We start from the raw sequence: 72,089 nt of genomic DNA, 5'->3' as shown, positions 1-72,089 counted from the left end.
TTCAAGTTAATTTTATAATCCAACTCTATCTTTTTCTGCTTAATAAATATTACCTTTGAGTTTTTCCTCCCTCCCTTGATTCATCTAGACTAATGACTTTTAAAACAGTTTTCTGTCTTCTTTACTAGTTTTGAAGGAAGTGCAAGAATGTGTGTTTGTGTACTATTTATGCATTTTGACATTAGAATTCATAGATGAAAAAGTACCTGAAATCTGTCAGTGTCTCTAACCTTTCCAGTCACTTAAGGAGATTAAGATTTGTACTGTTCCGCTTTGCGTTGTGTCAGTCTTTTATGGCACTGCTCAGGAACCCTTTATTCCATATGGCCTATAATTTCGATAATTTAGGTATTATTTGTTTTGCCCATGTACATTTATACTCAGCGTCCACTAAGTTTTCTCCACCAGTGTTTAATGAACCCAACTAATCCCTTCTCAGTCTAGTTTTCTCCTGAGTTCTATTAGTACTTTGGTGATGGTCAATACATTTTTAGTATTTGATGGAAACATGTTTGCTTTACTCTCAATTGTGAATTACACCAAAGTATTACAAGTCATTTGGCCAAAATCACTTTGTTATTTTGTCTCCTGGCTTCTGATTGCACTTCTGAGGACTAAGAAACATCATGTCTTTGTTGGCCCTCAGTCTCCTGGCCTCTGGTTGCACCCAAGAGGGCAAAGAAGCATTGTCTCCTTTCTGATTTCTTATTTGGTCATTGTCTGTGTTTTCCTTTGTTTGCTTCTGAAATTTCTCTTGTCTGAAGTTTCACTGTGTACTGTGTAAGTGAATATTTTCTTTGATTTCCTCTATTGTTTTTTAAAACACTGACATGTTATTGTTGTTGAATTATGAAAACTTCATAGCCATGGTGCAATTAATTTTTATTTGTTTACCAAGTATCTTCTACCTCTCTTCTCTTCATTTGTTCAGTTCTTCAACAATTATTTTTACAATACCTCTTGTGTGCCATACATTATCACATACACACATCATCAAATATGAAAAAACGCTAATATTCTACACCATGCTTCTTCAGCTCCTCTGTCTTTATGCACAATTATGTCTTTCTGCTTAGATCAGACAACTGTGCCTTTTTTTTTGTTTTTTTGAGACAGGGTTTCTCTGTGGTTTTGGAGCCTGTCCTGGAACTACCTCTTGTAGACCAGGCTGGTCTCGAACTCACAGAGATCCGCCTGCCTCTGCCTCCCGAGTGCTGGGATTAAAGGCGTGCGCCACCACCGCCCGGCTTAACTGTGCCTTTTGTAATCTTCCAAATCTCTGCTCTTCTCTTCAGCTATGACTAATCCACTATATAGCCCAGCAGATGAAAGATTACATAATTTTTTTTCTTTATGCCATCAATTCCTTTTCAAGTTCAAGTTATTCATATATTTTTTTTAATTTCTTTATTTTTGAATTTAATTTTGTTTTTTTTTCAGTTACCTTTAATCATTTCAAAAGCACATATTTGATAGTTTCTTTCTCATGTTCTCTAATTTCAATTTCTGTGGATATTAATTTTGTACTTTTCTGTTTCTGTTTATCTCCCGTGTGGTGGATCATTTCCTTAAGTAAATTGTTACTTTGAATTATGTGTTTATTTTCCATGGTGGTTTTTCTCACCACACCATCTCCTGCTGTCAATGAGAAACACATATCCTCTTGATTTTAGAATTATCTTTACTATGTAGTTTCTTGTCATTAGTACAAGCCTCAATCTTGAAGTTTCCAATGGTCTTATGGTGGTATTTTTTGCATTATTGTTTTTCTCTTGTGTCCTACTCCATACAAGTAACAAATTTTAAGCTGACATGCTTTATGGCACACTCTAGACCTTTCCATTTTCACTAAAGAAGTTTTTCTCTTCCATGAGTTACCAGAAGGAGATGGCTTTCTTGATACCTTTCTGTATTTGCATGCAGATTCTTTTCTTCTTATTTCAAAGATCTTGTGATGTTTAATAGCTCAGCTTTATACTCAAAATCTAGGTAAGCTCTTCTACTTTGGGTTCCACAGTTCCTGTCCCACTAAAACACAGGATTTCCATCTGCTACTTCTAATGACCCTCTGAGTATGCTTGAAAATGTAAATGTTTAGTTGAGCTCTGTCCCTATGTCTCCTGGCATAATTTCTGTGCATATTTCAATTTTAGAACCTTGTATATTAGTCAAGGCTCTCTTGAGGAACAACACTGATGAATATATAAATAAATATATTGCAATAGTAGACATGCTAGATTGACTTGCACAGTAAGGGTTAAGTACTCCAACAGTTGTAGTTTTTATACCTGAAAGGCTCAGAACCCAGTAGATGTTCAGTTTCTAAGGCCATCTGTCGCAGCAGCACCTACCAGGCACTGAAGACCTGGATGATAATCAGAGAACTTCTAGTCTTCATTTCATATGGAAAAGCTAAAGTTCTTATGGCAGTAACCAACAACTATGAGCCAAATGCAATTATCCACATGAAGCAAAAGTGGGCAACTGAGAAATACTGATTTGTCCTTTGATTTCATTCTATTTGGTGCTTCTGGTAGAAAGTGCCCCCATGGTTAATTCTTCCTGATAATGCTTTCGTAGACCTGTCAAAGTGTTGTTGAATCCAAATGCATCAACCAAGACTGATCATCACAGTCAGTACAGTTTCATCATTACTATTTTTTTTTGGGGATTTTTCAAGACAGGGGTGGTGGCGCACGCCTTTAATCCCAGCACTTGGGAGGCAGAGGCAGATGGATCTCTTTGAGTTCAAGGCCAGCCTGGTCTACAAGAGCTAATTCCAGGACAGGAATCATCATTAGTATCTTTGAGCAGCATTTAAACATATGCAGAGTAAGAATAAGTCTGAAAGCTCAGGGAATGATTGTTAAAATTGTAAAATTGGGTCCAGGACTGTTACATCATCATTGGCATCACCAAGCTATGTCTAGGTTTCTCTTTGCTAAAATCTTGTTATTCCACAGAACAGTGGATGGTTATCTATGTTTTATTTATTATGTATTTGCCTGCCCATGGCTTTATTTTTCGCCTTCATTTTCCAATTATTCTGTGTTACTTCATTCTTTTAAACAATTACTTCAAATAAGCATTTATTTTGAAAAATATTTAGTGTGTGTGTGTGTGTGTGTGTGTGTGTGTGTGTGTGTGTGCACCTGTCACAGCATATGGGTGAAAGGAAGAGGAAGGATATTTTTTAGAGTCACTTCTCACCTTCCAACATGTGTCTTCGGGAGATGGAACTCATGTCATCAGGCTTCACAGCCATTTCCCTGGCCCAAAAGAGTCCAATAAGTGTCTCCTAAGCCTGTAAATTTAAACTATGTAATATCACATCTCCAAGGCAGTTTTCACATCTCTACAGGGCTTAGAACACTTTAACATATACAGTACAGTAGGTCCCACAGCCCTATTCTGAAATGGAATTGGAATACTATAGTATAGGAAACCTTCAAATTGAACTCACAATTTGGTACCCAATTATTTAACAAGAGAACATCATTTCCCAATGTAATAGCACATAGATTTACAGATTTTGAAGACTTAAAATGCATACTGCATAACTGAAAAAATACAGTTTGCAATCTCAACCAATTCCAAGTTGATCATTCGAGGACATTTGGGAAAAAAGTTGATAGGCGAATCTAATTTATTCTACTGTAAATAAGCTGGAATTCAGAAATAAATCAGGAATTATTGATGAAAATTAGAATTCAAATTAAGATGTGTGTGTTACTACCCTAGTTTTGTTTGGGATTGAAACTTTTTTTCCTATACAAGAGGTGTCTATGGCTAATACTTCCATAGTATTAGAAAGATGAAGGGTCAGGGTTTCAACCCACTTAAGGATAGAAGCTCACTGGATTTTAATAGAATAAGTTATTGTATTTTTGATTGTTAGCCTGCCTTTTATGCCAAAAGAAAATTTACAGAATCAATTAGCCTGCATGGGACTGAACTATGCCCTCTGCATATATATTACAGTTGTGTAGCTTGGTCTTCCTGTAGGACTACTAAGAGTGGGATTCTTAACAGAGGCTGTCTCTTATGCTTCTGCCAGACTTACAACTCATTCCTTATACAGGGTTGATTTATTCAACCTTAATATAAGGAGAGGTGCTTAGTCCTACTACAACTTGATAAGCTATGTTTTGTTGATAGACATGGGATGCCTGCCTTTTTCTGAGTAGAAATGGAGGAATTGTGGATGGGGTGGGGGATAAGGGATGTGGGAGGAGAGGAGGAAAGGGAAACTGTGGTCGTGATATTAAATAAATAAATAAATAAATAAAACAATAACAAGCATAACAATAAACAAATAATTTTTTAAACGTAAAAAATAGAGAATGTATCCAGCCAGTATCCAGCTGAATGGCTTATCACTCACTTGGGCCTCTGTTTGTAGTGGCAGCCTGTGTTTCAGTTTCTCTGAGTTCACAAGGGGGTGTTGGAGTAGCCAACCTGCCAGCTGATTGGCTAGAGAAGCTGATGCAGGTGGAGGAAAGACCAGGGGTTTATCTGTAGTACCTAGAGGATGGAGTGTCCAGCTGGCTGACTGATCACTCACATCTTATTCCTCTTTATGGAGCTGCAGCCTGTCGTTAAGAGTTCCTCTGAGTTCATGGGATAAGAAGTCTATAGTCCACAACCCCAAAGAAGCTAAGTAACAAGCAGAACCCTAAGAGAAACATACATAAATCCTCCAGAGAAAGGGAAATAGACAAGGTCTCCTAGGAATATTGGGAGTGTGAGGGTGGGAGGAAAAGGGAAGGCAGAAGGGGAGAAGGATGGAGGAAGGAGAGGAGGAGGAAATCTAGAGAAAATGGGATGGTCAAGATGGGGTAAGGAAAGATATGGAGAACAAGGAAAGAGCTATCTTCATTGAAGGAGCCATTATGGGGCTAGCAAGAAACCTGGCACTATAGAACTTCCCAGGAATCAACAAAATGACCTCAGCTAAGACCCTAAGCAATAGTGGAGAGGGTGCCTGAACTGCCTTGTAGTCATATTGATGACTACCTTAAATGTCATCATAGAACCTACATCCAGCCACTGATGGAAGCCAATGCAGAGAACTACAGCAGAGCATTGGGCTGAGCTCCCAAAGTCTAGTTGAAAAGAGGTAAGAGTGAGAATGTGAGCAAAGACATCAAGACACCATGAAGGGGATACTCACTAAAACAGCTTAACCTGAGCTAATGGAAGCCTTCTATATCCGATCTGGCAGTGAGGGGACAAGCACAGGATCAAATTAGGCCCTCTGAATGTGGGTGACAGTTGTATAGCTAAGGCAGACTGTGCAGCCACTGGCAGAGAGACCAGGGTTTATCCCTACTGCTTGTTTTGGCTTTTTGGAACCCATTCTCCCTGAAGGGATACCTTGCTCTGCCTAGAAATAGAGGGGAGGGCTTTGTCCTTCTTCAAAGCAATGTGCTAGACATTGTTGATTCCCCATGAGAACCCTTATGGCTCTGAGGAGTGGGTGGGAGTTAGAAGGGGAGGTATGGTCGGAAGGGGGAGGGAGCATGAGGAGGGAAAGGTGTGAGAAATGGATATGTCATGTAAAATGAGTAAAGTCAGGTTTTTTAAAAATAAGTTTTAAAAATGGTAAAAAAAACTTTAAAAAATAATTCTTCAATGTCTAATTGTTTTCTCAACTTCAAATACAGAGTGAAATTTTGTCTAGGGTGATGTCATCAGGTGTTCTCACCTGGACTCTGAATTGGTATGTATGGGCCATATATAGGAACAGAAATAAACACAGGGAAAACCTAGACAGATTTTCCAAAGGACATCCTTTTCTTTGGATTTACTTCCTTCTATGCTATGATGCAGATTTTTGTCTCAGCTATTTCTACTTGATTCTTTTCTTCTGTCTTTAAGATTGTCTGAGAAGTCAAATAAAAATAAAGAATTAGACATGTTTTATTTTCTCACCATGACCTAAATCTTTAGAGTAATGATAATGTTAATAACTTTCACTTATTGATGAGATAATCAAGGTGCAGAGAAATTAAGAAATGTATAAACAGTTACATCATTCTGGATTAATATTTGGTGTTAACTTGGTTTCATCTACCTCCACATTAAAGAGTTTTCATCCTCAGTCTGTTGAAGATGTGGCATATATTCTTGAGATTCTAAGATTAATAAGCCTCAAGCCCAGTTGTGGCCTTAAGGATTGTTAACAATGAAAGTGATACTATCAGTGACTTGAAGTCTACATAGTATTAATATGTGATTGGAATTGCAACAAATTACTAAATATCAATGACTTAAAAAAAGAAAAATATATTGTTTTTTAATTCAGTGAGTCTAAATTGTGTTTACAAAATGTCTTGTTCTTTAGGACAATTTTAAAGGTAGAACCAATTAATTTTTTTTTCCCATAGGACTTCTAGAGTTTTACTTCTTGCTTATTTTTGTCATAGAATTTTTATCTTCAAAGTTACAATTGCTCTACTTTGTCATTATGCCATCTTCCTTTCTGCCTCTGTAGTGAAATGCCCTATACTGTACTCTTATAAGTACATATTGCTAGGGGATAATGCTCTTGTATACTGTAAAGAGTATATAAGAGTATATTTGTTACTCATTGGTTTAATAAAACACTGATTGGCCAGTAGCAAGGCAGGCAGTATAGGTGGTGAGCCCAGACTAGGAGGATTCCAGGAAAAGGAAAGGCAGAGATGCAGCCACCAGCCAAAGAGTAACCAAGATGAGAATGCCTTACTGAGAAAAGGTTCCAAGCCATGGCTAAAAGAGTTAATTTAATTTGTAAGAACTAGTTAGTAATAATCTTGAGCCATAGACCAAGCATTATAATTAATATTAATATAAGCCTATAATTATAATTAATATAAGCCTCTGTGTGTTTATTTGGGACTGAATACCAGCAGCACCAGGTGGGACAGCAACTTCTGCCAATATATATGTAATTATATTTAGGACCCACACAGATAAAACAGGAAAATCTATTGACACAATAACTCTTTTACCACATATGCACAAATATTACTGCTCTATAAGGTCACATTCATTAGTCACTTTACCATTTATGCTTGAAAGTGGTATGTTAATGACATATGCCAGAGATGTACACAGCATCAATAATTATATATGAGTCTTTCACCAAAGCCTGAATTCTAAAGAGCTGCATAAATGAACCAAGTTAGTAGTATATCTAAAGCATTGCTAAGTATTTTTATAAAGCTAAATTTCAAAGAACTTATAAATGCTGATAGCATTTATTCTAAATTATATTATCTTTTGTCAGCTGCCTTGAAAACTTATCCAAGGATCTTTGAATGCTGATTTTCTTCATCATTGAATGACTCTGTGAAAGCCTTGTACTTCAAGCGTTGTCGTGACATGCACCAATTTTAACAAAAGAATGGACAAGACAAACTGATTTCACATGGACATTCATCTGTTTCTTCCACGTCTAGACAACACATTCTCATTTTTCTAAGAAACTTATTAAAGATCTGTAGACAATTGTAACTTTAACATTTTTTTCTTTTAACTTTTTATTATTTTTTTAAAAAGAAAACAATCTTTTGTTATGTTACATACCAATCCCAGTTCCTACTTCCTCCTCTCCTCCCACTCCCTCCAGCTATCACCCCCCACCCCACCCTGCATCCAATCTTCAGGGAGGGTAAAGCACATTGCTTTGGGGAAGGTCCAAGGCCCTCCTTACTATATCTAGACTGAGCAAGGTATCAACACAAAGAGAATAGGTTTTAAAAAGCCAATACAAACAGTAGGGATAAATCCTGGTGCCTCTGCCAGTGGCCCTACAGTCTGTCCCAGCCATACAACTGTCATCCACATTCAGAGGGACTAGTTTGGACCTATGATATTTCCTTCCCAATCTGACTGGAGTTGGTGAGCTCCCATTAGCTCAAGTAGACTGTTTCAGTGGGTGTCCCCATCATGGTTTTGACTTCTTTGCTCATATTCGCATTCTTCCCACTTTTCAACTGGACTTTGGGAGCTCAGTCCATTGTTCCAATGCAGGAGTCTGTCTCTGTTTCCATCAGTTGCTGAATAAATGATCTATGGTGATATTAAGATATTCAGAAGTACCTACCCAGGCCTGAGTGGACCTGAGAAAGCAAGCTTCATAGGAGCAGAAGCTAATCCTGTCCTGGAACATTGGTGGAAAGGACTAAGCCAGTGACCTGGTCCAGAGCAGACCTGAGACAGTGAACTCCACTGGAACAGGTATAAGGGAGTAACTGCTGAATGAGCGAGCTAGAGCCAGACACCACTGAGGGTCCGGATGTGAATCTGGCATCTTCAAGGGAGTAGATCTAAGCTAGAACCCCTGTGGGTCTGGGAATGAGTCTAGGACCTCTGAACAACTAGGCCTGAGCCAGAACCTCTGATGGTCTGAGTCTGAATCTGGGACCTCTGAGGGAGTAGGCAGAAACCAGAAATCTCTGAAGGTCCAAGCATGAGTCTGGGACCTCAGAGAGACTAGGCCTGAGCCAGGACTTCAAAGGAAATAGACAGGAACCGGAAAACTCTGCAGGTCTGAGTGTGAGTCTGGGACCTCTGAGGGAGTAAGCCTGAGACAGGTCCTCTGCAGGTCTTGGAACACCCAAGCTTAGGAACTCCAAGAGAGTAGACCAGACCCAAAGACATTTGCAGGACCAACTCCAAGCCAGGGCCCTACTCTGGAACAGATCCAGACCAGGGACTTTTACAGAAATAGGTCTGAGCCAACAATGTAGGTTACAGTAGGCTCGATACAGCAAACTCCAAGCAAATGAAGCAAAGCCCCATGGTACTGAGCAATCTCCAGAAATGTGGAATGAGCAATGAGGTAACTAGAACCCTGGCACTGACTAACATGAGGAACAACCATCTGAGCCTTGGATTCACTGGCACCTAGAAGATTAATCAACAGAATCACAGACAGCCCCAACAACAACTAATACAGGAAAAGATGAGTAGAAAAGGTAAGAACACACACAACACCACAAAGAGCAACATGACACCAGTAAAACCTAAAGACCCTACGACAGCAATACTTGAACCAAATATATATGAAGCAAAAGAAAATGACCTAAAAATTAATTTCATGAGAATGAAACTCTTAAAGAGAAAATGAGAAAGTACCTCAAGGAAATGAAGGAAAAGACAAATAAAAAAATTAGAAGAAATCAGCAAATCACTTAAAGGACACCAAGAAAAAGCAATCAAGCATATGAAAGAAGCTATTCAAGACTTGAAAACTGAAATAGAGACAATAAAGAAAACAAGAGCCAAGGGAATTATAGAAACAGAAATCATGAGAAAACAATCAAGAACCACAAACGCAAGCACGAACAGCAGAATACAAGAGATGGAAGAGAGAATCTCAATGGCTAAGGATACAATAGAGGAAATAGACTCATCAGTCAAAGAAAAGATTAAACCTAACAAAAGCTTAACCCAAAATTTCCAGTAAATAAGGGATACCATGAAAAGGGCAAACATAAGAATAATATGTATAGAAGAAGGAGAAGAAGTTTAACTCAAAAGCACAGAAAATATTATTAACAAAATCATAGAAGAAAACTTCCCAACCTAAAGAAAGATATGCCTATGAAAATACAAGAAGCTTACAGAACACCAAATAGATGGGATCAGAAAAGTTACCTTGCCACATAATAATCAAAACACTAAACATACAGAGTAAAGAAGGAATATTAAGAGCTGCAAAGGGAAAAGGCCAAGTAACTTATAAAGGCAGACCTATGAGAAGTACATCTGACTTTTCATTGTAGACCATGAAAGCCAGAAAGTTGTAGTCAAGCATTATGCAGATTTTAAGAGACCATGGATGCCAGCCCAGACTACTATATCCAGCAAAACTTTCAATTACCATAGAAAGACAAAACAAGATATTCCATGACAAAACCAGATTTAACCAATACTTAGCCACAAACCCAGTGCTACACAAAATTTTAGAAGGAAAACTCAAAACCAAGGAAGTTGGGCACACCAACAAAAACACAATTGATGGTCCTATACCAAAAATCCCAAAAAAGGGAAAAATGCACAAAATTAACATCACTAACAATCAAAACTAAATTAACAGAAGATAGCAATCATTGGTCATTAATATCCCTTAATATAAATGGACTTAACTCACCTATAAAAAGGCACAGGCTAATGAATTGGAAACAAAACCAGAATCCATCCTTCTGCATACAAGAAACATATCTCATCCTCAAAGACAGACATCATCTCAGAGTAAAGGGTTGGGAAAAAATATTCCAATCAAATGGACCTAAGAAACAAGCGGGCATAGCTATTCTAATATCTAATAAAATAGACTTCAAACTAAAATCAAACAAAATAGACAAAGAAGGACATTTCATATTAGTCACAGGAAAAATCAATCAAGAGGAAATCTCAGTACTGAACATCTATGCCCTAAATAAAAAGGCACTCTCATATGTAAAAGAAATACTTCTAAAGCTTAAATCATACATTAAACCACACACACTAATAGTGAGAGACTTCAACACTTTTATCTCACCACTGGACAGGTCAGTCAGGCAAAAATTTAAAAGAGAAATAAGGGAACTAACAAATGTTATGACTCAAATGGACTGAACAGACATCTATAGAATATTCCATCCAAACAGAAAGGAATATACCTTCTTCTCAGCACCGCACAGAACTGTCTCAAAAATTTGATGATATACTCGGTAACAAAACAAACCTCAGCAAATTTAAAAAAATGGGATAACCCCATGTATCTTATCAGATAACCATAATTTAAAACTAGAAGTCAACAGCAATACTAATTCCAGAATGTCCTCAAACATAAGGAAATTAAACAATGCTCACCTGAATCATCAATGGGTCAAGGAAGAAATAAAGGAAGAAATTAAAGACTTCCTAAAATTCAATGGAAATTAAAAATGACCACACAACATGTGTAAATTTATGGGACACAATGAAGCAGTATTAAGAGGAGAGATCTAGCACTAAGTGCCTAAATAAGGAAGCTGGAAAAATCCCACACAAGTGAATTAACAGAACATTTGAAAACTTTAGAACAAAAAGAAGCAAACTTACCCAAGAGAACTAGATGGCAATAAATAACTAAATTAAGAGCTAAAATCAACAAAATAGGAACAAAAAAAAACAATACAAAGAATCAATGAGACAAAGGGTTGGTTCTTTGAGAAAGCCAGCAAAATAGATAAACCTTTAACAAACTAACCAATAGGTAGAGAGAAAACATCCAAATTTTACAAAATCTGAAATGAAAAAGGTGACATAACAAGAGACATGGAGTAAATACGGAGAATCATCAGGTCATATTTCAAAACCTGTACTCTTCAAAATTGTAAAACTTAAAGGAAATGTACAACTTTCTGGATAAATATCACTTACCAAAAGTAAATCAAAAGCAGATAAGCAAATTAAACAGACCTATAACTGTTGAAGAAATAGAAACAGTCATCAAAAGGCTCTGAACCAAAAAAAGCCCAGGACCAGATTGTTTCAGCTCAGAATTCTACAAGATTTTCAAAGAAGTACTAATACCAATACTCAAATTATTCCACACAATAGAAACAGAAGGAACATTGCCAAACTCTTTTTATCAGACTACAATTATCCCGATACCCAAACCACATAAAGTCAATACAAAGAAAGAGAACTACAGAAGAGTCTCACTCATGAACATTGATGCAAAAATACTGAATAAAATACTGACAAATTGAATCCCAGAACACATCAGAACCATCATCCACTATGGATGAAGTCAGCTTCATCCCAGAAATGCAGGAATGATCCAACATACAAAAATCTGTCAATTTAATCCATCATATAAACAAACTGAAAAATAAAAGCCAAATGGTCATCATATCATTAGATGCCAAAAAAGCTTTCGACAAAATACAACACTCCTTCATGATAAAGGTCTTGGAGAAAGCAAGGATACAAGGAACATACCTAAACATAATAAATACAAAATGCAGTAAGCCAAGAGCCAACATCAACCTAAATAGAGAGAGACTCCCAGTGATCCCATTGAAATCAAAGAAAAGACAAGGTTGTCCACTCTCTCCATATCTATTTAATATAGTTCTTGAGGTCCTAGCTAGAGCAATAAGACACCAAAAGGAGATCAAGGGGATATAAATCAGAAAAGAAGAAGTCAAACTCTCACTGTTGGCTAATAATATGCTAGATCACATAAATGATCACAAAATTTTATCAAGGAACTTCTACAACTCATAAACACTTTCAGTAATATAGCAGGATACAAGATTAACTCAAAAAAAGAGTAGCCCTCCTGTACACAGATGATAAAAGGGCTGGGAAAGAAATCAGAGAAATAACACCCTTCACAATAACCACAAATAATATAAAATATCTTAGAGTAACTCAAACCAAACAAGTGGAAGACATGTATGACAAGAACTTAAACTGTTTGAAAAAAGAAATTGAAGAAGACACCACAAAGTGGAAAGATCTCCCATGTTCTTGGGTAGGTAGAATAGACATAGAAAAATGGTAATCTTAACAAAAACAATCTACAGATTCATATGCAATGCCCATCAAAGTCCCAGCATATATCTTCACAGACCTCGAAAGAACAGTACTCAACTTCATATGGAAAAGCAAGAAATTCAGGATAGCCAAAACAATCCCGTACAATAAAAGAATTTCTGGAGGCATCACAATCCCTGACTTCAAACTCTACGACAGAGCTACAGTACTGAAAACAGCCTGGTATTGGCATAAGAACAGATAGGAGAACCAAAAAAAAAAAAAAAAACAAAACCTGAATTAAAGACCTGGATGTTAATCCACACACCTTTGACCACCTGACTTCTGACAAAGAAGCAAAAATTATCAAATGGAAATAAAAGAAAGCATATTTAAAAAATGGTGCTGTATAAGTGGATATCAACATGTAGAAGAATGAAAATAGATTCATATCTATCACCATGCAAAAAATTCAAGTCCAAAAGGATCAAACACCTCAACATAAAGACAACCACACTAAATCTCATAGAAGAGAAGTGGGAAGTACACTTGAACACATTGGCAGAGGAGTCCATTTCCTAAATATAACCCCAGCATCACAGACTCTGAGAGAAACAATTAATAAATGGGACTTTCTAAAACTGAAAAGCTTCTGTAAAGTAAAGGACACGGTCATCAAGACAAAATGACAACCTACAGAATGGGAAAATATCTTCAATAACCCCACATCAGACAGACGTCTGATCTCCAAAATATATAAAGAACTCAAGAAACTGGTCAAGAAAAGAACAAATAATTTAATAAAAAATGGAATACAGACCTAAACAGACACCTCTCAAAAGAGGAATCTAATATGGCTGAAAGACACTTAAAGAAATGTTCAACATTCTTAGTTATCAGAGAAATGCAAATCAAAACAACTCTGAGATTCCATCTTACAGCTGTAAGAATGGCCCAGATAAAAAACACTGATGACAACTTATGCTGGAAAGGTTGTAGGGTAAAGGGACCACTTCTGCATTGCTGGTGGGAATGTAGGCTGGTACAGCCCTTTTGGATGTCAGTGTGGCTATTTCTCAGAAAAGTAGGAAACAACCTTCCTTAAGAACCAATAATACCACTTTTAGGTATATATCCAAAGGATGCTCAGTCGTGCCACAAAGACATGTGCTCAACTATGTTCATAGTAGCATTGTTTGTCATAGACAGAACCTGGAAACAACCTAAATGTCCCTTGGCCAAAGAATGGATAAGGAAAATCTGGTATATTTACACAATGGAGTACTACACAGCAGAAAAATGACAAGATCTTCTGAGTAAACTAGGAGCATGGGGACCCTTTGGGAGGGTTGAAGGGGAAAGAGGAGAGGCAGGGAGGGGAGCAGAGAAAAATGTAGAGTTCAATAAAAATCAATAATATAAATAAAAGATATTTAGGAGAATTGGAGGGGTGAGGAGTAGTTGAGAGAATGGGATAGTAGAGATGGAGGATGGGCAGAGATGAGAGCAAAGAAAGAGATTTCTTGATTGAGGGAACCATTATGGGGTTAGCAAGAAACCTGGCTCTAGATATTTTCCCAGGAATCCACCAGGATAACCTAAACTAAGTCCCTAAGCAATAGAGGAGAGGGTGCCCAAACTGGCCTTGCCCTGTAGTCAGATTGATGAACTTCTATATTTAGAACAGTAGACTAGAAGATATGTTTGAACAGACAAAGACTGACTATATATATGTGAGATATCTATGGGAATGATTCACTAGGATGTTTGTCTCCCAAGGATCCACCTGGCTCAAGTCCTATTGTTTCTTTTCATACAGTATTTTTACATAGTCTGAAGTGTATTTTTATACTAAGTAATACCCATCATCTTTGAGATCAAGGGACCAGATGCGATCCGAATTTCACAGTCAGAGACAGAGAGAGTGAAAGAGACAGAGACAGAGAGAGCAAGAACACCTTGGATTGGTTTTCACTGAAGATATTATGAGATTTATACCCAGAGAGAGTTCCAAACAAATAACTCTCTTGAAGTGCTAGATTTTTATTTTATCTTAAACCACTTATTTAAGGCATAGTGATGGAATATTATTTCTTCTTTAAAATAATGCACTCTAATTTTCCTAAAGGTATTAGAATATATATACACACAAAGAAACAATGAATTAAATATATCTGTTTAATGCTTTGTTTTAGATCTTGGAGTTTTCAGAGGAGCTGAATACCTTAAATGTTGATTCAGATATTTTCTCTGGAAACCTTACCTTCTTCAACTTTCCCCCAAAGAGCCTTATAGTATGTGCTTACATGTAAATATACAAACAAATTACATACATACAAAAATAATGAAACTAAACAAAATTAGAACAGTGGTTTGTCTTTCATAGAACAAAGGGTGTGAAATCAGTATCTTAAATTTTAAAATACTTTGTCCTTTGGGGTGTGTTAGGGTTACTCTTGCTGTGACAAAACACCTTGGCTAAATGTAAGTCAGGCAAGAAAGAGTTTATTTAGCTTAGACTTCCACATTACTGCTCATCAGTGAAGAAAGTCAGGGCAGGAACTCAAACAGGGCAGAGCCCTCCAAGCAGGAGCTGATATAGAGGCCATGCATGAGTTGCTGTGTACTGAATTGTTCCTCATGACTTGCTCAGCCTGCTTTATTATAGTATCCAGGACCACCAGACCAGGGATCGACCCACCCACACTATGCTAAGTTCTCCCATCAATCACTAATTAAGAAAATTCTTTACTGACTTGCCAGCAGCCCAATTTTATGGAAACATTTTCTCAATTGAGGTCCCCTCCTCTCAGGTTACAATAGCTTGTGTTGACATAAAACTAGTCCACACAAATAACAAATTTCATGTAATTTATTATTAAATTGACTATGAGAAAACTGGGGCTTATTAGGAAGTAAGAAATGAATTCATCAGATTTTCTCAGTAGTTAGAAATAAAATTGTATTAGAATGTAAATATAAATGACCCCTCCTATCTTGACCCTATTTGATCAGTGAATAAAGTCCTCACAGCTGTAGAAATGTTTTATAATCCCTTTTAGGACTCATTCTTTCATGGTGATCTCAGAGATAAAAATACAGCCATGGGGCACGAAGAAGGCTAATTTTGGCAGATAATGTAGGGTGAGTATTTCTATTAATATTTACCTGTGAACAATAGGTATTCACAAAATCCCAGATGCATTCTCCTCTCCCAAAACCCAACATTGTCCTTGTAAGAGAACAGAGACAATCCATCCTCCCTTCACCTTCACCCTGAAGATGAAATGGCCTTCAACATCACACAAGAATCCTTAGCTTTCAAGACAAACAAAATGAAATGCTTTGTTCATCCACAGCATCCACATTATTCCTCGCTCATGTGGTGGTCAGATCTGGAGAAAGGCATGTGACTACTTCTGTGTAATTGTTTACAAACCCATCCTCCTCCTCAGAGGCTGTACTCAGCTGAGATTAATTTTTCTAAGGAAAAACAAAAGAGCTGTAATCCTTCTGGTAAGGCCGTTGGTTTCCTCAAGGAGCACCAAAGCGACCCAGCTCCTTTGCTTGACTACATCCCAAGTGAAGACCATAATTACAGTGACTTATCGTTGATGACAGGAGCTGACATTTTCTTAATACTCAAGGATTTTGTGAACTCATTTAGATTCTACAACAACAATCAAGCAAAGAAGAGAACAGGTGTTAAATGTCACACTACTGAGAAAATTACAGCTAAGGAGGTTAAATAATTTGTCAATGTCAAACAGCTACTATGTGTTAAACCACAGATCAAATTCCAAAATATTTATGTCACATTTCACTGTCAATCTCTTTTGATATGTCTTTAATTTCTTCTTTTTTCTATGCTCACCCTGGATTTGAAGGAAGGGGAAAGGTCTTGAGGGATGATCATAACAAATCTTTGCTTAAGTATGTGTGCAGAATAAATGTTCAACATATACCACAATAAAACATCTTAAAGGGAGTTCAAATTTGGGGAAAACATTTGTTCACAAGCGTGGCATTTCTGTTCATTGTCTGCAGAGCTAAACAGCAAATTCACCAAGGTTTTTGCTATAAGTAGTTGAGTTCTTTAGTAGATAAATGAAAAATGGGGATTTAAAAAGATACAAAAATCATGTTTATTCTATCCTAAACACAACTTGTAAGCAAGAAGTAAATCATCTGAAGCCTAGCTGTTGAAAATTTTAATGCAGTATTCTAAAATAAGATAAGCATCCATTCCTGCTTGGTAGGAAACCCATTTCTCAGATCATAAGAAGATAAGTAAAGAAAGGAAAAATTTGTATTCAGTGTTCCACTGTCAGGTGAAGTCTGGGAATGGTTAGACGGAGTGTGCTAGTTTGCTTTTCTGTTGCTGTGATAGCATACTGATCAAGACCAACTTGGGGAGGAAAGAGTTTAGTCTGTCCTGCAATTCCCAGGTCTAACAGCAAAAAAGGACAGGGCTTCAAAGTAGGGACCAGCAGGTAGGAACTAAAGCAGAGGACAGTGCTGCTGACTGGCTGGTTCTACACAGCTTGCTCAGTCTGATTTCTTACGTAACCAAGACCACTTGCCTCAGAGCGGCACTGCTCACAGTGGACAGGAACCTCCCTCCTACTTCAGTCATTGAACAGAAATGCTCCACAGGCTAATTTAATGGTGGAAGTTACTCAGCTAAGGTTTCCTCTCCCTGACTTGGGTCAAGTTGACAAAAATCTAACTAGTATACCCAGCAAGAGAACTTCAAGGAGAAGGAGACACCTAGGCTACATTCTTTTACTAAGTAACACACAGCTGCTTTTAGGAGGATCAGGAAAATACTGCATTTAACCATGAGAAAGAGTACTGAGCACCTAGATGGTGAATCTGAATATTACTGAACTCACCATACACTATGCCAATAATATTAGCAGCATCTGACTCCAGCAAGCATATAAACAACACAAAACTATAGCAGATAACTGGGCCAATAAAAAGTAGTGTAACAAAATTAAAATAGAATGATGCTGTAAATTAGGGTGTAACAAAATTTGCATTAGCAAGACTAGTGTTGGGAAGTCTCTCCATATGGGATACTTAGACTTCTGAGGAAGAGCTATCTAGGAAATCTTGGAGCCTATTCTGATAAAGGCTTGCACTGTGTAGACATTAAGATGATAAAAGTGTAGTGTGTCTGAGAAGCTGAAGTAAGGTCACTGTAGTGAAAGAAGAGGATAGTGACAGTTAGGTGCTATAAGAAATGCCCCTAATAATCCTGATGGGTGATATTGAGGACTTCAATTTATTCCATGTACATTATGCGACTGTTGGAGGGATTGTAACAAAGAGGTAAAAGGTCTTATCTCTGTAGAGAAAATGTATCAAAGCAGAGGAACAGAGGAAATGGAGGACAATATTTTCAACCAGTAATGTGAGGGTGGGCATTAATTTTGGAACCTTGGAGTCCTATGCTATGTGTGTGAGGTAGCTGGTTGATGAGCTATGGCTTTTTGCTGCTGCAGTTCATGTACTCAGGGCAAATGAACCACAGATTAATTCAATGCCATTTCCTCTCTCACAAGGTATTACAAATTTCTGCCCTGACACAGTTGTGTCTTGAACTCAGGAATGACCTCATATATAATGTACATGTGTACCCAGTAATATGATAGACTTAATCCATAATTGTAGACTTGGGATTTGGGAGGGAGACACACATGAGAGAATACTGGAGATCCATGTCAGCAGGGCATAGGGGTGGGTGTCAGGTCCCAAAGAGGATGTATAAAGTCTATGTGGGGAGAGAAGAGGGAGACAGACATAATCTGAGGTTGACTGCCAGCAGCTTTAATTGAGAATGGATTACTCCATTTAGACTAAGTAGTTGTGCAAAGGATTAAACTGGAGACGGGAGAGCTGAGGTGTAGATTGAGATTAGGGGCTGAGGAAGCCAGCCAACACTGACATTGACAGTCTGCAGCAGTCATATGTTAATGAAGGGTCATAAATTTCTCTAGAGATAGGAATGACTGCTTTAGCAAGGAGGAACATTCCACAAGCCCAGTAGGGAATAGAGACCCTCATCCAAATGCCTGACCTTGAAAAAAGGAGTTCTCCTGGGGAGCACACACTACTTTTTTAAGTCTTACTACATAGGCCAGTTCCCCTCATATGTTGCCCAAAGGGAAGGTCCGGCTATCTCAGTTTTTCCCATAATATTGCACCATTCTAATTTCTTTGTATTCATGATCTGAACTCTTGCCTTTAATGGTTTTAGTCTCTGAATTTTAGGCATTTCACTCTTGAGAACAGGTAGTCTAGTAAGTAGGAGGGAGGGCACAATGAAATTCCTGGTTCCACAGTGTCAGGTTTTTTTTTTTTCCCAAAGAATTATTTTGTTTAGAGAAGCTACCATGGTACACATTTTAGTCTTTTACCAAAGCCCATACAAAATTTCCCAAAAGAAAAGGCATTAATAGTAAAAAAAAATAATAATTAAAAATAAAAGTAAAGCTGGGCAGTAGAGGTGTACTCCTTTAATATAGCACTAGGGAGGCAGAGGCAGGTGGATATCTGTGAGTTCAAGGCCAGCCTAGTCTACAAGAGCTAGTTTCCAGGACAGGCTCCAAAGCTACAGAGAAACCCTGTCTCAAAAATTAAAATAAAAATAAAAGTGAAAAGGTGCTGGAGAAGTGTGATCTGCATTGTCCAAATGCTGGAACTTTGTTAAACACCAATGGTCATCATGAGGTCTCTGCTAAGAGAGACTGTGAAGAAATATCTGTAACTTCTTTTAGTACGAGCAGAGTTTACAGTTGTTGATGTGGAGTGGAGCCTTGGCTAGCCCAAAACAAGATGAAGACAGGGAGAAGAAGGAAATATGGAGAGAAGTGTAAAACAAAGGAGAGGAGGGAGGAAGGGAAGAGGACAGAGTGGGCAGTAAGAGGCATAAAGCAAACAAAGCAGAACCAAATGTGTGTGAAGGTGAGAAAAACAGAAACCAACAGAAGTAAAGTTAGGAATGCCTTCTGATCTCAGAACTATTGAAAGGGGAACTGATATCAAAGTCTGCAACACCAGGAGCCAAATTTGCTATTTTCTACGTAGTTTAATTAAGAGACATACTGAATGTTTCATATGCCACATACAGAACCTGACAACTTCAAGAGGCAATTTAATCTGTTCTAAACTCCACAGTTATATGTGCAAGTTCAAGATTAGAATTCAGATCTATCTAACCCCAAACCAACTTTCTCACTGTAAGCTGGTTTTATTAATTGTTTTGATTACAGGTTGAGTTGGGACCTTAGTGGATGAGGGCACTGAATGGGAGACAATTAGGCCATATAGACAGAGTCTGAGCATGGAGTTTATTAAGATAAATGGAATCAGGAAGGAAAGAGAGAATGGGAGAGAGAGAGAGAGAGAGAGAGAGAGAGAGAGAGAGAGAGAGAGAGAGAGAGAGATATGCAGAGGGGAGAGAGATTGCTGGATCTTACTATGTACATATGTTTAGCTATAGGAAATTCTGTCACAAACTGCTTCAAATACTCGAAGTGCTTGAATCAAGTCCCTTGGTTTTTAGAGACAGACAAAGAGAGGCACTAGGTGAGTTATGTACGGCCAAAACATGATAAGCTCAATAAAGCCTTGAGTCTCAGCAGTTTACCTAAGGCAATACCTGGTTCCAAAAAAAGACCACAAACTGAGATCACCCATGCTCCACCCAGGAACAGACCATGCGAAGGAAATTCTTCATGCTCCAACTATTGTAAATAGAATCACTTGATGTCCCTTAGCCCAGGACACACCCATCCCCTTTTTGCCAGGGTACCACTAAACAAATGTCAGCCAATGAGGGGTCCTGAACCTTATAAATCTCTCTGCTATTATAAAAACCCCACCCAACTGTGCTCAGAGCTCTCCAACTGAGCCAATACGCTGAACACACAAAGAGTCTGAGTTCAAACTTGAATAAGAATAAAGGCTCTTTGCTTTTCAATTCAGGACTCAGTTTCCTAATTGGTTTTGGGGAACTCTGTGATCTGTGCTTAACAAGTTAGAAATTACCAATGAGGAATGGTCTGAGCTTCGACAAGAACCACAGTTGATGGCATTCCGAATATGTTCTCTTTCTAAGTCACTATCCCTCTTTCCAGTGGGTTTCAAGACACGCACTTAAGAACTCATTCTTTTGCAGGGCTGGAGAGATGGCTCAGAGCTTAGTAATGTACAGTATTGTAACAGAAGATTGAGTTCAGTTTCTAGCACTCATTGCAGGGAGCTCATAGTCACCTATAACTCCAACTCTGGGGAATCCAGCCCTCTGGCCTCCACAGACACATGTAATGACATGTACAGACAAAAACACACAAGCATACATAACTAAACATAAAATAATCTTTTAAATTTAGTGTGTTAAGTTTGTACTTCTAGGTAAACCACTGAAATACATCTGTTATTCCTGTCTGGACATCCAGAATAAAAATTTGTAAGAAGATAAATTTTGGAAACAAAGCTGGACAAACCTGAGAAAAGACTATGTGGTGGGGAATTGAGACACCTGCTGCCCCTGTGGGTCTTTTCTGCAGCCTTGACTTCCTGGAAGAACCTTATAAAGCAGACATTGGCTGTATCTGAACTTTTTGCAAACCACAATTGTTTCCTACAAATACAACCACGTTGAGGGAGCGGCAGGGCTGCATTCTGACAGCCCTGGCTCCCGCATGGCTAGCTTTACCCGAAATAACAACACACAAATTTTATTTTTTTAAACACTACCTGGCCCATTAGTTTCAGCTTCTTAACCCATTTCTAATAATCTATGTAGCACCACGAAGTGCGCTTACCAGGAAAGATTCAGCATGTATGACCTGGCGGCTTGCTTTATCGCATCTGGCCCAGAGAGAGTAAGCATAGCGTCTGAGCTCTCTTCCTCTTCCTCCCAGCATTCTGTTCTGTTTACTCCTCCCACCCATGTTTTAACCTATGAGGGCCAAGCAGTTTCTTTATTATAATTAACCAATGACCTTCCTCCGTCATAACCACATCCCCCCCACATTTTATACCACTGTACCTTTGATAAATATCTGAAGCTATGATTTTCTTTCTACAGAAAAAGCCCCAATATTATTATTTTACATTCATTATGATCACTAAATAAAGACCTTGTTAGGTTTCTCTATGAATTGTTGATCTATCTTTCAACTAATTATTATTGGTGTAATGATCTGTTCTGTCTCTTTAAGAGACAAGCCATGCCCATTCCCTCCCCTGTCTGCTGAGGCAGGCTGATTTTCACCTTCCAGCCTGAGTTCCTTCTCTTTTCCATCTGCCCCTCAAAGAGGAAGTTTCTTCCTCTCCCCACTTCTTCCCTTCCCCTTCTGTCTCTCCCCCCCCCCCCCCCCGCTCTTCTCCCTTCTCCCTCCATAATGCATTGAATAAATATCCTACCTCACTCTGCATGGCATGCCTATCTATGCCTCTGTCTCTTGCCTGCCACCACATGTCTCCCTGCCCTAGACCAGCCACTGCAGCCATTCCTGCCAGAAACCGGCTGCTCTCTGGGCCCTCTGCCCGCCACCACATAGCCAACTGCCACCACTTGGGGACCTCCCAGCATTTCTGCTGTCTACCACCACTGGGGATCTGCAGCATTTTTATTAATCCATTTCAATTGGAGATCTGCTATGTGCCACAGTTCTAGATTCAGGATTGGCACTAATATGAGATAGCTTTTTGTGAGCCTGTTTTGAAAGGGGAACATGTGCACTGGAGGCTCATGTTCCTCTGAAACTGCACAGTGAGGAGCATAGAGGTGAGCAAGGCTGGGGACTGCAGGAAGGCAAGATTTCAGGTTAGTTTCCAATCTTGGCATCAACCAAGTTTGCAGTTGATCAGGGAAATTGTCTGGTTCCCTAGCCAGAATGTGACTTTTTTTCTGCTAAAATGGGAACAGGCCCAGGAAGACATGTAACTATGTGTAGAAAACTTGCTGGCTTCTTTTGGAGCCTGATAAAAAATGGTTAGGAGCCATTTCCCTAACACACCTTGAGAATGTGCAGAACTCCCTCTTCTTCGAGCTCCTCAGCAACCCTCACTGGCTCCTCCTGGTTTTGGTGGCTCTGCTCAGCAGATGGGCCCAGATTGCAGTTAGGGACGAGTGAGTCACACAACACACGTTAGTCATTCAGGTGCATTTGCGTCGGACTCTGTGGCTGGGAACCAGCCCCGGGCTCGGCACTTGTGTATTTCCACAGACGATGAATGTTCCAGAGCTTGTTGTGAAATAGAAATTTATAAATTGTTATGTTCTACTGTTGACAGCCTTCTCCCCACTCTTGATGTTCAGCAGCCTCTGGGTCCCTTGTTCCCCTTGGTGGAGAGGGAACTTGTTTGACTGAAACACAACCAGGTGTCCTTCCCTGAATGGGGACTTTATTACTCATTATCACAGTTTACCCTCACGACTATCCCGTGACATTACTATGGGTGACCCTTCTTTTACAGAAATAAGCACAGAGGCCAAGAAAGTGGGAAAGGATTGGCAGAATTCCTTGGTTAGGAAATGTGGATCTAAGATTCAAACTCAGAACTGCATTTTCCAAAGACTTGTTCCATATTATACAGTTTTTAATCCAAGAAAAGATGATCTACTCATTTATTATTTTAGTTTTGGTCCACTTTGATTCTTATTATAGCCTTCTGAAATTGGCAGGAGCTGCACAGTTACATCTGAAGCCTGGAGAGATCACAATAAAAGAAAATATTCACATTTCTTTCTTATTCTGTTCCTTTCTTATGGGAGATGGTTACATGAATTTTTGTGTGTGACTTTGGGTTACAAACTTCAGCAGCACATCATAATTCCTTTTGGAACTGTAATAAATTAGCTTTGTTTCTTTACAGCAAGATTAGTTTTTGAATTTGTATGTTTTGACTGCTAGATTGGACTTGAATTATGCTAACATGCAGACAAAGCAAGAGTACGCTTAAATATTGATAATTCAAGAGAAAAAGTTTTGAAGGGGATACAAGACACAGCTTTTATCACTGCAGTGTGATTGAAAATACAGAACTCCCATTTCATCCTATTTCCAAGAAATAATTGAGGAGATTTTGAGCTAATTTGACATCAATAGATCCTAGAGGCTGCCACACTCAGTGACATAAATCCTTATTCAGCTCTGAAAAAAAATTATATTTTTTCCAAATCAGTCTCTTCAGTTTTCCTCAAGCAGATCTATATACTCTGCATCAGTGTATCGATATATATTGGCTACTATCTATTATTTATCTGTCTGGTATCCATTGGCTGTCCTCTATCTATCTATCCATCGCTCTAACTCTTCATCTTTATCTCTATATATCTGTGTTTTTATCTTGAAGACACCTATAGTGTTCGTTAGTATTTTTCTGAATAATAAGAAAAATAAACTAAGAAACACAAGTTTCATTATAGATGAAGGTTGTGTGTGTTTGGAGCACAGAGGGTGACTCCATAATAGTTGTCTTCTTCTGCAGAGTTTTCTGAAGAGAAACAGATGTCTCCATGTCCCTGGGTCACATGAGCTCAATAGAAGTGAACTCTGAACAAAGTATCAAAAACATTTGCATCCTGAAACTCATGTTCTCAAAAGATGTCAGCTTTTAAAATAAATCTAATATTAAATTGTGTGTGTCCTTCATATTGAATAACATTTTATTTTTAGAATGGATTTTGACTATTGGAGGCCCCGTGCATGCCAAAAGAATTTCAGAAACTTCCTGTTCATTTTTACAGAAATCCCTGCCAGGAGGTGATTGTAATATTGTATAGCATATATAATGCAAGTCTGAAAGAATCAACACCCTAAGTTTTGACCTAAAACATTAAGAGACACCCTCTGCATTGCTTCAAAATTCTGAATTTACTATTATTCTACAATGAATGTTCTCACCATCTTGTTCTCCTGAGATGCCAAGCACATCTTTCTTCTTGAGCTGGGCAATGGAGATAAGTCATTTTTTTTTCTCATAATTTTAGTATGTGTTTCCAGGTTACACAGTTACAGCCTGGACTACTTGTGCTTTTTACTGCATTCTTCTCTTCTGTACTCTGAAAATGTTCAATTTTTGTTCCTCCAGTTCTGTTTATCTGGCTGGCTCCTCTCTGTATCCTTGTTGCTGATTCTTGGTGCATAGTATGTTCTGTCTTATCTTATCTTAATATTTTAACACTAGTATAAGAGATCTGATTATGCTGTGCCTTTCAGATTGTTCCACTCCATTATGCCTTCGTGTTCTGTTTGCTTGGAATGCATTGTGCTTCTTGGATATCTGTCTTATGATTCTCATCAAATGTGGATAATTATAAGTCATTATTTATTTATATACTCTATTTTGTTATCCTCTACCCTTTGCTCTCCTTTGTGTACTGTAATTACACACATGGTTCATAGTTTTTAGATGTCCCATGGCTCGCTAATTACTTGATTATGGTAGTTTCTATCATATCTCTGTATGAAAGGCAATTATTTCATTTGCAACTAGTAACTGTCATATAGGTTGAGACTGAAACTATTCAACTGACCTGCTACCCATTACTCCTAATGGAGAATCCCCTGATTCAAACAATAATTATTACAAATGTACGCCAAGTGGTGATTTTTTTACATAGTTTCCTTAATATTTATCAAACAAAAGTCTGTATTACAGACAGAGTTGTATTTTTTTCCAAAAGGTTACATTCTACAATCCAGAATATGAATACATGTTTGTGTGCAGTGTGTGTGTGTGTGTTCATGTGTGTATGTATGTGCATGCGTGTGTGTGTGCATGTATGTGCCTGTATATGGGTGTGTGTGTTTCATTGTAAAGGAGATCTATGATTACAGACACAATGTGGTCACTAAGCAATTGACCTAGGAAAAGATTCTTCTGAACTATCCAGAATGTCCATTATAATTGAAGACCCTTCAAATGTAGAAGGAGAGAAGAATATAAATTGTGTCAAAGTGAGACAGAACCATTCCAAGGTTATCTCTGATGCTGATGATAAAAGGAGCCACAGTCTGAGGATGCAGGAACGTGTATACAAGAACATGGATTTTACTTTGAACTTTTCAGAAAGGATAACATTCCTTCCAAGACCTTTAATTTAGGTTGGTAAAATCTATTCAAATTTCTGACCATTAGAATTGCAAATCTTAAGTTTTAAAAATGATGTATTCTACTGCAGTTGTGATAATTTATTATACACTTATAATGTATGTTTATAATTCTTATATCTGATAAAATGGAAAAGAATACATTTTTTTTCCTTTTATCCATTTTTAATTGAAAATAGATTCTTCTCTCAAACAATACATCCTAGCCACAGTTTCCCCTCAGTGTACACCTCTCAGCTCTTTGCAACATGCACTTCCCACAAGACTCATTCCCCCTTTAGAAAGGAGAAGGTCTCCAAGAGACAATAACCAAACATGATGAAATAAGATATAACAAGGCAAGGCAAAGGCCCTCATATGGAGGCTAGACAAGGCAGCCCAATAGTTGTATTATAAGGAATTGTGTCTATTTTCCTCCATTTCTTAATCGAGTTGTTCATTTATTCCTACGTTACTTACTCATGCTAATAAATTTAAAGAGTCTTATTTTATGGATTATAATTTAACCCACTATTTTCCATTTCATTGCTCAAATCATCCTAGATTTAATAATAAGAATTCCATAAAATCAACTCCTATTTCTTTTGAATACATCTCCATTATTTGGTGAGCAATTATCTTCTGGAGCTTCCATTCCTAACTCTGTTGTAGTCATATTTTAATTTGTTTAAACTTATTTAGTTTTATTATTTTGTGTGTTTGAGTGTTTTGCCTCATGTATGTCTGTTCACTATATGCATGCAGTGTCTCTAGAGGCCAGAAGAAGGTGGCAGATCCACTGGGATTGACGTTACAGACACTTGTGAGCCACCAGATGGGTGCTAGAGATTGAGTCTTTATCTGGAAGAACAGTCATTGCTCTTAACCTCTGAGCCATCACTCCAGCCTTCTAAGTCATAATTTATGCACTACTGTCTTTGTATAATCAGTGGTAACCTTCATGCTGCTGAAAATAGGGTTCTCTACAGGAGGAAAAACACTTAAAGCCATATGAATTCTTATATCACTAAAAGCTTGATTGAAGATGTTCACCACTCATTAATATTTGAAATCAACATAAAATGTAATTGTATTTACAATGCATTTGTTCCAAAATTACAGTTGATATCTCATGACAAAATTTGGTTTTTAATGCCTTTATGTCATTATTTATTTACTTGACTTATTTATTCTAAAAGGAAATTAGAATAAAACTTGATCTTGGCCTGCACTGGGTCTTGATTACATGCTCTGTAATGAGTATCTTAGTATTGATGGTGATGATGTCTTGATCAATATGAGGATTTCCAGAAGCAGCCGGTATATGTGTAGGTAGCATGAGCCCGAAGACATGAAAACACAATAGAGAACACTCTTTTGAATGTACATTAAAACAACTTGTCTAGGCAGTAGTATATATACACTGTTTAGGAGGTTTCTTTAAGATTTAGTATGAAAAGATGAAGACAAATATGAATTTATTGCTTATTTGTCAAGGAATTGATGTGCCGCAGACCATTAAATTTTGAAAACGCCATGCGTTTTATCTGTATAATTATAATATTTGTAAATGAGAACATGAAATAATTTTATTTACATATGCTTTCTTGGAAAAGTATAAATGGCATATAGAACAAGACTTTTGTTGTGAATGACAGAACATATGGATTCCTAATGCCAGGGTTATAGTGAATGTTGAACTTTCTAGACTTCTTACATTCACTTTGATGCACTTCAGTAATAATTTCTAGATTATTGGATTGTTTTGTGAATAATATTCTAATAAGTGTCCTTGCAGACATCCTAAAACTTTACCTCAAAAATCTATGTCAGCAATGCTTTTGCTATTTTAAAAAGAGATCATTAACTTGTAGAGAAACTGTGTAAGTTTCTTTAATTGTGTTAAAAGGAAGAGAGAGAATGAAGGGGAACTCACACATATAAAGATAAATATTAGATAGATGATAGATGATAGATTGATAGATAGATGAATAGATAGGTAGATAGATAGATAGATAGATAGATAGATAGATACATACATACATACATACATACATACATACATACATAGATCTATTGCAGCTCTAGAATGTAAATGCATATCAAATCATCTCAACAAGAAATAAAACATTTTATCCTTTTAATCTTGCTGACCAGGTATATATGTTTTCTTAAGTCTGAGAAGACAAAGTTTGAGGAGACACCAGAAGCAGAAGTATGGTATTCCAAAGGAATGACAAAAAAAAAAGTTAATTTGGAGCTAAATCACGGAAATGGAAATTTTGAGCAGCTAATTCAGTCTGACAAGAGTAATGTAAGAAAAGGAATGATGGAAAACTTGAATTTTATGTTGGAACTAGATTTGTGACCAGTCTTGGATGCCATCCTCAAAGTGACAGGCCTTGGATGACATACTCAGGGTGAAGGACACTGTCAACTGCCTTCCCGTCATCCATTGCACTGCTGAAGAATGACTCGTTTCTTTGGCTAGAAATCCTCTTAGTTTTTGCCTCTGATGCCCCAAAACTGACAGATGAAAGAATGCCCCCATCTTTCCATGGATCATCTTGGAAGTGGGTTTTAGATTTCAATATTAGGTCCCTGATTTCTGTGCACATCCAGTGAGTGGTCAAGAGTAGATAGGTAAACTGTGGGCAAAGAACTGCAATAGAGCCACAAGCCAATGCAAGCATCCTAACCTGCTTGGCTTCCTCTACATGGATCATATAGCATAGGAGCAGGTTGCCGATGTCTTTCTGAACCATTTTCTATCATGTGAGGAAAATAATGAGCCAAAGATGTAAAGCTTGAAGGCAAAGCACAGGAGTAACAAAGAAGCAAGTCTGACACTTATGAACTGGTGCCTAAGCTCAAGTCACCACTGGGATTTTCAGCTACATGAAGCAATGAATTCTCATTTCCTTTGAAACTGACGTAAGCTTGTTATTGCTCCTTGTCATCAAAAATTCCATTGCAGGTTTATTATTTCAAAGATGAAACAAATTGTTGTCAGTGTGATGTCAAAGGATATATAATTCTATATCACAGTAGAAGGGGTATTGGAACAGGCATATTTGAAATAAAAGAGCGAGGATATATTAGAGCAATATGTTTATTTGAATAAATAAACCCTAATTTTATAGACCTGGCATTTTGGATGTGTAAATATGGGGAAACAGAGAAATAATAACTTTCTTAGTTTAATTTCTGTTGCTACCATAAGATACACAAACAAAAAGTAATTTAGAGGAGAAAAGGGGTGATTTCAGCATACAGTTTCGGGCTAGAGTCCATCACTGTAGGAGAGATCAGGAAAGAAAATTTAAACAACCAATAACATCACATCCATAGTCAAGAACAGAGAGAAATAAATGCATGAATGCTCTCAAAAAATGCTAACATTCTTGTTTGTGTTCAGATCAATTTCTTTACTCAGGAACCCCTGCATAAGGTATGACGCTACCCATGCTGGGCTGGGTCTTATATAACTTAACTAAAACATTCCTCCACAGACACACTCATAGGCAAACCCAGTAGAGACAGCACTTCCTTTAGAAGCTCTTCTGAGGGGATTAGCATTATGGCAATTGAAGGTGACCTCAGGCAGACAGCAGGGTGATTTATGCTATTAAATCCCTTATTCTATGCTTTGATTGCTTTGCCCCAGCCATGTAGGACATATTGAAGTATCTGTCCAAGTGAATAATGTGTAAGAAAATGGCTCTTTGGCATGAACAGAATACCAAGATTCACAAAGTTTAGATTATCTTTTGCCAAGTTTCTTGGTCCCATCTATGGTGGCATTCCACCGGTAGAGATAAAGATGGTGGGGAAAAAAGGGAAGAATGGATAGGATATCAAGAAAAGTTGGGTAGAAAAGTTGGGGGTGGATTCCAGAAAAACATTGATCCCAAATATACTGACTGCAGATGAGATAAAAGTAAAAAGAAAAAAACATTATGAAGAATGGTAATCATAAAACTACCAAAGCTCAGGATGTACAGTACTAATGTGCTGAGTGTTACGTGTCAACTGGTATGTAAGCGATTTCTATGGACTACTTCAGTCAACTCTTATAAAGGAACCCTGCCTCAGAATGAAAAGCAAAGAAGAATTAGAGCTGGTCTAAAATACAAGCATTTATGGCCATAGTAATGGAGAAACAAGATTAACAAAAATAAGTCCCCTCTCGGCATTCAAGTCCCTAGTGGGACTTCCTATGACAGAACCACTAAGTGAAATCTTTAGCAATTTACCTCCTTACGCAGATTAACCTGAATATTCTCTCTTCTGTTGTAACATTGATAATTTCTTGAAAGAAAATAGCACAGTGTGTTAAATTATCCTTCTTTCTGAGGTAAGAGATGTCCTTGCATTGTTTATTGCTTCACAGTACAGTGGATATTTAGTAGTTGTGTGCAGACTGAAGGATCTCAAGGAGGAGTAGACTGGGGGGAGAATGCCACATACAATAATGCATATGTTTAGAAGGAAACTCAGATATAAGATCTGAGTCACAGGAAGGACCGTGTTGGGCTTCCTTTTCAGGGTTCTAGTGCATGGTGAGGGTATGGTCTTTCTGTAGTAGAGAACAAGTTGTGTTTATTTATATGTGTGATCCTTACAAAGTCTTTCAAAAGGCTACACGTAACCTGGAGAATACAACTTAAAGTGGTCTCCAACATATGCTAGTTCATTCATGGTGACTAGCATAAGAACTTTTTTGGTAAAGGGGAGAAAGAAAACAAAGTAAGAAATGGTCAAAAAGAGAATTAACCCAAACAGGCAATCTCATTCCACAGGCACTTAAGTAATTAAAATACAAATACATACATATATATATATATATATATATATATATATATATATATATATATATATAATTGGTCAGCACATTTTTTTCATAGAATGAGGGAAACATATAATGATATAATCAATATTTCAGCTGATAAGTTATCAAGTACCAAGAAGGTAGAATAAACTAGATTTAAGCAAATTATTTGATACAGAATTGCAAAGGCATTGTGCAATTCTGCAAAACTGCAAATTCAATTTCCCTGAATTATACTTCAGCCTAGTGAAACTCTGTCAATAGTTCATGTCAGAGTAGCAGGGAGAAATGGAGACAATGAGAAAACAAATATTCAGGCATCAGATTTTAGAATGCCACAGTGTCAAGAAGCACCTACATTGGCTTCCTTTCCCCTGAAGCCTGAAACAGCCTCCAGCCTTCTAATCCTTCTGTGTTCAAATGTCTCTCTCTCACTGATTCTGTCTCTCTCATTAGTCCCACACCCTCTCCTTTTGTATGTTTTTCCCTCCAACTCCCTTCATCTCTTCCCTTCTTCCTTCCTTCCTTCCTTCATTTCTTTCCATTTGTCTGTCTGACTACCTTTCTATCTGTCTTCTTGTATTTCTTTGTATGTGGAAATTGAACACATTCATAGTGCATGCTAAGCAAGCACTACATCTCAAATCCTCCAAGCCCATCATTCCATTTAGAGTAAAAAATTCACTCAAGCTGGGCATGACTGTGTTCAGAAGCTAGAAAAGACTGAGCTTCATGTGATGGTAGACAGTTGAGGAGAGGATGAGGATTCATAGAATGATAAGACCCACTTTATTTACTGTGGGGGGAAGCTGCTAAGACCAACAGACACTGGCAGGCACCTAGGCATAGGTCATCACCCAATCCTGCCTACAAGTAGGCATTGACACACAGGCTTACAGATAGCAACGCAGGGAGGCTCTAGCCCTTGACTTCAAAGTTATATTTATACAGAACCAAATAAAAGTGGCACTCTGCCAGAAGTGGTTACATAGTAGATTACATTGCTATTTACTGTGGGGATTTCTGGACATCTAGTATCAGCCATTTTATGCTGATTTGTAGCCCTCCATATGCTCGGTGTCAGGTCCCTTTAGCTGGTTCATCCAGACATCTACATCAAGGTCATGTTATCTCAATATTAGCTGGTTCTTACAGCCCTCTGCTCCCAACACACCCATATCACAGGACTTGGGAAGTGGAGCTATGACAATCAATATAATTTCAACACCAGTTTAGTCTACTAGCCTAGACCACAGAATGAGACCTTCTAAAAAGAAACAAATGTGTGTCTGTGTGCTAGTGGGGGTGGGGGTGGGAGTGGCCCACCCCTTTTCCAAAGGGAAAGAAGCTACAAGGAACCATAATTTATAAAATAATCTCTCTTCCTTGCTGTTGGCCTAAAAACACTCTATCCTCTTTAGGACTTGAAGCTTAGTTTAACCTCTGATTTTTATTTTGTGAGGTTAGAATTGCTACATATAAAAAAGTTTGGATTTTGCAAGATGCTAATATAGTGTGACATTTTATTCTTCACTATTGGATAAACATTCAGAATATTTGGACTTTCGAGTCTAAGTTCATCACCTTTCTCCATTTCATAGAATAAGGGTCTCATGCCCAGGAAATGGTGCCACCAACAGTGGGCCAATCTTTCTGCTTCGATTAATGCCATTGAGATAATCTCCCTGTTTAGGTCTGTACTCCATTTTATTGGATTATTTGTTCTTTGGGTGACTAATTTTTTGAGTTCTTTTTATATTTTGGAGATCAAAGCTCTGTCTGATGTGGGGTTAGTGAAGATCTTTTCCCATTCCGTAGGCTGTTATTTTGTCTTATTGACCATGTCCTTTGCTTTACAGAAGATTTTCAGTTCATGGAGTACAGACCTAAACATAGAACTCTTAACAGAGGACTCTAAAATGGCTGAAAGACACTTAAGTAAATGTTCAACATCCTTAGTCATCAGAGAAATGCAAATTAAAGCAATTCTGAGATTTCATTTTACAACTGTAAGAATGGCCAAGATCAAAAACACTGGTGATAATTTATGCTGAAGAAGTTGTAGGGGAAAGGGAACACTTCTGCATTGCTGGTGGGATTACAAGCTGGTACAGCCCCTCTGGATGTCAGTGTGGTTATTTCTCAGAAAATTAAGGAAACAACCTTCCTCAAAACCCAATAATAACACTTTTCAGTATATATCCAAAGGATGCTCAATCGTGCCACAAGGACATATGCTTACTATGTTCATAGCAGCTTTATTTGTCATGGACAGAAACTAGAAACAACCTAAATGCCCTTGGACCGAAGAATGGATAAGGAAAATATGTTACATTTACACACTGGAGTACTACACAGCAGAGAAAAATAGCGACATCTTGATTTTTGCAGGCAAATGGATGGAGCTAGAAAACATTATTTTGAGTGAGGTAACCCAGAAAGACAATTATCACACGTACTCACTCATTAGCAGTTTTTAAACATAAAGCAAAGAAAACCAACCTACAAATCAGAATCCCAGAGAACTTAGACAATGAGGACACTAAGAGACACATACATAGATCTACATGGGAAATAGTAAAAGACAAGATCTTCTGAGTAAATTGGGAGCATGGGGACCTTTGGGGAAGGTTGAAGGGGAGGGGAAAGGCAGGGAGGGGAGCAGAGAAAAATGTAGAGCTCAATAAAAATTATATATATATATATATATATACATGATAATCTCGCACAGTCATGCTCAAAAGTCCATCTACCTGGTGATTATAGAAGATGTTGAGATGACAGTTGACACATCAGCTATCACAGGTTGTCATCCTGGCTTCTGGCTTCAGTACCTCTTTAGAAGACTTTAGCTTGTTCTTATCCAACAGAGCTCTTCAGAATCCCACAGAGGGCCAGCACCATGCTTGGCTCCCTTAGTTCAACAAGGACAGAGAACTTGTATGATATTCTTCAGCATGAAGTATTTGCTTCTCCCTTCTGTCACTCTTGGTCTTCACTGCCCTCTCGTATATACTTTCTGTAACAGTGTCCTCTATTGCTCTGTAGCAGAACAGATCCCGAGCATGCAAAACATCAAGAGCCATATGATAACTACAGATCACATTCTAGCCTTCCTGGAACAAGAAGACCAATCTTGGTGCCAAATTCAGAAAGGTGTGTGTAAAAAGGCTCAGTGATGATGATGATGGTTTTGATTCTTTGAGACAAGATTTCTCTATGTAACAGCTCTGGCTGTCCTAGAACTTGCTTTGTAGAACAGGCGGGACTCGGACTCACTGAGAATCCCCTGCCTCTGCCTTCCTAGTTCTGGGATTAAAGGCATGTGTCGTCACCACCTGGCTCAAAGAATATGTGTTTTAATACCCTGAGATTTAGTGAATGCAGGATTCATGGGTGGAGCCTAGATAATTGTATCTACAAGGTGTGTAAATGTTAGGGCCTAGCTGAAAACCACTCACCCAGAGTGTTTCTTCAGTTTTTGTGGTAAATACCTTCACATCAAGGATGTTTTTTTAATATGATTGATGGATGAAACACTATTTACAATTGATTTTAAAATTGAATTTTTATTGGGCTTTTTGTCAAAATTTCTATTCAAGTGCCAGGTATATGTTACACATATTCATGTGGAAGGTGACTGCTTCTAAAACTCTACACTAGCCCAATCCTTCCAGAAGATGCAGGGTGAGGACCTTCTAGTCAAATGCTTGACTAATGCTCTGACTAGGAGTTACAAGTCAAAAATTCCTCTTTGAACAGGTGGTCATTTATATTGTCTCTCAGTCACCTACCTGTGGGACAATTTCCTACACATTTCTCAGATTAGGCAGACACTAGGGACTGAGAATAGGCTAGAAACATTGCCTGTTAAGAAAATGAATCAAGTGCAACAGAAATTTTATTGATCTCAACATGTTGAAGTTCTGTATCCAGAGTTTTTTATTTTATTTTATTTTTGGTTAGTGTTTTGTGAAAAATTAATTAATCTCTGTGAGCTTACAGTTTTTTATCTATAAACTATATGAGTTAAATTGATATAGCTTTTTAATTAAAAGCTAAGGATTTAAAGTATCCATGAATTCCATGCTTTTCTTATATAAATTTGGGGTATACTGGTTTCAAATCAATCTCATCTCCAGAGAAAGTTTACAAATAAATTGAAAGAGTTATTGAAAATACTCTATTTGCATTACCTGGGATGGACCCAAATAGCTCTCAGTAGACTCTGCAAGAAAATATGAAGTACAGAAAAGACATTTGGATTCTTGGCTCTTCTAGGACTAAGCCCAGTGATCATCCAAGCAGACCACATTCTTAGCATCACAGTTGGAAACACTGTGAGTCAGTTCCTCCCTAGGTACAATAAATGCTTACAGTTTACCAGTGCTAAACTCTGCACACCACATCTATAAAGATGAACTCCTATTAGATGAGCAATGGTGAGCAAATGCGTAGCTGTACTTTTTCAGAAGTAAAGAATGTAAATATGCTCCAAAATGACAGAATACAGAATTATTTTATATCATGGTTGAAGCTGATCCTCTTCTAAATTTAAAATCATTCCTTTTAATTCTTTTCTTTTTTTGTTCACATATTTAGGAATTTAAAATTGTGGAAAAAGAAACATGTTTAATCAGAGGATTTGTCAACTCGAAAACATTCAAAATATAATTTATATCTCCAAGGTTAATAGAGTTGTGAGTAAAGCCCGAATGCATGCATGGGTATCAGTGTCTGCACAGTCTTCTAAGTAAAAGTGAGGGGTTACTGTAACTCTGTCTGCAAAAATCAGTGCAAATATCTGTATTATACCAAAATTAAAAATACATACATTAACAGTACTCTTTATACTGCAATTACAAGAGGAAATGATCATTTCTTGTAATAGACTATAAGATTTCCAGTTTAAGAGCTTCAAAATGCTTACTGAATATTCACTAATGAAATAATGGAGATTAGAGGAGCTACCTGAGATGACATCACGTTGTGAAGTTGTTTTTTTTTTTTTTGACAGAGTTTGCATTTAATCTTGATTGCTTTTAAGCAATTGGAAAATGTTAAACTATGAATAAGCCATTTAGAGGGTTTATTCTATTACTCTTCTGTTTGTTATTATAATCAAACACTTGAGGTATCTTTCTTTTATGAAAAAAGGAGATTTCCTTACCTCACCGTTTTGAAACACAGGACAGACTCTACTGAAAGCTGCTTGCTGGTACATTCCTGTGGTAGTAGAGAGCATCCTGTAGCAGGACAGAGGGAGAGTGTTTCTGCATCTATGTCCTCAGCTCTTCCTCTCTAGATACCAAAACTCAATGATGGGGCTCTGTCTTTACATTCTTATTTAATCTAGCCATCTCCCCAAAGCCTACTCCTAAACACTATGAAGCATAATTAAATTTCACCCTTTTAGTAACTTTAAAGTGGAGATTGCTTTCAACCCCAGTGTCAAGGAGGAAGTGGAACATTCCGGTGGAAAAGATGTAGGAACTAACAGAAAGATAAGGGGTGGTTTCAGAAGTTTAGATTAGGAATATGGGTAGAATATATAATATGGTTATATACATATATTATATATATTCTTTATTATTATCTTTTAATAAATTTATTTATTCATTTTACATCCCGACAAGCTGGCTGCAGTTTCCTCTCCCTCCTCTCCTCCAGATTCCTCCCCCACAACCCCTTTCTGTTCGGACCCTGAATCTACCTCTCCTCCTTTTCTATTTAGGAAAGGGCAGGTCTCCCATGAGTTTCAACAAAACATGGCATATCAAATTGCAGGAAGACTAAGTACCTCCCCTTGTATTAAGGCTAGGCAAAGTGACCCAGTAGGAGGAGTAGGGTCCCAAAATCCAGTAAAAAAATACAGTGGAGACAGCCCCTGCTTCCAGCGTCAGGAGTCCCACTAGAGAACCAAGCAACACAACTGTAACTAGCTAGCATACATGCAGATGGCCTGGGTCAGTATCAGTCAAGATCCCTAGTTACCAGTTTTGTCTCTGTGAGTTCCTTTGAGCCCAGGTCAGTTGATTCTGTGAGTTTTCTTGAGGTGTCCTTGACCCCTCTGGCTCCTACAATCCTTTCTCTCCCCTTTTTTCCCTGAACTCCACATAATGTTCGGCTGTGGATCTGCGTCTGTTTGCATAGTTGCTGGATGAAGCCTCTCTGATGACAATTGGGCTAGGCACCAATCTGGTTAGAGGAGATGGCTTAAATGTATCTGCTATTGCGAGGAGTCTTTACCTGGAGTCGTCCTGGTAGATTCCTTGGAGATTCCCTTGTGCCGGGTTTTTACCTGACCCCGAAATACCCCAACCCATCGAGTAATCTCTTTCAGTACTCTCCTGTCTTGCACCCCCTCAACCTGATTGCTCATGTGTTCAACCCCACCAACCCTGATTCCAATCACGAAATCTCTTCTATTTCCCCTTTCTAGGAAGATCGAGGAAACACCCCCCCCCACTCCCCGCCCATGAACCTTCTTGATACCTCTCTGGGTCTGTGGATTGCAACATGGCTATGCTTTACTTATAGTCACTATCCACTTATAAGTGAGTTTATGCCATGTTTGTCTTTCTTGGGTGGGTTACCTCACTCAGGATGAGTTTTTCTAATTCCATTTATTTGTCATCAAATTTCCTGATGTCATTGTTTTGAAGAGCAATGAACTGAGTATTTGAACTGAGCATACACTGTTGTGTAAATGTACCACATTTTCTTTATTCATTTTTTGGTTGAGCGGCATCTAGGTTGTTCCCAGGTTCTGGATATTATGAGTAAAGCTGATATGAACACAGTTGAGAAGGTGTCCTTGTTTATATACATATATAGAAATAGATATATAGATATATCTGTATCCTGTGCCTCATCCATGAGTTTATTTCTTTGGTAATAAGAACCCTTTATCTTCAATCAACAGAGGAAAAATAGTTCTGCTTCTAGGTTGCTTTTAGATGTGAGTCATAACTTTCCCCCAATTGTTCTCAGAATTGTTCAGGATTAATTCTTAGCAACTGTTACACTGACAGATGAGACCTTCCCAGTATAATTTCCCTACTTTTCTCTACTTCCAATTCCATCTCCCTCATGCTGTTATATCTCCTCAGAAATTCCATTTAGTTACTCTGCTGTGTAGTAATGAACATTCTGAAGGTGTGTAGTCTTCAGGTTGTAAACTTTGGGTAAAAGCTATGGTAGGAATTTTCTGTATGTACTGTTAACAATACTTGGACCAGAGAAAAGCAAAGGCCTTAGCATCTCTATGAACCTCACCTGTGGAAGGTCTTGCTATATCTTCCCACAGGTCCCAAATTTTAAAATGTGGGCTTTAGGTCACCACTTCATTATTTCTTGGGACCTCTAATTCAGACCTATTTGTAAGAATTCTGCCCTTGGAAATGGATATGGGCAGATCCTACTGTCTAGACTCTACTGGTAAGACATACCACTTGGTATGACTTTGCGAACAGTCCATAGCAAAGGAACTTTAAAGGATCTCTTTTCCAGTGTTCTTATATAAGACATGTTGACCTCTCTTCTTTGGGGTAGATTACTCTCTCTGGGCATCTTTTTGATTTATGAAAACTTGTGCTGTCCTAGAAATTTTCTCTCTTTTTTATAGATATTGTTTGCCTGGTTTGGGCTTTGAATACATGTATTCTCATTAAATCTCCTCTTTGTAGTGTCTCAGTGCTCATACCAAAATGACATACACAATTAACAAAGTCCTCAGTTTATCAGAATATTTATTTTCAGGTTGAACAACAAAGTAGGCTTTAAAACTCTTTTACTTCTTATTTTCTCACTGGATTCACTATTGCTGCCTAGCGCTTCCATTGCAATTTGTATGATTTTCAGATTTAAATCACAAAGTGTACATAATTCGTTGTTTTGCAGACAGTATGAATGTCTAAAATTTCTTTGCATCATCTTCTTTAAATGTGGCACTTTATTTTTTTTCTTTTAATTAATTGCCTTAGAAATATCCTTTTATGAGTAACTTCACACTCCAGTCAGATTTTTTGTTTGTATTCATGTCTGTATTTCAGCATCATTCTCTGAAGACAGTCTTGTGGGTTACACAAACTTACTGTTTTATTTCAACACTTAGAAAATATTCCTCCCATTGCTTCATCACTCTACTTGTTTCCTATACACACTGTCATTGTCATTCAGATGCCGTGATCCACACATTTCATATTTGACTTTTAGTTTTATAATTGAAACAGCTGGAAGCACAGGAAAGCTTTTTGGGGTTTGGAGTAATAGGGGTTCTTTATTGTGTTATGGCACCATTCAGCATCTCTCATCTGATTCCATTGGCTGTCTCTGTGGAGATGCTGCTAGTGAGAGTTAAGTTAGGTGGAGAATTGCAAGTTGTGTGAGCATTCTTGGTACTTACTCAGAAAACTGTATTCATTACTAGTGGAGAAGTTCATGTTTTAGAGCAATTGTTTGACAATGTTTCTGTGCAGTTGAGTCCATGTCTGGTGGTCATTAGGCACTAATACTTGGATATTCAAGGAAGTAAGAGTTAATTAGTTTAAAAATCTAAAACAACTTCAAGTCTGAAATTGCAGGAGATTTTACATCCAAGAAGCTGGACAAAACAGTTTCATGGGGTGTTCAGAGCAGTGCAAATGCTGGATTTTTGAGTAATCTGATGTTTGTCAGCTATTGGCTAACCTTGGGATGGGATATTTCTCAGGAGTTCTCTCAAACACATGACATGGATACATTAAGTTGCATTATAAATATTACAGTAAACAAGCTGCTTTCATGGAAGCCTTTTTTAGTGCTTTTATAAATCACCACATACTCTTACTGTTTTCAAGTTTAGCAAGTGTAACACACCTTGGCTTTGCATGATAATGATACAATGATAGTGAATGATCCTATAACTGTATCTTAAATGTCTACAAGTTTTTATCCTCCAAAGATTTAGAATCCTGACTTATTACCAACTATAGATATATAACATACCATGTACCTAAAAGAACTGTAAGGGTAAAAATCATATGTCAATAACCTTTCTGTAATAGAGATCAGAAACAATTCTACTGGTTTCATATGTAAATTAAAGCTAGTATTTGAGGATAAATCAATAACTTCATTTGGAATCACATTCTGATGTTCAAGTTTCAAGAATATTAAGAGTCATAGTCATTTTAAAGCCAAATAGAAAAGATGAGAGTTGAAATAACAGAGAAAAATGATAGGGATATGATAGAACAATTACAGGATCATAATATATAATATATCTGCATGAAATTTTCAAAACTAAAAATTAAAGTGTTGAAAAAAATCCCTTGAAAAATAATGTCATTCAAACTTATCCTTGTACAAAGAGGGATCTGAGCCCCAGTGTTTCTGGTTTTCAAAGTGGTGACCCAGCATCTATGTTATCTTGTCATCTCACTATGTGGTGCTCTAGATAATTATAGTTATCCACTGACATCACCACTATCACTGACTCAGAGTCTCTGAAGCTTGATGAAAGAATTAAGTAAGTTATGGATTTAGATCACACAAACTAATATTAGCAATATGTATAAAGTCAATATGGAGGATTCCAAAGAATTAGAACAAATTAGGTAAGGGGTTGAGGGGCATTATGAGTGTTCTGCAAATATACAAATATGGGGCACAGTATAGATCAAAGGTTGTGTCTACTGGGTTGGTGTCCCAGTCCCTCTACTGGAAATCTTCCCTGGTCATAAGAGTGGCCAACCAAGGATGATCCAGCATCAGACTCATGCCACGAAGGTGAGCCCACCCCAACACTGTCTGGAGTGCCAGGATCTAGAGGATGGATGGCCCAGAGACCTAAGATAGAACCAAGCATGATTGGAGAAAAAAATGTCAATGTAATGATGCCTAATGATATTGTTATAACGCTATGCTCATAATGACTATCCCTGTTGTCATCAGGGAGCCTCTATTCAAAAACTGATAGAAACAGATGCATGGACTCACAGCCAAATACTAGGCTGAGTTTAGGGAATCCTGTTGAAGAGAGGAAGGAAGGTTTGTACAAGCCAGAGGGGTTGAGGACATCACAAGAAATCTCACAGAATCGACTGACCTGGGCCCATAGGAACTCACAGAGTCTAAATCAACATCCAGGAAGCCTGCATGGGACCAACCTAGGCCTTCTATGTATATGTTACAGTTGTGTAGCTTGATCTACTTGTGAGACCAAGTAGGAGCAGTGACTCCCAATAATGAGAGTAAGGACTGACCCTTGTATTTTGGCTGGCTTTTGAGCCCTGTTCTTCATACTGGGTTGCCTCTCCCAGCCTTAATACTACTTAATACTACTGCATGTCATGCTTTTTGATACCCATGTGAAGGCTGCCCTCTTCTGAACAGAAACAGAGCAGGAATAAATGGAGAATAGGTGGGAGGAACCAAAGGAAAGAGAGGAGGGAGGCGAAAATGTGGTCAGGATGTAAAATAAATAAATAAATATAATTAAAATATAATAAAATCAAATATGGGAATCATATGTCTATAAAATATCTGTGTACATATCCATTTTATACACAAACAAGGTAACATATTACACATTATACTATATAATATATGCGTACACATCTATATTATATATCTAAATGTTTACATTTATGTTTGCTTAATGCTTGCTGCTGTCTTGAAACTACAATATGCATAGCATCTTTACTGCATAAGTTTAGAATTAAATAAAAGTACACTGTTCAAACTAAACCTTTTGTGTTCTCTAAGATAATTTGTATGTACTGTTTAGAAATAACACAGAAATCTCAGGTACCTTTCAGCTGGTTTCCTTCAATGACAGAATTTCAGAATATCATAACCAAAAATGAATAGAATTATGGGTGTTTTGATAGTCAACTTAACAGGATCAGCAATCATCTAGGAAACAAAGCTCTACATATGCCTGAAAGGAATTAGAGATAGGACTGAGATGGGGAGAACCCCCATGAAGGAGGGTGGCATCATTCCGTGAATTTGCATTTAGGACTGCACAAAAGGGGAAGCCTGGCTGAGCACAGGCATGTATTGCTCTTGGCTTCTTAACTTTTGATGCCAAATGACAAATTGCTTTAAGCACTTCCTATATGGTCCACTCATCATGGTGAGCTGTACCCTTGAACCACAGCCAGATCAGCCTTCGCTTTCCTCAGAATTGTTTCTAGAGTAGCAGTGAAAGTAACTAAGTCGTAAACTGGCTAGAATAAAGCCATTGTTCTGATAAACCTGGCCAGAGACTCTTGGGTCGCTGAGAGTGTTTGAGGTAGAATTCAGTATTCTGGCCTAGAAAAATTCTAGAATACTGGAACCAGAATTAGATGGGACACTTCTGTGGGAGCTTGCAGCAATGCTGAGATATAGAGAGCAGCAGCTCTTGGCTCAGAAAGTCTCAGAGAGGAACAGGAATGCTATTAGGAACAGGATTGGGGGCATTCATAATATATTTTGGCCAAGAATATGGCTTCATTTGCCTGTATCCGGAGAGCATTGGTTAGGCTAACCTTGAGGGATAATGTATTAATTTGTTTGGCAGAGGAACTTTCAAAGCTCGAGAGCATGCAGATGAGAGCATGCTTACAACTCACTGCTTATCTAGACTGAGAGACAAAAAGAGCAAAATGCTGGTAGAAAGCTATAGAAAATGTGAAGGTTGTTAAATAGGAAAAGAACTTGAACAAACTGAATTTTGCATCCAGAGTGTGCCTGAAAAGAAACAGTGGTTCCTAAACACTTTGTTCTGTGCTGGAAGAAAGGGAACTATTCATTCTCTGAGAGTAATTACCATCCATCAAAGACTCCAACTTGTGAAAATGCAAACTTATTTGAAAGGAGAGAAACTGAATTGAGAATGCAGAAGATGGAGTTCTCTGATCCTCAAAAACATTCTAAGAAAGTGTTTTGTACCCCAAGGTCAGCAATCAGATACTGATATGCCTGCAATCCAAGGGAAGCACACAGCAACACTGTAGTGTTGTACTGGTTCACAGACATGAAAGATGCAGGAGCTGGGGTCATGGAATTGGGCTCTATGGTATGTATGACAGTGGAGGCCAGACAATGTATGCAAGTCATTTCAAAAAGACACTAAAAGCCCTTTATTGCCAAGGTGAAGTCTAAGTTATAAAAGAGATGCGAGGCTCTTAGAGAGGACACAACCATGGAACTTGACTGAGGAAAGCTACATGCCTAGAGTAGACTCCAGAGAACAACCATAGAGGAGTGGAGTTGCCTAACCCTTTTGGAACCTAGATGATTATATCATAAGTATCAGGCAGGAGTGAAGTACAGGGTTGATGCTTTCCTGATATATTTCTGTCCTATTTTTGTTTTGCTGTGGTTATTTCTATCTTTCCTTTCAATGTCTTCATTCCTCCATTTTAGTATAGGAAATTTACTCTTTGACATTATATTACACGTTTTATTGTATAGGAGTTAAAAGTGAAGAGATAGCCTTACATCTCAGGTGAGATTTAGACTTCAGACTTTTATGCAGCTAGAATTATTAAAGACTATGAGAACTTTTAAAACTAGACAACACACTTTTTTTATTCTGAGATGGTTGTGAGATTGGAGAGAAAAGACCTTTAAATTTGTGGCTTTAAAGTGATGATTTGGCATCAATAAAATCTATGTCACAGTCAAATATTGGGGTACAGATACAAAGAAAGAATTCTCTTAAAAAAGAGGTAGACAATGGCCAATGAAGTGTTTCAAAATATGTTCATTATACAGGCTGAGTAGGTTTTATCCATGTCTTTAGGAATACACACATACCACCACCACATGACAACCACCATGACCACTACCACTCCCACTAATAACAACAGATAATGAAAAAGGCCATGAATTTTAGAAAGAGCAAGTAAAATTATTTCAGATGGTTTAGAGGGAAAGAAGGATGTAATAATGTAAAATTATTAATGAATTAATAATATTAATAATTAATTTAATTACATTAAAAAGGGGGAAATAATGTAAAAACAATAAAGTAAACAACTTTTAAAATGAATTTAACTTCAGTAGTTGTCAGGCAGTGCAAATCAGAATTACTTTGAGATTCCATCTCACTCCAGTTAGACTGTCCATCAGCAAGAAGTCAAATGATAATACACCCTGGTGTAGATGTGAGAAAGAGTGAGCTTTATTCACTGTTTGTTTAAGTACCAACTGATCAGAATCCGTATGAAGATTACTCATGAAGGTAGTAATAGAAGTATCATATGACCCAGATAATCCATTCCTTAGTGCATATTCAGAAAATTTTTCATCTTACCAAGATACTTGCTCATCATTGTTTATTGCCAGTCTATTGGCAATGGCTAGGAAATTGAATTAGTGTAGATATCCACCAATTGATGAATGGATAATGAAAATGTGGTGCATATAAAGAATGAAGTTTTATTTATCTATCAAGAAAAATTAAAGTTACAGTGAAATAGATGGAAATGGAAAAAATTATACTATATGAGATATGCTTAAACAGAAAAACAAGTGTTTAAACTGGAGTTCTTGAAGAAGGCAGAAATCAAGAGAAAAGCTATTATCAGGGAATGTCTTACAGAAGGTTGGATAATAAGTCATAGGTAATAAGAAAATGAAGTGGGGAACACTATGCATGGAGAGATTTATTTAGGGAGAAGGTGGAGGGCTAGGAGTCACAGATGGAGGGCAAAAAGGGGAGTATGAATTTTTTTCCATATGGAAAGCAATAATATTGCACCCAAACCAAGAAACAGAATTTGAAAGTTAGATACCCTGAACTCTGCTTGGCTGGTAAAAGATGCCTCTTTGACACTACGGTTAGTTAACTTAAACCCCCAATGCAAGGTGTGGGATAACTCCTTTTGAATTGATGGTAATGGAGACCCCAGAGATACACAGAACACCAAAACTAGCTGGTAAAAAGCCTATTGCTGAAGGTAGTACATATTTTGATTGCAAGGTATAATGACATCCAGTTGGTAAAAATCTGGGAGTTTCTCTCCTATCAGTTAGTTTTTCCAGTATAAGAATATGCTATTCTGGCCACTGACAGAGAAAAGGTATCAATTATCTTACCCAGATAAATACTACCAATGATGATACCAACTTGTCAGACAAGATGTGCCCACTTGTACAATAGGGACACAATTGTTATGGAAGATCTTACTGGATCTAAACCCAGTCCACAGCAGGGAATTTATACTTTATCTATAACTGGCTCAAAAGCCCATGTGAGGACACAATAACTCTAGGTGAACTTTATGTTATTTGTTATTTAGCTGAGTTACTAGAGTGTCAAATCCTCTTCTAAATGTAATGTCTATACTCACATATTAGTTCTACTCTTAGCCTTAACCAGAGAAGCTTCCCTTACCAATGAACTGTAAAGAAGACAGAGATGTAAAAGCTCTAAAAATAAGTAATGATTGAGTATCCCCCCTCAAATAAGACATTTTTGCTATCCTGTCCAAGGTCCAGTGAACACTGAGGATATGGGACTGGGAAGGCAGTAATAACTGGAAGGGGAAAGGTGAGTATAAAATGCCATCTTTTGGGAAATAGATGTTGATTGCAAGCAAAAAAAAAAAAATAGCAACAGCAGATGACTGCACTGGGCCTATCAACAGCTAGACAGGATGAAAGAGGGATTCAGACGTTGTAACTGTCACTGTTTAACTACTTTCTACAGACAGAATTAGGAAAGTGGGTAGCATTGTCTTCAATTATGTATCCATTGGTGGTCACTCTAGTCTCCAGTAGATAGCACTAATCCAACAGCTATACACATGGTCCTGATTAAATGGGTCACACACAAATAAGCATTGAGGAGTAGAGGTGAAGAGAGATGGGGTGAACATAAGAAAGGGTGGGATGAAGGGGGTACCAGAATACACTATATATACATTAAATTGTTACAGAGTTATGAGTCGGGGGAAGAATTTACAATCTAGTATTATTTTTAAAAAAGAAAAGTGATGGGTTTGATTGTTTTTTTAATTACACAACCCCTTTTATTTTATTTTATTTTAATTTATTTATTTATTAAGGATTCCTGCCTCCTCCCCACCACCGGCTCCCATTTCCCTCCCCCTCCCCCAATCAAGTCCCCCTCCCACATCAGCTCGAAGAGCAATCAGGGTTCCCTGACCTTTGGGAAGTCCAAGGACCGCCCACCTCCATCCAGGTCTAGTAAGATGAGCATCCAAACTGCCTAGGCTCCCCCAAAGCCAGTACGTGCAGTAGGATCAAAAACCCACTGCCATTGTTCTTGAGTTCTCAGTAGTCCTCATTGTCCACTATGTTCAGCAAGTCTGGTTTTATCCCATGCTTTTTCAGACCCAGGCCAGCTGGCCTTGGTGAGTTCCCGATAGAACATCCCCATTGTCTCAGTGCGAGGGGTACACCCACACACTGAGACGATGGGTTTGATTGTTAAATTGACAACTTGTAGAGCTACGATGGTTGCTGTTGTCAACAGAATCTAAAATAACCCAGAAGACAAGCCTCTGGACATGAGTGTGAAGGATTTGCTTGATTAGGTTAGCCTCTGAGCACCCCATGAAGTACTATGTATATTAGGTAAATTGAGGTGGAAATACCTATTGTGAAAGTAAGAGGAACCATTCCAAGGTGTTGGTCCTAAACTGTAGAAAGTAAAGAAAGTTTGCTGAGCACAACCATTCATTGTTCTCTGCTTCCTGGCGGTGAATGCAGTGGAAACAGTTGCCTCAAACTCCTGGGACCTTGATCCCCTTGCCATAATAGACAAGACCCTTGAACTACAAGATGAAATAAATCCTTGTTTTCTTAGGTTGCTTTTGTCAGACTGTGTTTTTTTTCAGCAACAGTAGCTAAGACAAATAAATAATTCATAGATACTGCTCAAATCATCAAAATTTTCATATAACTACATCTTTCTTTCTCTGTGTTATTATTTCATGTAATGTTACTGAAAATATAGTTTGGAAAATCCAGTGAAGTCAACAAAATGACTTTATAAAATTCTCTATGAGCATTTTATGCTATTAATAATAAGAAATGTTCCATCATAGTGGCACACTACCATCTGTTTTCCTTAATATCCATTAAAGGGCACCTGGATTGGTTTTGATTTTCAGCTGTTATAAACAGTGAACATTCATAGGCAGATTTTTATGAGAAAATACCTTTCACTTGTCCTGAGGTATACCTGCTGAATCATATGATAATCACATATTTAGTCTAGAGAAGCAACTGCAAACAGTTTTCCATGGTGGCTATGACATTTTAGATTTTTATTACTGGGTACATGAATGATGATTTTCTTCAAGCATCACTAGAATTGGTTTTTACTATATATACTATTTTTTGATCATTGGAACAATGCATAGCATTGTCAAGTAATTTCGTTTATACATTCAATGAACACTTAGTGAGTATAATATATGAGTTTAGCCATAAAGAAAAAATACAATCTGGTTTGTAAAATATATTTTATAAGCAAGATCAGCGATATATATTATATATATATATATGTGTGTGTGTGTGTGTGTATAAATAATAGGGGCTAGAGAAATGACTTTGTGGTTAAGAATACTGGCTGTTCTTCCAGAGGATCTGAGTTCAATTCCCAGCACCCACATGGCAGCTTACAACTGCCTATAACTTCAGTTCCAGATCTGCCATCATCATACAGACATGCGTGCAGGCAAAATGCCAATATGTATAGAATAAAATAAATATTTTTTTAAAAAAAGAATAATAACTAATGGAATCTATAATTTGCTACATTTCTAATGAAGGACAGCAGTTAAATGGGGGGAAGAGAAGGAGTCACTATGGTATTTAGTGGTATTTAGATTTTAGGAAGGACTGCTCATGGTACAGACTTTTAAGAAGACTGGCGTTAAGGATATCTGAAGCAATCACATTGAGTTAAATGGGGGGAAGAGAAGGAGTCACTGTGGTATTTAGTGGTATTTAGATTTTAGGAAGGACTGCTCATGGTGCAGACTTTTAAGAAGACTGGCGTTAAGGATATCTGAAGCAATCACATTGAGGCAAGTGGAAACTTAGACTAGAATGCCTGGTGAGTTTGAAAGACTTACAGATACTCAGCAGTCTCAAGTGAGATTATGAAGTATGGCAAGGAGCAATTGATCATATGTGACTTTATGAAATTAAGTAAATAATTGGGTTATTCTGACAACTTTACTCAAGTTTCCATAATCGATAAGTAAAAAAATTCTGGAAAGTATCAGGCTATAAGAGACAAAGAGAATCAAATAATAATGTGTGGGAAGTGGCATTGTGGTTAAAGAATAAACTTAAGGTCAGAGGGGTGAACAATCATTTGCCTCAGAGAAGGTGTACCGATTGCTATCTGCCTGTATGTCAGTTTTCAGCTGAAGACAAAGTATTCACACAAGAGATTCCTTTCTTTGACAAGTGCAAGCTAAAAGAACACCCCTCTCTAAGTTCTCTTTTCCTTTGTCTATCAGCTAGGGTGAATCATGAACAACTAACTGATGTAAACAAAAATCCCTGGACTCTGCAATGTATCAGCAATGCGCATGCTTCCTGTGGAAGTAAGTGAGGTGAAGCTCAAGAAGATGTTACACTGTTATACTTTTGCATATGAATTGCAGTTTATCATTATATTTATGTTTATTGACAAGTAAAATTGTCTGTATTCGTGGTGTGGAGCACAGTTCTTTGACAGATAGGTGCCCATATGTACATGTTTGCAAGGGCTGAGTTGGTCAGTGCATGTGTTACCTCATATGCTTGTCTTATTTCTTTGTCAAAACACTTAAAATCTATTATTGTTAATTTTAGGTATATAACATATTATCAAATTATCAAATATATTGCATTTCTCACTACTTTCAAGCTCACAGGAAAGTTGCAAGCATGAAATAAAGAATTTTCTTACCCTTTCATTTAGTATATTACTTATTTATTCCTGCTGTAACAAAGCATCTATAACTAGATGACTTACATGGTTCTGACATGTCTGAAATGTAAACATGAATTTGAAATCAAGGTGAAGGAAAGATATAAGTAGGGCTCATTCTTTCTAAGTGTTATGAGGGAGGGAGGCTCGCTCCTGGCCTCTGTCCTTGGTTTGTAAACCATAGCTTTCCCTGCATTTCTTCACATTCTTTTTTCCCCTTTACATGACCCTGTGTCCACATTTTCTCTTCTTATGAGAATGAAGGACATAATACAATTAGTCTGACCCCAATAGCCTCACTTTAATTCGAGCCTCTGGGAAGACCCCAACCACAAATAAGGTCACACTTTGAGTCACCGGAATTTAGGATTTCAGCTCATGATGCTACTTGGAACACATCATTATTGCCATTCATCATTTAGCCATTTGAGAACAGTAATGGTATGATGTCACCATGACACCATAACTCTCCAGTGTGTATTTCCTCCAGCCAAACATCTTCTCTTGTATTACTTACAATATGGATCTCCAAAGCAGATATCAGCTTAATGTAACACCAACATCTTCTTGTGTTCTCCCTGCAAATTTCACACACTGTTTTTAACAGGGTGTCACTTCTTGCTGTTCCTGCAACAAGGAGCTCGCGTGTGTGTGTGTGTGTGTGTGTTTGTGTGTGTTGTTTTTGGTTTTTGGTCTCCCTTTGAGTTCAAAATATTCTTTCTTGGGCTTATGGATTTTTAACAGTTTTAAATACATTATTGTCATTTTAAATGTATATGAGTATGTATGTCACAAGCATTCATCTATGGAGGCCAGCAAAGGACATCAGATCCTATAAAGCAACAGTTTCATGCCATTGTGAGCTACCTGATATGGGAAGAGAAACTGGGTCTTCTGGAAGAACAGTAAGCACTCTTAATCCCTGAGGCATCTCAGCAACCCTTTCGACAATTTTTAAGAATATGATGCATACATTTATATAGAACAACTTTCACTTAGAGTCTATCTCAACCTTCCCTGTGAGGAGACACGGGTCAGGTCTTCCTGATAGAAAGCAGAGTTTCACACTTGTTTAGTTGTATTTTGACTTGATCATTCCCTATGAGGTCTTTATTCTTCCTTTTTGGAATAAGAATGTTTACTTTGTGTTATTATATGTTGGAAATATATAACTTGATTTTATTTTATATGAATCCAAATTCAGGAATTATAAATGGCCAAAAAGACTCAGAAAGTTGGCCTGTATTTTACATGATGAGACAAGCATGAGACTTTGTAGATAAGTAGTAGAAGACTATAGCACAAACATGGTGTGTTTGGCTGTAACGTAGATGAGGAGTAGAGCTTTGAAAGTCAGTGTTAATTGTCAACCTGACAAAATCTAGCACTCCTTGGCAGATGGTCCTCAGATCATGTCTGCGAAGGATTTTCTTAAAGAAGTTGAAGAAAAAATTACCTTGAATTTAGTTAACAATGTTTCATGATCTGGGTCTTAGATTGAATGAAAAGGAGAAAGGAAGCTGAGCAGCAATTATCCGTTACAGTTGCAGATTTTCTGCAGAATTAATGTGATTCTGACTGCCTCAAGCTCCTTCTTCTCTTCTATGTCCTTCAGTGATTAACTGTAATCTTGAACTTTGAGTAACCCTGACCTGTGCCATGTCCCTCATTAAGTTGGTTTGTGGGAACATTTCTAAGACAATCCATTCTCTTGAATCTAAGTAAACTTGTGACTCACAGCCAGTCTATAAAATGTGTGGCAATGACAGCGCATGATTATAGGATCCAAGTTAAAACACGCAAGGCAGCTTCCATCTTGCTCATTAGGAGTTACGGGAGTCCTAGGATAGGCATGCAAGGACATCAACAGCCCTGAAGACTCTAGAGGGTTCCAGCACACTGCTCCAGCGCCTCATTCCTATTCATCCCATCTTGATAGCTGAGGCAAAGACATCATCAAGCAGGGACAGTCTGTGCCTGCTGTGCTCACCTAGATCCCTGATGTACAGGACATGGGCAACTAGATTTTGAGATGATTTACCACTTAGCAATAAAATACTAGGCCAACTCCCCATTCCAATTCAACACTCCAGTGAACTTTCTAGAGTTCCTTCTTTTTTATGTTTGTAAATCATTTTTCCAACAGCAACAAAACTGTTTCTCATATATCCAAAATATTTACTCGTTTGCTCAACCATTTGACTTATTTGCTTAATGAAGTGACTTCCTAGCCACAAGGCTTACTCTTCCAGAAGTTTTTAGTTTCTTGTCTGCTAAGTGTTCCTCTCCCTCTTTTCAGACATACTCCATAGGCATCAACACTTCTGTTCCAGTTGAGTACACCAATGTCCATATGTTCTTCTCATACCAACTTCTATCCTCTTTGCATGTTCATGAATAGCAAATAAAACACAAAAAAGTGAGTTAAGAGAAAGGAAGAAAATATAAGTGTTTCTATTTTGTTATAACTACAAGATATTCTGAAGCCAAAATTGGACCACAATTGGCAAATCATAGCAATACAGATATTATCAGTCTTATTGGATCCAGTAAAGAACACTGAACCAAACTTATCTCAAGAAGTTTTGCTATGTATTTTCCAAGTTGGATCCTCCACGCTTAGCCCATAATCCTTGCTCGAATGAGAATTGAATCCTGTCCCATGAGAGCTGCTTTTCAGAACCTTTGGGATCTTTCCATATTTTCAAGTTGTTTCTAACAGGAAAAAGAAGTTCTAGGTGAGCTTAGCGTCCTTCTTGGGCAACCTCCCCAAGTAAGGACTAAAGATTACACAATAGTGGCTGGGAATGAGCTTTAGCGGAATTCTTCTTATTACACACAAGATTATCCTGTTTTTACAAACTTAAGAGCATCTTCTGAAATGCACACACATTCCAAAAAGAAAAGTGTTGTTTACCAAATGTGTTGTCTTTCTTATTAATGCAATAGAACTGCATTTGGATCCTGGTTTCTAATTAGGATTCCTGTAGAATTACTCAAATCATTTCCTGCTTATGGCTTTTTTCAGTTTGGCCACATAACGGTAGTATTTCTTACTTTTTGAAATTGGTATCTTCAGAAAATTATGTAAGAGTTGCTTGACTTTCTAGTGAGTATGTACAAAGAAAATGTCTTTGTTCAAATCATTTTTGTCACTGTGCCCTTCGAATTATTAATGTTTAGTTTATGTTTGTATGTATTCCTGGTAGGTGTCAATTCTAGAGAATTTGGATGATATCCCCACCTTTACTAAGGCCAAGATTTCAAGGCTTGTCTTTCTTTTTATTTTTTTTTATTTCTCTCTCTCTCTCTCTTCTCTCTCTCTCTCTCTCTCTCTCTCTCTCTCTCTCTCTCTCTGTATGTGTGTGTGTGTGCATAAGGTGTGTGTATGTGGCTACTGAGAACAGGTTAAAACGGTAGAGTCTTTGGAGCTAAAGTTATGGATAGTTGTGAGATGCTGACAGGAGTGCTGGGAACCAAATCCAGGTCCTCCGAAGCCACAGCAGACATTCTTAATCACTGAACCATCCCTCTTGCCCTGGAGGCTTCTTTTTCTATAGAACTCCCACAAAGATCAAAGCTTACCATACATATGGTAAGAGATTGAAATACTTTGAATATTTTCAGCATAAATTCCAATTTGAACTGTCTGGTGAAATTTCCAAAACTATAGACATTTAGTCTTTTGTCTTTAAACTTAATGAATCAAAATATACACAGCTGAATCTCATTTGTTTGCTGTGTCCAGAACCTTTAATTCAGTTTGCAATGCAGCCACCCCATTTTAGATAGCCCACAAAATGGTCTTAAGTAACCTAGTATATTAGTTACTTTTAATCATACTGAAAAAAATAAAAGAGACCTAACCAAAGTGACTTAAGGAAGAAATGATTTATTTTAGTTTATAATCTGAGGCAAAATCTAAGATAGTGGGAAAGGCATGGATAAGAAGGGTAAGGCTACTGACCACAATGCCTCTACAGTCAGGAAAACAGACATTTCAATACCCGTGTTTAGTGAGATTTGTCTTTTTCATTCAGTACACACTTTACTCCAAAGAACAATGTAATGCTATTTGCATTGAAAATGGGTTTTCTTACCTCAGTTATCCTAATCCAAATAATCCTTTTCAGCCATGCACATCTCTTTGATGATTATAAAGCCTGTCATATTTATAACCAATAGTAATCATCATGCATGGTAACAAACTGCTGTGCTTTGGGTGATGGACACACTTAGGTTACTGTGTCAGCCCTTCATATATTTAGCTACGGGATCTCAGGCAATGTTGTCTGCCTTCAAACCCCTTTAGTAAACAACATACGCTTTGTAGATAACCTCAAAGTTGACTAAGAATCTCCTAGACAAGATGAGAATGTGTAGTACAATACATATACACACATAGACACACATGCAGACACACACACTGACACACACAGATGACACACATAGACACACATACAGATTTCCTTGGGATGTAATATGCTGATATTGGGCTCAGAACTCAGCACCTCCTTGCCACTGCCCTGTTTTAGGTATTATTTCTCCTTAAATTTATATGACAATGACAGTGAAATTTTTCAGTCCACCCTAGAACTGGTGGACTAGACTGCAAATGTGAGAGGCTCCTCTGAAAGGCTGACAGGCATGTGCTGTCACAAGGCTCTCTGCTGCTCAGATTTGTCTCTTTTACTTTTTTCTCACTCTCTCTATCTCCCAAGTGCTCTGCACCCAAATACAAGGACACTGAAGCTGTCTGTGTGTTTTAATGTCAGTCATGTATATCCAAAGGCTCTTGTCTTGCAGCTTTCACTGCTGTGGGATAATGGTTTCGTACACTGTAAAGAGTCGTCATTCACATTAGTTGAATAAAACACTGATTGGCCAGGAATCAGACAGGAAGTATAGGTGGGACAATCAGACTAAGAGAATTCTGGGAAGAGGAAAGGCAGAGTGTGAGTCACCAGCCAGATGCAAAGTAAAGAAGATGGAAATATCTTACTGAGAAAAGGTACCAAGACACGTGGCTAAACATAGATAAGAATTATGGGGTAATGAAAGATGTAAGAGCTAGTTATTAATAAGCCAAAGCTAATAGGCCAAACCGTTTGCAGTTAATACACACCTCTTTGTGTTTCCTTGGGATTGAACTGCTGTGGGACTGGGTAGGATAGAAACTTCCATCTACGTTCCACCTTCCTTTGAACAGTTGTGGTAGAAGAATAGCAAATAGACCATCTCAGTTCCTTGTCTAACTTTGTTTTTGTCTCTGATAAACATGTAAAGTACTCAGCATGACCTACCTGACATCTGTGGGCTCTTGGATCATGTGTGAGGCAGGTCTATAGATGTAGCCCAGGAACTCTTTCCTTCTTGAGTTGCTGTTTGTTATTTTGCCTCCTCAAAAATAGTCCTGGTTTTTCTTTAGTGAGCCCGTCTGTCTCCACCATGATCAACACAGACAGTTGAGTATGAAAGAAAATACACATCAAGAAGAATAGGGAATAGGTAACCTGAAGCAGCCTAAGAGCTTCCCTGATTTTTAGGGACATCAACTCTGGTAAAATGAGATTCATAATTCCAATGGGTATAACAATTTCAGGCTGTTAGTATGAAGTAGAGTTGGGGATAATAAATATATGTTCATATAAAGTTTTAATTAACTGAAGAGAAAGAAGGAGAAAGTTAGAAAGACTCACCTGGGTGCATGGATATGGGCTTGTGTTAGAGAATGCCTGCCTTAGTTGGGATTACTATTACTGTGATGAAACACCATGACCTAAAGCAACTTGGGGAGGAGAGGATTCATTTTGTTTATACTTCTATATCACAGTTCATCCAATGAAATAATGGTTTGAACTTAAGCAGGGAAAGAACTTGGAGGCACGAACTGGAACAAAGGCTATGGATAGGTGTTTCTTTCTGGCTTGTTCCTTATAACTTGCTCAGCCTACGCTTTATGGAAGCCAGGACCACCAGCAGGAATGAAGTCATCCATAATGGGGTGAGCCCTCCTTTAAACACTAACTAATAAAATGCCTTGCCAACCTGCTTGTGGTTTGATCTCATGAAAGCAATGCCTCAATTGACTGTTGTTTGTGTCATGTCAACATAAAACTAGCTATTACTTTTCTAACAGTCTATACAGTTCATCTGTATTTGAAGCTATCATTATGAAAGGGATACTATTGAATGTAACCCAGCCCTGACATTGGAAGCTTCATCTGGTAATAAGAGGTGGCCTGTTAGGGTTCCATATCACTCAATATTAGGAGTCCTCTTGGGATTACCTTCATCAGTTCTGGGAAGTTTCTACTGCACTAGGTTTCCACACCACCTTCCAAATGCCCCACAGCTCCAGGCATCTCTCTGCATTTTTTTCTTTTTCTCCACTCTTGATCCCATCCCCACTCCAATTCCATCCACTGCCAGGCTGCCCATTAAATCTATTCTCTTTTCCTTTTCCAGGAAGTCTACGTGAGAGTACCTTATCAAATCCTTCCCCTCAGAATTCAGAGAATCCCTCAGAAGAGGAGGCAGAAAGATTGTAAGAGTCAGAGGGATGGAGAGCACCAGAAGGACGAGACTCTTTGTGTCCAAGTAAGATGCATACAAACTCACAGAAACTGAAGCTGTAATTACAGAGCCTACATCACTCTACACACTGTCCTCTACATATCTGGTAGATATTAGCTTAGTGTTTTTATGGGACTCTTGCTTGGGAGAACAAGTGGGTCTCTGACTACTGTGTCTCCACACATAGAGTGGAATCCCACATCAGTGTCCAACATCAATATGATACTTTTTGCTTCTTATTATTATAATTTTATTTTGCTGTGTTTGGTTGTTGTCTCCTGGAAGTCTGTTCTTTTCCAATGAGAGATTTAAAGGGAGTGGGTCTGGAGGAGAGAGAAGGGAGATAAAGAGGAACTGGGAGGAATAAAAAGAGGGCAAACTATAATTAAGGTATATTGTATGAGAAAAGAATCTATTTTCAATAAAAGCAAAAACAAAACCAAAAAAAAGGATGTCAAAGAGCTTAAATGAGGTCATTGGGTGGTTCCTAAGAGGAATCACTCAGGTTTACAATTGATAAGGTTATGATGGGTGTCACAGGGATGCAGGAAGCTAGGGTATCCTCGCTGTAAACCACGCTCATATACATATGCAGGAGTTACCTGGATCTTTACTATTTTATCATAAGATATGTATATCTGAAAGGAATCTTGTCTATCAGCTGGACTGCAGGGTGAGGGCTTCTCCCCATCATATTCCGCTACTTCTCCCTGTCTTTCTCTTCCTCCGAAACACAATCCGAGACTAACATCTGGGATTCAAATATCTAAAATCTAACACAAAAATCACAATTGCTAGCAGTCATTTAACAATAATCTGGTATCATCTGTACAATATTTTAAATGTGCTTTTTTTCAGAAAAGGAAATGGAAGCTTCTTGAGATTAACTAGATGAATTAGTATTTAAATTCAGGGCACATTGTTATAAAATAACAAAAAAATTGTGCTAATTTCTACACATTTTCTTATAAAAAAAGTGACATCAAAATCTACCCAGACTTGTTATATCGTCTCTCTATATATGTGAATCTAATAATGAACTAATTGTGAATCAATAGTAATAGTTATCTTGATGGGCAAAATCAATTGAACTATATCTGCATCTTTATGTGGCTCATTCTTTTTCAAAACAGATAGTTAAGAAAGAGAAAGATGGTTCAATATTTTCCTCTATCTTAATGGCTAATTATAATAGTATTAATTAATTTTGTAAATTCATTAAGAAATTAAAGGATGAGCCCCTTGAATAAATACAGATTATTCACCCATTTGAGTCTTTATGACCCAAGGAGACAGATATAAATACCTGTGACAATTTCTGCATAAATGATTCTTAATATAAATCCATACTTACTAACCTGTGCTACAACTTCCTATTTGTAAATCCATTTTTTAAAAAAGAAACGGAGAGGAAAAAATTGTCACAATACATGGAAAATTATATATCAAGGGGACTGCAATCAAAGATACAACTGTCATTTTTATGTTATTTTACAATCTATAAAATACCTGCTTATTGGGTCATTCCTTTCTTAAAACAATCTTATGGGGAACATCTTATTATCAACATTTACGAATGAAAGAATTTAGGCTCAAAGAGCCACAGAGGGTTGTTCAAAATAGAGACTCAATAAGGGACCATGTCAAGATTTACACTGGAATCATCTGACTTTAAATTTAGTGCTTTTGCTTCATTAGAAGGAAACAGATAAATAAAACTTTTTTAAAAGTCTTGGCTATAATTTAGGGGATTTTTTAGTAGTCTAATCAATAGTAAAAGTGAATCAGTAACTAGTAGTTGAATCATCCATTCATTTGTGATTTCTTTATTTAGTTCCCATGGTGTGATGAACAACAGAATAAACAGTGACATGGAATTTGTAGACCAGCAACTAGGTGAGTACAAGCCCCACCCCTTTTCAGATCTGTTAGAAGATGAAAATGTTGATGTATATATCTATATCCCCACTTTTCTTATCCGTAAACTCCAAGCTGTGCAATGCAGCCCTCAGATGCAGTGGAGACTCTCCTTCCTCCTCTTGCTGATTCTGTTTACTGGCCTCACATAGGCACCTGTCAACAGACAAAGCCAACAGCTACCCATCTGTGAACATTTATCCAAACATTCCGAATTGACTGATTAACTTTTTTTCCCCAAATCGAATATGAGTGAGTACAATTAGCAGTTGTTAGATGTTTGGCAAAATCTATTATTCTTCCCCAGGCTTCCTTCCATGTATGTTGTTATCACACACAGTGAGGTCTTACAATGTTTCCTAAGCTATTCATGAGAACTGAGGCTTCCATGATCCATCCTCCTCAGATGCTGGGTTGTCAGGAATACAGGCGTAGTAGATATCACTACCATATCTGACCCGTCTCAAAATTCAGATGTCAAATTACACTGATGAGTTAGTTATCTTAGTCTCGAGTTTTTCTTCAAGGATTTTATATAACTTTTAAACATTAAGCAATCATTTTATGGATTTCATTCATACTAAATAATATATTTAAGCTTCATGTTACAAAACACAAAATACAAAGAGCATTTTAGGGTTTAGCACCTAAATCAACAGTATGATCATGATTATGATCTATCTCTTCTCCTTGCTTTATCGTTCATTAAGGAAATAACTGAAGCTGTTTTATTAAAGTTGAATGGCATTAGAGCAGTTAAGAAAAGTAAACACCATTTGCCCCTCTCATTTATTCCTAATTTCACAAAACACCAAATTGTAATATTTCGAAATGTTTGTTTTGTATTTTTCTCAAGAAGATACTTATACAAGATGAATCCATAACCATAGTGAACATTGTCTCATATAGTTATGATATGGGATTCCCCTCTGTATGCTGTGAATACCACTGATGAATAAAGAAACTGCTTTGGTCTATTCATAGGTCAGGGTAGAGCTAGGTGGAAAAAACTAAACTGAATGCTGGGAGAAAGAAGGCAGAGTCAGGGAGAAGCCATGGAGCTACCGCCAGAGATAGACATGCCAGAAACTTGCCTGCAGGGCACAAGCCTCGTGGCAAAATATTAAATAATGGAAATGGGTTAAATTAAAATTTAAAAGCTAGCCAATTAGAAGTTAGAGCTAATAGGCCAAGCAGTGATTTAATTAATACAGCTTCTGTGTGGTTATTTCAGGAGTCTGGGTGGCCAGGAAACAAACAAACCTCCTACAACACAGTTATGTATATATACTCAATCATATACATTTTGTCTTAGTTGAGGATTTTTTATTACATTTTAGCTGGGTCTGGTGAATGTTAATTGCTGACTTGTGTTGTGTCCCATGTCCATCCTCATTCCAAAACCAAAGCAGAAATATTTTCATTTTCTGAGCTTCTCAGGAAAGTCCTCTACCTTGTTAGGGCATCACAGTAGAACTGGCCCTGGTGGTGTAGGTGTGAATGAGAGAGAGCAAGAGCATGGAGAACTGACCCAGACCCTTGCTTCTTACTGGATAGGGTGAACCAACCCCAGGCAATACTAGAATGCTCACTCTGGTGGTCTAATGAGAGAGAGAGAGCCAAGAACAGCTAAAGCCCAGAACTAGGGTTATGAGTTGACCTTTCCCTATTCTACCCCACCTATGATCTACTGAAGCATGTGAAGGGACTGGTCCTACAAGTTCCAAAGCTGAAGAATGTGGAACATACAAGGTAACAACAGGGGAAACCAAAAGGAGTCCCAGTGAGGTCCTATTATTGATAGTGAAACTAAAGGCCTTGAAGCAGTCTATTGATTCATTACAATGAACATTTGCTAGTAAAAATGTATGGACGAAGGGATATACTGTGTGACTCATTGTGCCACACTATACTTCCATGATGAGCTCTATCTTTTTTCTTTTCTTTAATCTTTTTTCCTTGGGGGTGTTGCAAGGGTACTGAAGGGAGGGGGAGATGAGTATGATCGCGATGCATGATGTGAAATCTACAAAGAATCAATAAAATTTTAAATAAGGAAGAAAGATAGCCACTTTCAGCACATTTTTTTTCTGTTTTATATGCCATATCATAAAGTTTCATAATGTCAGTGACATGGATATTATCACTTTGAAGAGAACCATGAGAATGGCAACTCTTATAAAGATAACAGTAAATTGAGACTTGCTTACATTTTCAAAGGTTCAGTCCATTATTAACATGATGGGGACCATGGTGGTGTGTAGGCAGATATGGGGCTGGAGCTTAGAGTCTTTACATCTTGACTCTGAGGCAACAGGAAGTCAATGGAGGGATTGGCCAGTATACTGAGCATCAGAAACCTCAAAACTCTCCCCCACAGTGACACACTTTCTCCAACAAGGCCATACACACGCTAACAAAGCTACATCTTGTACCACTCCTTTTGAGGGTCACATTTTCTTTCAAACCATCATAAGTACTATTTTAAAAATAGTGCTAAATGTAGGCTTATATAAACGCACCTTTTCAAGAATGCAATGGAATTTAAGAAACTTGCTACTTTACTGCTATTTTTTTTTCAATAGGAAAATATTCTATGCAGGAAGTTTCATGAACTTTTTTTGAAAACATATAACTCAAAGATATGAAGTACCGAGTTTATGGTGGTATAGAAATGGTTTATGAATATCATGCAAGTCGAAATTTGGGATATCTGGGGACCATTAGAAAGGAATTCATGGGAACTGAAGGAGGCTTTCCGGAAAAGACAACATTTGATTTAAGACAGAAGATAAATGAAAATTAATCGAAGTAGCTGGATTGTTGCATGTGGTGCAAGTTTGTGCACACGTGTGTGTGTGTGTGTGTGTGTGTGTACTCATCAGATTTGTTGTATAGAGAGTGACAAGGAAAAATAGTGTTTCTGAAAATCGTACATTTCAAATAACTGCAGTATGTTAAGTAAAGATAGAGAACAAAGAAAAACACTGGACCATGTTTAAGAATTTAATGTAAGAGATACATCTTTGGCGCTAAAATCTGGATGAATCATGAAGAGACATGACGGGGCCTGGTAGCTGCTATAAGAGGCTAGGAATTTATTGATTTATAGTAGATTATGTCATATTGGGGATGAATGGATGGATTTTAGTAGCATTAAGTACAGGAATCCAAAAGACTTATGTGTAGATTAATATTGACCCTGACAAAGACAAGTGTTTAAAATTATTTCATTCATATTTTTGACTTAGAAGACTGAACAACATTTGATTTCAAGGAAGAATGCATATAGTATGGCACAACAAGTTGAGGGTAAATTATTAATAGTTGTAAATTTGAGCTACTTGTAGAGCACCAGAGTTGAAATTCTATGTGAGAATTAGGATGGAAATTTGAAACTATGAGATCTTCTAGACTAGGTATAGGTCTGGAATGAAATAATAGTTGTCAATGAACCCATGGCAGTGATAAAATCTCACGAGGGGGCGACCATTGAGATGTGCCAGAGATGAATCTCTGTCTTTCATTTAACACTGAGAAGACAACAGAAGAGAAGACTTCATGGGGGTTCAGAAAGAGTCCTTAGATAAACAGAAGAAAAGCAAACCAAATGAATTTTTGTGAACCAAAATGAATAGAATATTTTACAAAGAAAACAAAAGTTATTTTGATATAAGATTATTGAAAATCTTGAGAGATCTTCATTAGGGTGGAGGTAGAAACCTAACTGGAAAGGTTTGAAGAGTACCTGGAAAAGGGACTACTAACAAGTTGCTGGAGATGAGATTTTCCAAAGGCATGGTTGAAAAAGAGAAATATTGTATAAATAAAAGAAGATGGAAGAATAAGGATAGAACAATCATTCTAACTAAAGTGAACCTAGGCAAGTATATTCAAACTCTAGACATATAGTAGAGAGAAAGGAATAGTAAAGTTTACAGATAAAGAGTGACCATAAATGGAGAGATTGTAGTTTATAAATATAAATAACCACTTTGTTTTAGAATATGTTCTTTTTTATGATGGACTTTTTGTTTTTATAATAATACAGGAAAGATGAGGACACAGGTATACACAAGCTAAATTTCTTTTTTTAAAACTATACAATCATATATGGTTTATTTAATACAGTGATTAGGAGGATAGTAAAGAAATTCCGGAAGGCTATAAAAGGAAAGAAAACACAAAAAGACAGAAAAAAACTACTACACCCAACAGGAAACCAAGGGATGGTTTTGGGTTTTTGTTCTTTTGAAGAAGCAGTCTTATCTTTTCATGAACATTTTCCCTTCCTTCATGCTTCAGGGCCACTTGGTTATGGCCTGCAGCGTTGGACAAATCGAGGGTACAAGCACACATCTCGGATGTGATATCTGTTCAGAATCCAACTTAGGAATCTTTCCAGGCCCAAGCCATAGCCTTCATGAGGACATGTACCATATTTTCTCTGATATGTATATCAGTAATAAGCAGCAGGGTCAATTCCTTCCATTTTATAGCCTTCCAGAATTTCTTTACTATCCCAAGAGCGCATCAAGAAGCCCACAATTTAACCAACATTGATCATCAACACATCAACAGATTCAGTGAGTTGAGGATCCTCAGGATATTGCTGCATATAGAAAGACTTGTTCTCCACTGGAAATCGACACAGCAAGATTGATTCATTAATGGTGTCTGTCATCAGTATCTCAGGAGCTTCAGGAATATCGTCACCAAATTCATAGAGGGTTGTGTCTTCTTTCTTTGCACTGTGCTCCCTCAGCCACTCAATAGCATCTGAAGAGTTCATTCGTCTGAAAGGTTGTTTAAGAGGTTTAAAGCTCAGGTTGAGGTCATACACTATGCTTGCCACTGGTGATTGCAAGACTCTGTCTACCACATTGCACACTAGGTCCTTCAAACTGTTGAGGAGGTGCTGAAATGTCAGGAAGGGGCACTCGGTTTCCACATGCGTGAGTTCAGCCAGGTTTTTTCGTGTTCTGGACTGCTCGGCCCTTTAGAACTGGGTGATATAAAAAGTATCACCCAGGGCTGGAAGGCAGATCTCCAGGTACAACTGCAAGGTCTGGGTCAAAGATGCCTCCTCCCCAAAATTGTCAAGCTTGAAGAGAGTAGCCCCACCTTCCACCTGCGTTTGTACCAGTGTCGGGGTAGTTAACTTCACAGAAGCCCCTGTTGAAGAAGTGATCCCTAAGGCACCTGGTGATCATGGACCGTGTTTTCAAGATTTTGACCATGTTCTCTCCACAGATCATCGTGTGTGGGTTGTTGAGCTGGACATCTACATCATGGGGCCAGCCCCAGCAGTTCCCAGAAGTCACAGCTCAGCTCGTGACCTCCCGGAGTCTACTTGCCCTTTGGAGTTAGGTTTAGTGTTGCGTATACTGCCACACTGCTCTCAGTGGACAAGACTACTCCATTGTAATACTGGCACAAGTCATCCGACAAGATACACCGCAGCAGATAGCCTGTACTGTCTCGCAACACCAGAAAAATCAAATTCTTTTCCTTGCCGACACGACCTGTGGACTCAGCCAAATACCTTCACTCTTCGGCTTCTGTATTATTCTAGTGCACAAATCTTTACACAGGCCGGCTCTGTCAGGCTTGGGTAATTTTTAATGGTAATTTTCTTTGCTTCCTCCAGGTTCTTTAGTCTTCATAAGTTATCTTCTGCCTCTTTCTTCTCCCGAGAGTCATTTTTCATCTGTTCTCTGTGCTACATCTTTTTAATGTTCTTTATCTGTGACATAGAAATGACATTTCACCTCTCATTTTCCTTTTGTGAATCCACATAAATGGTGGGAAATGGCTCTTTTCCAACTGTCACAGGTGCCTTTAGGCCTGTTTTAAATGGCTTCTACCTAGTTCTATCTCCTGTTGCATCATTTCCTCCTCAATCAGAGACATACAGCTCTATTGAGTACCATCCTTGCAGTTGCCCTGATCACCTCTGAAGACATCAACTCTGTACCAATGCCACGTGGTCACTGATGACACACAAGCTAAATTTCAAGCCAGGTTATTAATATTTGAAAAAATTAGCGCTATGTTTATGTATTCTTGGATAAAGGAAATGGAATAATGTACTTCAAGTGAGGTTGCAGAGGGTAGGTAGAAATGTTGGTATCATTGTGAATGAAAAGAAAGGTAAATTAAGAAAATTTCTTTGTAAATTAGAATACCAAACTTAAACTACAGTCATGATTTTGGAAAGGCATCCCACAACAAAACTCTGACAAATGGACATGCCATAGAAGGTAGAAAGTAGAATGTCTGGATTTGAACATATCCAACTCTGTGTGTGTGTGTGTGTATACACATATATATGTATATATATATATATATATATATATATATATGTGTGTGTGTATATATGTATATATAGTGACATTAAGTAAATTAAATTTCACCAGTCTTCATTTTGTGACCTATATAATATAGACAACTTTATCTATCTTGCAGAATTGCATAGATGCTAGCAGAAAGTCGTTATCAATTCTATTACACTTTTTTTTCTTTTGACAAATATTCAGGGAATATATAAGTCCAAGTTTTTAAAACATGAAGTTTCTCAAAATTACTGGAGTTATTTACATTTTCTGTATTATCAGAAGAAGTATCTCTATTACCTCTCAGTGTTTTCTTCAGTGGTATTAATTCCATATGATATTACCAATTACCAAGACAGAAGTTTAGAAACATTTTGGATGCTGAAATATGCATATATATATATATATATATATATATATATATATATGTATATATATATATAATGGATTTCTTAATTATACAGTTTCTAATTGTTTTTAACTCACTCTTGTACATTATGAATTTTCACAGGAAACTTGCATGTGGTAGTAGTTAAGATCTGAGGATGAATATTCTCTACTTGAAGAAAAACAGAGCGTCTTTGTGCTATAGAAAGTTCAGTAAATAGTCCTTTCAGATAGTTCCAGACAAGGCTTTCAAGATCCCAGTACACAGCAGCATGCTTTTTCCTTCCTAACATTGAGACTGGAGATGCTCTGATGGGAATCTGATGTGGAAGCCTTTAGTGCTATGCTGAACCTAATTTATATTGCTGTACAAGAGACCATTACTGCATTTTGAAGAATTTTGTGAGTCAGTTGTATCATGTTGGTACCTTGATAACGACAGTGGGGAATATTTACACCACAGAAATGGGCAAACATGTAAATGCAAAGTTCTTAGATTAAAGAAGTGGGTTTTTTATTTTTATTTATTTTTTTTATTGAAAAAAAGGGAAAAAAGTTTCCGCCTCCTCCCAGCCTCCCATTTCCCTCCCCCTCCTCCCACCCTTCTCCCCCTCCCACCACTCCTCTCCCCCTCCCTCTCCAGTCCAAAGAGCAGTCAGGGTTCCCTGCCCTGTGGAAAGTCCTAGGTCCTCCCCCCTCCGTCCATATATAGGAAGGTAAACATCCAAACTGGCTAGGCTCCCATAAAGCCAGAACATTAAGTAGGATCAAAACCCCTTGCCATCGTCCTTGGCTTCTCATCAGCCCTCATTGTTCGCCATGTTCAGAGATTCTGGTTTTATCCCATGCTTTTCCAGTCACAGTCCAGCTGGCCTTGGTGAGCGCCAATAGATCAGCTCCACTGTCTCAGTGGGTGGGTGCACCCCTCGTGGTCCTGACTTCCTTGCTCATGTTCTCCCTCCTTCCGCTCCTCATTGGGACCTGGGAAGCTCAGTCCAGTGCTCCAGTGTGGGTCTCTGTCTCTATCTCCATCCATCACCAGATGAAAGTTCTATGGTGATATGCAAGATATTCGTCAGTATTTTTATAGGATAGGGTCATTTCAGGTTCCCTATCCTCAGCTGCCCAGGGAAGTAACTGGGGACATCGCCTTAGGCTCCTGGGAACCACTCTAGTTTCAAGTCTCTTGCCAACCCAAAGGTGGCTCCCTTAACTAAAAATTGTCCTTCCGTGCTCCCCTATCCAACCTTCCTTTATCCCAATCATCCTTTCTCCCCAAGTTCCCCCTATCCTCCCCTTCTCCCTTTTCTCTCCCCATCTCCCCTTACCCCCATCCCACCCCACCCCCAAGAATCCAATTTTCTCCCCGGCAATTTTGTCTACTTCCCATAGCCAAGAGGATAACTATATGTTTTTCCTTGGGTTCATCTTCTTACTTAGCTTCTTTAGGTTCACCAATTGTAGATTCCGTAACCCTTATTTATGGCTAGAAACCAATTATGAGTGAGTACATCCCATGTTCATCTTTTTGGGTCTGGCTTACCTCACTCAGTATAGTGTTTTCTATTTCCATCCAATTGCATGCAAAATTCGAGAAGTCATTGTTTTTTTTTACCACAACATAGTACTCTAATGTGTATATATTCCACACTTTCTTCACCCATTCTTCCATTGAAGGGCATCTAGGTTGTTTCCAGGTTCTGGCTATTACAAATAATGCTGCTGTGAACATAGTTGAACAAATGCTCTTGTCATATGACAGGGCATCACTTGGGTATATTCCCAAGAGTAGTATTGCTGGGTCCAGGGGTAGGTTGATCCCGAATTTCCTGAGAAATCGACACACTGCTTTCCAAAGTGGTTGCACAAGATTGCATTCCCACCAGCAATGGATGAGGGTACCCCTTCCTCCACAGCCTCTCCAGCAAAGGCTATCATTGGAGTTTTTTATTTTAGCCATTCTGACAGGTGTAAGATGATATCTCAAAGTTGTTTTGATTTGCATTTCCCTGATTGCTAAGGAGGTTGAGCATGACCTTAAGTGTCTTTTGGCCATTTGAACTTCTTCTGTTGAGAATTCTCTGTTCAGTTCAGTGCCCCATTTTTTAATTGGGTTAATTAGCCTTTTAAAGTCTAGTTTCTTGAGTTCTCTATATATTTTGGAGATCAGTCCTTTGTCTGTTGCGGGATTGGTGAAGATCTTCTCCCAGACAATAGGTTGCCTTTTTGTCTTAGTGACAGTGTCCTTTGCTTTACAGAAGATTCTCAGTTATGTAGGTCCCATTTATTCAATGTTGCCCTTAATGTGTGTGCTGCAGGGGTTATACATAGGAAGCAAACTTCTGTGCCCATCTGTTGTAGGGTACTTCCCACTTTCTCTTCTATCAGGTTCAGTGTGTTCGGACTGATACTGAGGTCTTTAATCCATTTGGACTTGAGTTTTGTGCATGGTGATAGATATGGGTCTATTTTCATTCTTCTACAGGTTGACATCCAGTTGTGCCAGCACCATTTGTTGATGATGCTTTCTTTCTTCCATTGTATACTTTTAGCTCCTTTATCGAAAATTAGGTGATCATATGTTTGTGGGTTAAAATTCGGGTCTTCTATACGATTCCATTGGTCGACTTCTCTGTTTTTATGCCAGTACCACACTGTTTTCATCACTGTAGCTCTGTAATAGAGTTTGAAGTCAGGGATGGTAATGCCTCCAGAAGATCCTTTATTGTATAGGATTGTTTTGCTATCCTGGGTTTTTTTGTTTTTTTATATAAAGTTGATTATTGTCCTCTCAAGATCTGTGAAGAATTTTGATGAGACCTTGATAGGGATTGCATTGAATCTATAAATTGCCTTTGGTAGAATTGCCATTTTTACTATGTTGATCCTCCCAATCCAAGAGCAAGGGAGGTGCTTCCATTTTCTGGTATACTCGTCAATTTCTTTCTTGAATGCCTTAAAGTTCTTGTCAAATAGATCTTTCACTTCCTTGGTTAGATTTACCCCAAGATATTTTATGCTGTTTGTGGCTATAGTGAAAGGTGAAGCTTCTCTGAATTCCCTCTCTGCTTCCATATCCTTTGTGTATAAGAGGGCGAATGATTTTTTTGGAATTGATCTTGTATACTGCCACATTACTAAAGGTGTTTATCAGCTGTAAAAGTTCTTTGGTGGAATTTTGGGGGTCGCTTATGTACACTATCATATCATCTGCAAATAACGAAAGTTTAACTTCTTCCTTTCCAATTCGAATCCCCTTGGTCCCCTTATGTTGTCTTATTGCTATTGCTAGAACTTCAAGCACTATATTGAAGAGGTATGGCGAGAGTGGACAGCCTTGTCGTGTTCCTGAGTTTAGTGGGTTGGCTTTGAGTTTCTCTCCATTTAATGTGATGTTAGCTGTCGGCTTGCTGTATATAGCTTTTATTATATTTAGGTATGACCCTTGTATCCCTAGTCTCTCCAATACTTTTATCATAAAGGGATGTTGAATTTTGTCAAATGCTTTTGCAGCATCTAATGAAATGATCATATGGTTTTTTTCTTTCAGTTTATTTATATGATGGATTACATTGATAGATTTTCGTATGTTGAACCAGCCCTGCCTCTCTGGGATGAAGCCTACTTGATCATAATGGATAATTTTTCTAATGTGTTCTTGGATTCGGTTTGCCAGTATTTTATTGAGGATTTTTGCGTCGATGTTCATGAATGAGATTGGCCTATAATTCTCTTTCTTGGTTGAGTCTTTGTGTGGTATCAGAGTGACTGTAGCTTCATAAAAGGAATTTGGCAATGCCTCTTCTGTTTCTATATTGTGAAATACATTAAGGAGTATAGGTATTAGGTCTTCTTGGAAGTTCTGGTAGAATTCTGCATTGAAACCATCTGGACCTGGGCTTTTTTTGGTAGGGAGGTTTTTGATAACAGCTTCTAATTCTTCGCGACTAACAGATCTATTTAGATTGTTCACCTGCTCCTGGTTTAACTTTGGTATATGGTATTTATCTAAAAAAGTGTCCATTTCCTTTACATTTTCCAGTCTTGTGGCGTACAGGCTTTTGTAGTAAGATCTAATGATTCTCTGAATTTCCTCTGTGTCTGTGATTATGTCCCACTTTACATTTCTGATCTTATTAATTTGAGTATTCTCTCTCTGCCGTTTGATTAGTTTGGATAGGGGTTTGTCAATCTTGTTGATTTTCTCCAGGAACCAGCTTTTTGTTTCATTGATTCTTTGGATTGTTTTCTGTGTTTCTATTTTGTTGATTTCAGCCCTCAGTTTGGTTACTTCCAGTCTTCTACTCCTCCTAGGTGAGTGTGCTTCTCTTTTTTCTAGAGCTTCCAGGTGGGAAGTTAAGCCTCCAATGGGTGCTTTCTCCGTTTTCTTTAAGTGGGCACTTAGTGCTATGAACTTTCCTCTTAGGACTGATTTCATAGTGTCCCATAAGTTTGAGTATGTTGTTTCTTTATTTTCATTGAATTCCAGGAAGACTTTAATTTCTTTCTTTATTTCTTCCTTAATCCAGGTATGGTTCAGTAGTTGACTGTTCAGTTTCCATGAACAGTCTGGGGGTAGCATTGTTGTTGAATTCTAACTTTAATCCATGGTGATCTGATAAGACACAAGTGGTTACTAATATTTTTTTGTAACTGTGGATGTTTGCTTTGTTACCTACTATGTGGTCGATTTTCGAGAAGGTTCTATGAGCTTCAGAGAAGAATGTATATTCTTTCCTATTTGCGTGGAATGTTCTATAGATGTCTGTTAAGTCCATTTGCTTCATTACCTCCATTAATTCTCTTATTTCTCTGTTAGGTTTCTGTCTGATTGACCTGTCCATTGGTGAGAGAGGAGTGTTGAAATCTCCTACTACTAGTGTGTGTGGTTTGATGACTGCCTTGAGTTTTAGTAATGTTTCTTTTAAGTAAGTGGGTGCTTTTATATTAGGGGCATAGATATTCAGGATTGAGACTTCATCCTGATGAACTGTTCCTGTTATGAATATAAAATGTCCCTCTCCATCTCTTCTGATTGATTTAAGTTTGAAGTCAACTTTGTTAGAGATTAGTATGGCCACACCTGCTTGTTTCTTAGGTCCATTTGCTTGATAAGCCTTTTCCCAGCCCTTTACTCTGAGTAGGTGCTTGTCTTTGTGGTTGAGATGTGTTTCTTGTAAACAGCAGAATGTTGGATCCTGTTTTCTTATCCAATCTTTTAGCCTGTGCCTTTATAGGTGAGTTGATTCCATTGACATTAAGTGATATTAATGGCCAGTGGTTGTTAACTCCGGTCACTTTTTTAGTCGTAGAATTTGTGTGTTTCCCTTCTTCGAGTTGTGCTGGTGAAGGGTCTCTAGATGTCTGAGTTATTGTGGCCATTGTTGGACTCCTTGGTTAGTGATTTTCCTTCTATTCTGTAAGGCTGGATTTGTGGCTACATATTGTTTAAATTTGTTTTTATCCTGAAAAATTTTATTTTCTCCATTTATAGTGAATGAAAGCTTGGCTGGGTATAGTAGTCTGGGCTTGCATCCATGGTCTCTCAGTTTCTGCAGTACATCTATCCAGGACCTTCTGGCTTTCATGGTTTCCATGGAGAAGTCAGGTGTAAGTCTGATAGGTTTACCTTTATAAGTAACTTGGCCTTTTTTTTTGCGGTTCTTAATATTCTTTCTTTATTCTGTATGCTTTGTGTTTTGATTATTATATGGCGAGGGGATGTTTTTTTTTTTTTGATCCAGCCTATTCGGTGTTCTGTGTGCTTCTTGAACCTTCATAGGTATATCTTTCTTTAGGTTGTGAAAGTTTTCTTCTATAATTTTATTAAATGTATTTTCTGGACCATTGAGCTGCACTTCTTTTCCTTCTTCTACTCCTATTATTCTTAGGTTTGGTCTTTTTATTGTGTCCCAGATTTCCTGAATGTTTTGTGATGAGAGTTTGTTGTACTGGCTTTTTTTTTTGATCAGTGTGTTTATTTTCTCTATGGTGTCTTCAGAATCTGAGATTCTTTCTTCTTTCTCTTGTATTTTGTTGGTTATGCTTGTTTCTGTAGTCTCTGTTTGTTTACTTAAATTTTCCTTGTCCAGCCAGCCCTCTGTGTTTTCTTCTTTGCCTCCATTTCAGTTTTCAAGTCTTGAACTGTTTCCATTATCTGTTTGATTGTTTTTCCTTGGTTTTCTAGGGTATCATTCACTGATTTATTCAATTTTTCAAATTTTCTGTTATATTTCTCATCCATTTCTATAAGGGCATTCTTTACATGCTGTTTAAGGGCGTCAATCACTTTCATGAAGTCAATCTTTTCTACTTCTTCTTGATTGAAGTGTTCATGTTCTCCCATTGTGAGGTGGCTGGTTTTTGGTGGCTTCATGTTGCTTTTCAGATTGTTGGGTGAATTCTTGCATTGGTGCCTGCCCATCTCTTCCTCCGAATGCTCCCCTATGGATCTTCTTTTACAGGATCAGGTCTCCTTGCCTACTGATGTACCTTCCCAGTGATGGCTCTCCCCAGTGATGGCTCTCCTGGTGCCGAGATCAGATCTCTGTGCCCAATGATGTCTCTCCCCAATGCTGGCTCTCCTGGCGCAGAGATCAGGTCTCTGTGCCCAATGTTTGCTCTTCTCGTGCCAAGATCAGGTCTCCATGCTGGTGGGTAGCTCGTAAACAAAGTGCCTACCATGCTTGGTGCCGGCAGGCTAGTGAAATAAAGGAACTCCCGACCGCTAGGTTGCCTTGAGGATTCGGACGGACCCAGCACCCAGACAGCCTGAGCTGGATGATGTTATGTGCCCAAAGAGGGCAGGGGGGCAGAGATGGGGAGGGTTCTAGATGCAAGCTGTGTGGGATAGGAAGAAAGAGTCAGTATGCAGGGAGTAGAGGCCCTGCAAAGAGCCCAAGTAGGATAGGGGGTTGAGGAACTTCTGAGTTCCCTGTCCCTGGCTGGTGCCGGGAGTCAGAAACTCACCCCAATGTTGGCTCTCCTGGCGCTGAGATCAGGTCTCCATGCTGGTTGGGTAGCTCGTAAACAAAGCGCCTACCTTGCTTGGTGCAGGTAGGCTAGTGAAACAAAGGAACTCCCGCCCGCTTGGTTGCCCTGAGGATTCGGACAGACCCAGCGCCCAGACAGCTTGAGCTGGGTGATGTTATGTGCCCAAAGAGGGCAGGGGGGCCGAGGTGGGGAGGGTTCTGGATGCAAGCTGGGTGGGATATGAAGAAAGAGGCAGTATACAGGGAGTAGAGGCCCTGCAGAGAGCCCAAGAAGGATAGGGGGTTGAGGAACTTCTGAGTTCCCTGTCCCGGGCTGGTGCCGCGGGGTCAGAAACTCACCCCAATCAGAAGTGGTTTTTGAACAATTTTCAGTGTGCTGGAAAAAATTAGTTGATACAGAAACTATATTAAGGTGAATTTGCCATACATTCTGCACTCAGAGGACTTATTATCAGATAAAAATGATGAAAAATGAGCTCAAACACTATACACTTTGATAGCAAATAATTCTCAGTAATCACAATGCATTTTCCATTCATTAAACACTTATTAATACATATCAGGCATTATTATGGCTTGTTAATAATAGCTAACCAATTTTTGAAAAAATTGGTGGTTCTTTATAATAGAAAATGAAACAGGCATGGGTATGAGGGATCAAAATTATATAAAGAAAATTTTGTGTGTGTGTGTGTGTTTTAAGACTGCACAGACAGATTTCTATCTCAGCTGTCAGAATGCGAAACCCAACCATAACCACATTGATTGATTATTTCTCCCATGGGTTATGACCTCTTAGCTTGGGTCATGGAAGCTTCTTTTTGCAGCAGGTGACTGGAAAAATGGAGACTCACAGCTGGTCAATGCACTAAGAATAAAAAATGTTGATTGCTTCACTTTAAACGAAGTATGTACATTGAACCATTCAAGGCCCTGAGCACATCACGGGAAAAAAGCCAGGATGGAGGACTGCATTGGATGGTGGTAAGGAAAGCCGTGAAACTCTGTCTTCTAGATACGGCTTAGACATCACAACCACGAGCATGCAGTAAATAAACTCCGTGTATGAAACAGCATATATACACAAAATAAGGACATGGTGGTAGAAGTGAGTCCATTTGGGAAAATGAGAATTAAGAAGGGCAAATAAGGGATGGTAATTGAGGTTTGAATGTGACTATTCTTCATATATGTGTACTTTTCCAAAATAATGAATAAACAAAGATGGTTGAATAAGATAGCATAGGTATTCTGATGTGCCAGTGTTAACATACAGCTGAGAAAAATGCAAGCTTTTTTTCAAGTATTGTATTTGTTCTTGCAATAAGTAGACATAGCTTATTCTACCTGCACTCCTGATTCAAGCACAAAAGAGGGAGTTGACATGAACCACGCCATTAGAAGCCCAAACTCCAATTGTCCTTCTCTCTGGCCTGGAGCCAGATCCCTGCTTCAGTCCGTGTCATTTTTCTCTGAGGTATGCATAAAGTGGAGGTC

At 38.0% G+C, this 72,089-nt stretch overlaps 1 pseudogene; it reads right to left on the bottom strand.

The window, feature by feature from the left end:
* Positions 1-61,167: 61,167 nt before the first annotated feature.
* On the bottom strand, positions 61,168-62,844 carry LOC142833760 (asparagine--tRNA ligase, cytoplasmic pseudogene; annotated as a pseudogene).
* Positions 62,845-72,089: the final 9,245 nt, after the last annotated feature.

This window comes from Microtus pennsylvanicus, chromosome 13 (assembly GCF_037038515.1).
Source record: "Microtus pennsylvanicus isolate mMicPen1 chromosome 13, mMicPen1.hap1, whole genome shotgun sequence".
In the NCBI taxonomy this organism is placed as follows: domain Eukaryota; kingdom Metazoa; phylum Chordata; class Mammalia; order Rodentia; family Cricetidae; genus Microtus; species Microtus pennsylvanicus.
This window is presented reverse-complemented; position numbering and strand designations above follow the sequence as displayed.